The 72,089-nt window shown below is 34.4% G+C and overlaps 3 protein-coding genes, 1 long non-coding RNA gene and 1 pseudogene across 22 annotated transcripts; 4 read left to right on the plus strand and 1 right to left on the minus strand.

Moving 5' to 3' along the window:
- Positions 1-17,958: 17,958 nt before the first annotated feature.
- On the plus strand, positions 17,959-21,105 carry LOC145133647 (receptor-like protein EIX1). Its single transcript, XM_079068578.1, has one exon. The coding sequence runs from the start codon at positions 17,959-17,961 to the stop codon at positions 21,103-21,105; it is 3,147 nt and encodes a 1,048-aa protein (XP_078924704.1).
- A 2,194-nt stretch (positions 21,106-23,299) lies between these two features.
- On the plus strand, positions 23,300-26,619 carry LOC145133826 (receptor-like protein EIX1). Its single transcript, XM_079068786.1, has one exon. The coding sequence runs from the start codon at positions 23,360-23,362 to the stop codon at positions 26,486-26,488; it is 3,129 nt and encodes a 1,042-aa protein (XP_078924912.1). The 5' UTR covers positions 23,300-23,359; the 3' UTR covers positions 26,489-26,619.
- Positions 26,620-38,628: 12,009 nt separating this feature from the next.
- LOC145134094 (uncharacterized) lies at positions 38,629-54,689 on the minus strand. 10 transcript variants are annotated; one of them, XR_013718900.1, is made up of 9 exons: positions 54,495-54,689; positions 54,327-54,422; positions 54,182-54,250; positions 54,006-54,077; positions 53,806-53,873; positions 53,502-53,583; positions 39,331-42,558; positions 39,110-39,256; positions 38,629-38,903 (listed from the first exon to the last, which is right to left on the minus strand). It is a non-coding gene; the product is annotated as an uncharacterized LOC145134094 (long non-coding RNA). The 10 variants fall into 10 exon arrangements; XR_013718899.1 differs by having other exon boundaries at positions 38,631-38,903; positions 39,110-39,500; positions 42,459-42,558; XR_013718902.1 differs by having other exon boundaries at positions 39,110-42,558; positions 54,506-54,689.
- A 1,883-nt stretch (positions 54,690-56,572) lies between these two features.
- LOC145130591 (uncharacterized) lies at positions 56,573-57,433 on the plus strand (annotated as a pseudogene).
- Positions 57,434-64,517: 7,084 nt separating this feature from the next.
- LOC145133777 (uncharacterized) lies at positions 64,518-67,618 on the plus strand. Of its 10 annotated transcripts, none has more exons than XM_079068735.1 (5): positions 64,518-64,608; positions 64,731-64,869; positions 65,513-65,540; positions 65,649-65,724; positions 67,249-67,618. In XM_079068735.1, exons 1-5 carry the CDS (start codon positions 64,584-64,586, stop codon positions 67,275-67,277), a joined length of 297 nt encoding a protein of 98 aa, XP_078924861.1. In that variant the 5' UTR covers positions 64,518-64,583; the 3' UTR covers positions 67,278-67,618. The 10 variants fall into 10 exon arrangements, 6 of the variants coding, with proteins under 6 accessions (XP_078924861.1, XP_078924865.1, XP_078924864.1 ...); XM_079068739.1 differs by having other exon boundaries at positions 65,638-65,724; positions 67,249-67,616; XM_079068738.1 differs by lacking the exon at positions 67,249-67,618 and adding an exon at positions 65,822-66,013 and having other exon boundaries at positions 65,638-65,724.
- Positions 67,619-72,089: the final 4,471 nt, after the last annotated feature.

A 72,089-nucleotide genomic window follows, 5' to 3' on the forward strand; every position in this document is an offset into this window, starting at 1 on the left:
GTAGCCACGGCATGGCCAAGGAGGGCCACGACGTGGCAACTAGCTAGGTTGACCTTGACTTTTACTATTGACCGTTGACTTTGACCAAGTTTGACCTAAGGGTATTTTGGGTATTTTGAGCAGTAGTTTAAGGTTAAGGGAATGGGAAAATGGCCTTTTACCCTAAGAGTCAGTTTTAAGGAATTAGATTCCCACTTATGGCTTATGACCTAATTATTAATTAGGGTATTATTTAATTGATTAGTGTGGGGATTCTCAAGTTCACCAGCCCGAGCATCTATTTGTTTATCACTGGGTCGAGGTGAGTTTGCTCACTATACTGTAGGATACTAGGGTTGTCTGTGTTTGTTGTCTTTGTGAATCTTGTTGTATTCATGTATATCTGTTTGCTATATGTATTTGGGGTGAAATAGACCCGAGGGTGTAATAGACCCGTACAGTTGAAAAATACCGATTGAGCTGAAATTGACTTAGGGGTGAAATAGAGCCGGAGGTGAAATAGACTCGGTACAACCTTGAGTTGAAATTTGAGTTGAAATAGACGCGGGGGTGAAATATACCAGGAGGTGAAATAGACTCGGTAGAGCCTTGAGCTGACGTATATGTATGGTATGGTGTATTTTGGGGAACTCACTAAGCTTTGTGCTTACGGTTTTCAGTTTATGTTTCAGGTACTTCCGCTTCGAAAGGGAAGAGTTCGGGATGATCGCATCTCACATGCAATGGTTTTCCGCCTTATTTGACTCTGATATATTTTTGGATGATTTTTTATATACTCTGATTTTCCTTTATGATTTTTATAAACATGTTTGGTTGATGGTTTTATTAATACAAAAATGAAATTTTTGGTTATAAATTTTGGGATGTTACATTATCATACCCATTAATCATAAATAAATCCATTTATTTAATCACCATAAAAATTATGAATTTTTATTGTATAATGTTTCGAGTAATCAACTAACCTCTTGAATTAGAGAACATCAGTCATGCCACATCATGAACATGCATAATATGCCTCTCGATGGTCCTTCCTTTGTGAACAGATCGATTGGACGTTACTCCAATAACGCTCAATTCACGATTCCAAATTCTTGTCACTATCTAAGATGTAGTGGAATTTCATCTCTACATGCGTTGTCTTTCTATGATGTCAAGGTTCTCAATTCACAGCGACCGAGCCTTCGACATTACAAAATGTTCCACTGGAACTTGTTATTCAGTACAATTCAATGGTTATGAAGTATCAAATTCAAGGTACATTCCTTGAACACTTCTTTGCATTAAATTTTCCAACTCATATGTAGATTGTGCAAACATCACCCATTATGGAAACATTTCCACATTCCCATATAACCATCAATTATGATCAAAAATCATCTCAATCCAAAACGTGTCACTATGGTCGTTTCCAAACAATATCATACTTCCAACTGTCCATAAGTAACCAATTCTTCGGTAAAACCTTAGAACGATCTTCACAGTTGTTTGACAACTTCAGACACATGCAATTATAGTCCTTTTTTCACACAATGCTAAAAGTATTTGACAAAAAAGAATAATCGAATATTAATCGATCTTATATCCGAAGCATATGGGACTCGACTCATTATTACAAGGGTCGAATATTTGTTTAACTCCTTGCTATAATATTTCCATATATAGAATACCTACTGTAGAAACATTTCAACATGGTATGCCTTTTACTAGGTTGTATACAATCTAAACCTTTAGACTTGAAAAGAAGTATGAGTGCAATACCAACATAATAATTATGCTCCTACTAGCTTTGACATATACTCGGATATCAACTGGACTTCTAGAAATCAATACCATTTGACTTTCTCATGAAAGTGTAGATTCCTATTATACAATGCTTCATCAAGCCTCTAATTAGGCTTCTTAAGCTTATGCACTTTATTCGGATAGTGTATGTGTTCAAACCCTTTCAAGACGTGATAAACATATCTCATGCAAGTTTAAACAATTCCTTGCCATTCCTCACAATTCGAAATATGTAGAGGGATGACGTAATCCTATTGTGAATTTGAGAATGCAATTAACACAACCAATATCTATGTTGATCTTTATTAGATCCTTAAAACCTATCAAAGAAAGTGTTTCCTCATAATCATTTTCATGAATTAGACCGAAACCTTTTTTCACCTAGATTTTAAGGTGCATATGTTCCCATCCACGTAGAACTTTAATTTTCAACCTATAGTTACAATAGAAGGTTTAGGAGAAACCAAAATCATATTTAGTTTGTGAAATCCCCATTTTCACGGCCAGAAAAGACCGATTTTGTTTATGCTTTATAAAAATCAGAGTACCTCTTTAAATACAAATGTTGCGAAATTTTTTCCCGGAAAAACATGATAAATACGTTATCAAAGCATTTCCGAAGAAACGTATTTTTTATTCATTTTAAAACATTTGGGATGTCATCGTCAATACAGAAACATAAGCATAAACAGAAGTTACATTCATTTACACCAGTGATCTACATCTCTTTAATCTCTCGGTGTAATGTAACTTCATATCGACACTTATGATACAAATAATCTTGAGTGGGTCAGGTTGGGAAACCTGGTGAGTACATAGTGTTTTCAACCCACAGTAATATAATAATTATGTTTAAAAATCAAACAATCAACCCAATTACCCATCCCCATTATCTTCTTTATTCTACCCTAAGAATCAGCTATTCCTCATTCATTTATTCCTAAGGGTTATCCTAAGGAATAGGCACGAAATCCATCGTTGCCAGGGTTTACTCAACAGGCACTAAATCCATAGTTGCCAGGGTTTACTCAACAGACACTAAATCCATAGTCGCCAAGGTTTATCTCGTTTATTGACAGTATCGTTTCGAGAGTCCACTCGTGATACATGTCAATGGGTTTTTAGAGTACACCGGTGAACACATCGTTCACAACACCTACAGGTTGCGAGCCTGCTAGTGTTCCACTGGACTGTCTAGAATAGTCAGTGGTTGTCATCCATACTCTGCTAGATGACGGGACCAACGCTTGGGTAAAAGGCTTATCTCATTGTTCACTTCTCACCCTTATCTCATGGTCTATATCACCTCTCATCTCATCATCCAACTCATATTTTATCTACCCATGTTTTACCCAACATATCTTGTAGATATAAAATACATATACAGTTTAAATCATTTAAATCATGTATAAAATCGTTCGTCCAACATAGATAGCAAGTATACAGATAATGTGCACACATAGCACGTAATTTATATAAAATACTTCTATCTATGTGTAAGATGAAAGTAACTATGCACTCACCTGATAAGGTGGTGACTCGGTACTCGGACAGCACTTCGTTTACTTAAAACAAATTTCCCTCGACCAAACCTAGTATCATTACCACTAGAGTTTAGTCTAATATTAACCTACAGTAATTAATAGTCTTGCTATTATTACTATTATATAAGCGTTAACACAATACTCTTCACCCACTATGTACAGACAGGGGCCAGACATGAAACACCGGAGGGCATGATCGTTTTGGCATCTAAATCCAGCAACCCAAGCGGCCCTTCAAACCGGATTCCCCGTACCGCGAGTGGTTAAAAAGATATTATAGCGACACTTATATAACTCATAATAATAGCCCAAATATTCATTATAAGGTCCTAATAACATTACTATATTTAAACATAAGCTATACTTAAGGTAGGCTAGGCGTAGCTACTTACAACGGGTGTTTCTCAAAACCGGGCTTCGCTGAAACAGAGTTTCTGAGCCGAAAGCTCTTCTTCTTGGAGCCGTCGGGAGCTCCGAGGCTTCCTTCGGGTGCTAGGGAGCTACCCTAGGCTTTGGGGGGGTTAGGGAGAGAGTTTAGAGAGAGAAAGAGAAGGTTAAAGGTGTAAGGAATGAGCTTCCCTCGGCCCTCTATTTATAGGCTATCTGGGGCGAATTCGCGTCGTGAAACTTGAATTCACGTCGTGGACTTGTGTAGGCTCCAAGGCTTCGCCTGGTGTTGCACATGGCGCCGAACACAACAGGTAAAACAGTCAATCTTTGAAAATTCATAACTTTTGAATATGAGCTCCGTTTTCGACGTTCTTTATATCCACACGTAGTTAAAAACAAGATCTACAGCTTTCCTTTTGACTCCGTCGGCTAGTTCTCGACCGATTGTAAATTTAATAGTATGAGAAGATTATACAGTTAAATGGCTGCGTAAAATTTATAACTTTTACATACGGACTCCGTTTTCGTCTGTCTTTTTATCTTTGAGTCCCTATTAATGAGATCTTCAATTCTCATTTAGGTTGCATTGGCCAAAAACCGCGTGATCTAATATTCGAATTCCTGGCTGTGCACTGCTATGCCAAATCTTAGAAAAATCATAACTTCCTCATACGAAGTCAGATTTGGGCGTTCTTTTTATGCACGCTCTCAGTTTAACGTATACTACGACTTTTGTTTAGATATCTAAGGCTAAGAAACACTCTATCGTAAATTCACTATTTACGTCACACAGTGTCGTGCCGGTTTTTTTGCGAAACTTCGACGGGCCATAATTTCTTCATTATAACTCGGATTTCGGCGTTCTTTGTATGTACGGAACCCTTGTAACATATACTATAACTTGTTTAAGATTACTCCTTCTAAATAATCTTCCATCAAAAACTCATTTTTGATGCTCATTGTCTCTAAATTGACTAGCCCAAATCTGCAGGCGTTACAATTATCTCCCCCTTAGGATGATTACGTCCCAGAATTATCAACGAAACAGGGCTTGTATAATGACTCCATACATTATCTTTTCATCCTAGGTAATAATCATAACTTTTATGCTCATTCGAATGAGTATCTAACTCTTGGTCTTCTTGAATGTAGGCAGTGCTCGATCTTGCACCCGCTCTCTATCTTATGTTGGACTTTCAATCGTGACCTTCAAGTCACAATCTTGATCCCTATTGGAGACTCCTTCTTTTTAACATAATTTCTTTCCTTCAATTACCATAATAGAGCGATGGGTCATGTTCTAATGACCTCTCATCGTATCATGTAACGCTTAGACTCAGGTCTCTTAGAGTCAAATTCCATAATGGAATATACCTTCCTTCATGTTCTAATGTGATATAATCATATTTTAGCATATAACATTTCTAAATACAAGCTTCTTACTTTAACAAGGATCGCAATTGCTTCGACTATCTTTCACTTCAATCTTCTGGCTTAACTCAGATGCGACATCGAACTTGGTTCTCTGAACCACGTAACATACTCATCTTAGTAGAACTCGATTTGATATGACCACTAGGGTCGAAATAACAATCATCTTCTTAATAATTACCGAAACAATGGTAACGACATACTGGAATAATACGAAATCAATTACTAGCTTCTTGGTAACCTTGTGACTTTCCCTGATCCAAGCGTGAGTCATGTGCTTCCGGTAGTATAGGCCTCTACTACCATTCACACCTACTCATACTCGTTCCAAGTTTTGTCTCGCAGTTTATCCAAGTCACCATACAAGAAAATCACATAACAACTTTAACACGCCAGATAACAAAACGAAGGTTTTATATTATTCCTTGAAACGATTACATAGGTGTTCAAGTTCACCCTAGACTATGCCTCTAATAGGCTACATCATATGATATTATCCCCTTGGCTTCTTCATAGCTCGATCTTTGGATATCAAGCCTTCACTCCTGAATCTTTGCATTTCTAGTAGCTCCGTCAAGGATCCTCTGGAATACTCTTTTCTTCTGCTTTGGCGGCACATTCGTTGCTTCATTTTTCTTTGGGAAGTCTCTAGAAATATGCACTTCTTTGTTACATCCATATCACACCCTCTTGTTGGATGCACACTTGCTGGCGTAATGCCCTGTCTTTCCACATTTGTAGCAAGTCACCTCTTCGTCGCATCTCTCATAGTGCTTCAGCGGTACATTTGGCGTTGTAGCACTCATCGGGCAATTTTGCTTGAAGTGTCCCTCTCCACTACACTTAAGGAAAACTTCCTCCTTGGTTGAGAATTTGTGGGCATAGTGACCAATCTTCCCGCATTTGAAGCAGTTCACTCCCTTAGGGCCTCTCCCGTTGTGTTTCCTTCCATACTTGTTACACCATTTTGCTTCACCTCTTCCTCATCCAGACTGTGAGAACATGTTGTTCCTGTTGGACCTTAAAGATCTCTCAAATTTACTTTTCTTTCCAACTCCAACCCAGATGGCTGCCTCAAGAGTAGGTGCCTGGCGTACTGGCACAGTAAGTTCGTCCTTACTTTGTTGAAGTAGACGCCTTGTCTCTTCCATCTGCTGATCTAACATCATTCGCATCATTGCTTGTACTCCTGTCATCGTGATTGGCTCGGGTGTAGCTGCTACTTCTGGTGTGCGTTCAATCACTTGTGGCTTAGGCTGCAGGTTACTGTCTCTGAATCCGCTTCGAGTGCCTACCATGTCGATCTATACATCGAATTCCGACGTTCGGTGTGGAGTGACGAGAATTTAGATAGAGAAGATTTTATTTACGATCGACATGTAATTCTCCCTATCACTCCGAAAAGTTACATGCCAGTTCTAATACCGTAATTAAACGTTTAGAAATCTGAACACATAAAGTTTCCAGATCCGGTCGGCAACAGACCATAGATCCGATCATATAATGCATATCATAAATCATTTAGCACATAAAAGCATGTTAGGCATTTTCCCTAAATAAGCTAGTGCTTGTGTCTATTCAGGTGTATTACCTAAATTTATTAGACACACTCCTCACGATCATCGCTTAACATTCTAAGTTTAAGTCTAGAAATAAATTCTTATTCCTAGTTCGCTTAAACTAATGCTCTGATACAAACTGTGACATCCCCATTTTCACGGCCAGAAAAGACCGATTTTGTTTATGCTTTATAAAAATCAGAGTACCTCTTTAAATACAAATGTTGCGAAATTTTTTCCCGGAAAAACATGATAAATTCGTTATCAAAGCATTTCCGAAGAAACGTATTTTTTATTCATTTTAAAACATTTGGGATGTCATCGTCAATACAGAAACATAAGCATAAACAGAACTTACATTCATTTACACCAGTGATCTACATCTCTTTAATCTCTCGGTGTAATGTAACTTCATATCGACACCTGTGATACAAATAAGCTTGAGTGGGTCAGGTTGGGAAACCTGGTGAGTATATAGGGTTTTCAACCCACAACAATATAATTATTATGTTTAAACATCAAAAAATCAACCCAATTACCCATCCCGTTATCTTCTTTATTCTACCCTAAGAATCGGCTATTCCTCGTTCATTTATTCCTAAGGGTTATCCTAAGGAATAGACACGAAATCCATCGTTGTCCGGGTTTACTCAACAGGCACTAAATCCATAGTTGTCAGGGTTTACTCAACAGGCTCTAAATCTATAGTCGCCAAGGTTTATCTCGTTTATTGACAGTATCGTTTCGAGAGTCCACTCGTGATACATGTCAATGGGTTTTTAGAGTACACCGGTGAACACATCGTTCACAACACCTACAGGTTGCGAGCCTGCTAGTGTTCCACTGGACTGTCTAGAATAGTCAGTGGTTGTCATCCATACTCTGCTAGATGACGGGACCAACGCTTGGGTAAAAGGCTTATCTCATTGTTCACCTCTCACCCTTATCTCATGGTCTATATCACCTCTCATCTCATCATCCAACTCATATTTTATCTACCCATGTTTTACCCAACATATCTTGTAGATATAAAATACATATACAGTTTAAATCATTTAAATCATGTATAAAATCGTTCGTCCAACATAGATAGCAAGTATACAGATAATGTGCACACATAGCACGTAATTTATATAAAATACTTCATATCTATGTGTAAGATGAAAGTAACTATGCACTCACCTGATAAGGTGGTGACTCGGTACTCGGACAGCACTTCGTTTACTTAAAACAAATTTCCCTCGACCAAACCTAGTATCATTACCACTAGAGTTTAGTCTAATATTAACCTACAGTAATTAATAGTCTTGCTATTATTACTATTATATAAGCGTTAACACAATACTCTTCACCCACTATGTACAGACAGGGGCCAGACATAAAACACCGGAGGGCATGATCGTTTTGGCATCTAAATCCAGCAACCCAAGCGGCCCTTCAAACCGGATTCCCCGTACCGCGAGTGGTTAAAAAGATATTATAGCGACACTTATATAACTCATAATAATAGCCCAAATATTCATTATAAGGTCCTAATAACATTACTATATTTAAACATAAGCTATACTTAAGGTAGGCTAGGCGTAGCTACTTACAACGGGTTTTTCTCAAAACTGGGCTTCGCTGAAACAGAGTTTCTGAGCCGAAAGCTCTTCTTCTTGGAGCCGCCGGGAGCTCCGAGGCTTCCTTCGGGTGCTAGGGAGCTACCCTAGGCTTTGGGGGTTAGAGAGAGAGTTTAGAGAGAGAAATAGAGGGTTAAAGGTGTAAGGAATGAGCTTCCCTCGGCCCTCTATTTATAGGCTGTCTCGGCGAATTCGCATCGTGAAACTTGAATTCACGCCGTGGACTTGCGTAGGCTCCAAGGCTTCGCCTGGTGCTGACACGTGGCGCCGAACACAACAGGTAAAACAGTCAATGTTTGAAAATTCATAACTTTTGAATATGAGCTCCGTTTTCGACGTTCTTTATATCCACGCGTATTTAAAAACAAGATCTACAACTTTCCTTTTGACCCCGTCGGCTAATTCTCGACCGATTTTAAATTTAACAGTATGAGAAGATTATACTGTTAAATGGCTGTGTAAAATTCATAACTTCTACATACGGACTCCGTTTTCATCTGTCTTTTTATGTTTGAGTCCCTATTAATGAGATCTTCAATTCTCATTTAGGTTGCGTTGGCCAAAAACCGCGTGATCTAATATTTGAATTCCTCGATGTGCACTGCTATGTCAAATCTTAGAAAAATCATAACTTCCTCATACGAAGTCAGATTTGGGCGTTCGTTTTATGCATGCTCTCGTTTTAACGTATACTACGACTTTTGTGTAGATATCTAAGTCTAAGAAGAACTCTATCGTAAATTCACTATTTACGTCAAACAATGTCGGGCCGGTTTTGTCGCGAAACTTCGACGAGCCATAATTTCTTTGTTATAACTCGGATTTCGGCGTTCTTTATATGTACGGAACCCTTGTAACATATACTATAACTTGGTTAAGATTACTCTTTCTAAATAATCTTCCATCAAAAACACATTTTTGATGCTCATTATCTCTAAATTGACTAGCCCAAATCTGCTGGCGTTACATAGTTCTCCTTCATGGATTGAACTTTGCTTAATCTAAATTTATTTCCTTACGAAAGCCCAAAAGCCCACCATTTCCGTTATCTTAAAATTTGACCAAATCTATCTCTTTGGATAAGGAAATCAGATTGCCATTTAATAAAATCAATTTATTATGATAAAAACAAGTTATGGTAATTATCCTCATCTAAATAGATCAAAAATTCGGAAATCAGCTAACAGACGAGTCAACTCGTCGAGTCAGGGCATGGACTCGTCGAGTTCATCCAACTCGTCGAGTTCCTCATGGGACTTGTTGAGTTCATCAGGTGCCATGAAATCGATTTGGATAGTTCACTATTGCATCAAATATAACATAAAAACATCCTAGGCTCTGATACCACTTATGGGTTTTGAGCATAACAACATTCCTATGTGTTCATGGAACCCTAATGCTTTGGATCTAAGTTTTTCTCTAGTTATACATTCAAATAGAAATTCCAAAGCATTAACCCTAATACTATCATACAAAAATCGAGATCTATATGAAAATAGGGTTAGAATGTTACCTTGCTTGTTATCTCGTAATAACAAGTAATCCTCGGATGATCTTGACTCTTGAAAGCTTGAGTGCCTCACGTGTTGCACCTCTAATGGAATCACAAACACCAAAAGCAAAGGATGAGTGAGAGAGAAGCAATAATTCGGCTAGGGTTACACCTTGTGAAGCAGTGGCCGAAATCTAGAGGTCTAGGGGTCTTTAAATACTTGTGGCTGCTAGGGTTTCCAGGTGAAACCCTAATTCCTTACTTAGCCTCCAAGTCAGCCCATGGACTCCTTTCTGGAAGGCTTTGGACGATTTCTATAGGGCCTCCTATAGATTTCATTCAACCCTTTACAAGGAAGTCCAGCAGCCCAGTGTGCAACTATCAATGATTTGCAAACCAGTCCCCTTACATTTAATCAGTTCCTTTTAATCCCAAAATTAATACCAAATTAATTTCTGATTAAATAATAATTAAAAAATATGATTTCCCATTAATATATTATTCTTATAATAGATTAATAAATCATTAAACAACCTCTATCTCCAAAGTCATCTTGTCAAGTTGCTATGGTGAAGGCAACCCAAAAGGACCATGCTACCATCAGATCAAGTACATGCCAATTATAGTTATGCGCTTAGACACCTAATCCAACAGTCTCCCCCTTGGATAAGTCTAATAACTAAAAATGCAAGTATGAATTCAGAATCTGATTAGCAATCGTAGCTCTCAAAATCCGTTGTCAAACGTTGACCTAGTCAATGCAACGTCATTTAGATAAGGGATCATATAATCCTCCGTTCTGCAAAATATCGTGTGGAAAAAGACGTGGAACAGAATCATTCTCAATGTCCAACAGTTTGTTTCCCGGTTTCTGATTTGCTTGACAAGGAACTTAATTGAACACATCAATTCAGTCCTATCGGGCCCGACACATAAGTTAACACAAAATCATCGAGGGGACCAAGATATCGCTTTTACCCTTTTAGGATAAAATTAACATATAAACTTTGACTTATATGCTTGTACTATTTACTCATCAAATCGTACACAACAATACGTTTTATAACATCAAGTTACTGATGCGTTTACGCATTATCAATGCACAACCAACTCGTAAACAACAACTCATATATCTCAGTTTAAAGATTATACGATATTATCGTCTCACAATTACTCGTGATAAATTCCATGAAGTAATTCAAATGAGCGTGGGTTTAATCCAATACTCAAATCTTATTTCATGAGTACTCATGAACGTTGCATCAAACCTTTGTTATGTCTAAGAATTTAGACAATCTACAAGCCAATTCATGACAGTCTTCATTCATTACTTACTTCCAAAGTATGACCGACTGTGGATAATTTGAATAATCATATCATTCAGGAAGTAAAACATGCAAAAGTGAAACAATAGTAAACAATTGACACAAGATAGTAAACGTAAATCATAAATAAATCTCCATTACTTAATCATCAAATGTCAATAGAAACATATGGACTCTTTGGGGTTAGCACATGAAACTATCTCAGAACCAGCCTTGCTCTTCACCATACGATCAAAAGGTTCGACCTTAGCTGATCCCTTTCCATTGGGAAGAGAAATATGTTCTGGACCACCATTGTCCATGTCCATGGAAATTTTATAATTAGGTCCCTCAAACACTTTTGTTTCACTTGTGCTCTTAAGCATTTCTGCTTCAGCAACAATCAACATATGTGTCAGATCAATTACGGTCACGTCGAGGTCGCTCATATAAAAGTTCTCGATGAACTATTCATATGACTTAGGAAGTGAAAGGAGAACACAATCAATGGCTTGCTCCATATATAAAACGACACCTGATTTTTCCAATTTATCAATGTACGATTTCATTTTCAGAACATGCATACACACAAAATTTCCATCTTTATGTTTGCATGCCAATAGGGCTTGAGTCGTTACGTATCTTTCAACTCGTAACATGGGGAGAGTTATTGGAGGAGGAGGAAGAAGAGTTGTAGAAGCATGATATCCAATTCCATCATTGTTCGAAGAAGGGAACATACTTTCACCTTGATCAGAATGTAGAAGATCATCTTCAGAAGGTAGAGGAAGACCATTTCCAAAAGAATTAGGAAGACCATTGTTGTCTTGACTTGACATCTATAATAGTACAAAAGATAATTCAAGATAGTTGATATTTAATCCTTAATTATTAACCTATAAATTTAAATTAAGGCTAGGATCCATATTTTCAATTCGAACTTTGAAGAGAAATGTCGTAATCAAATTTGAATCTATTTTAGGTAGGTAAGGCTTTTACCAATTTCAATCTTATGAAACTCCTAGATCTTTTGAGATTCGTTGAATCTAATCAATGACATGTTTAATCTCGATTATGCTCTCATTTTTGTGACTGGCATGCCGAGGATCACAAACGAGATGTGAATAACCAGACCAATTAGCTTGGTACTCTCGAAGTCATTTATCATCTCGTTTTAATGTGCCAATTAGCCGCACACGCTCCATTAATCAACGATAGTTTTCGAGACACCCATTACCACCCTTTATTAGTCCCCATTAGTGTGTTGGTTAACCACAACTGCTCCACTAACGACTTATAAAGTGTAATGTGCAATTTCATGGATTAGCATACAAATTCACATTTTCCTAAAGTAACTAAGAGTGAGATTTTAAATAAAATAGTTTAGTTACCTTTTAATTGCATTATACTTTTAATGAGAATTAATTTGTCCTATCAAACCCGTTCGGCTAACGACCATCCACTAATCAAGTAAGCGGTGGGTGAGAGTGGACACCCATTCAACTACCATTTCATAAGCAGTTTCCTTAAACCCCCCGTATAGACTAGCTTCGTGAATGAGACATACTAGCGATTTGACTAACTATTCTTATACATTATATATATATATATATATATATATATATATATATATATATATATTAAACTTTTAATTATATACATAGTATAAGGTGTATTTAAAATATTTAAAATAGCAAGGGTTTAATATGTTAATAAATTAAGCTTTTAATTTAATTAAATTTAAGCCATTTATGGATTTATTAATTATCTTTTAATTAATCGTTTAATTAAATCAATAATAAGATCCATAAGGATGTATTTTAAACTTTTCAAAATACCAGGGTTATATTTTAAAATTTCAAAATTAATATTCAATTAATTAAATTAAAAATAAACAAATCATGAGTTCAAGATAAGGATATCCAATTACTTAGATAATTATTCAGTTTTACTTAAATAAAACATTATTTAAGATAATTATTCCAATCAAATCATGAGATATGCCAAAAAAAATCCGAATTTGGTGGATCTAACTGTCCAACACGCTGTGGTAAACAATAACCACGCCGTGTTTGGACGATTTCACAGGTCAACACACCATGGTAGAAGAACACCACGCCGTGTTTGTGGAATAGAATGACGATTCTGTTTGCTTCTCCTTGTTCAAGTTCAACCATTGCATCAATTCAATAGAAAACTAAGCCTATGGTCTGATACCACTGATAGGTATTATACAAAACATATAATCATATGTGTGCATGCAACCCTAAATAGTTTTGATCTATGTTTTTCTCTAATTGAACATACAACTTGAACAACAAAATAGAAAAACACTAGCATACTAGTATATAATCGAAATACACAGTTAGGGTTAGGAGAAAGATACCTTTATTGTTATATTGTAATAACAATCCAAATCCTTGTGTTGTTGAAGCCTTGAGAGCACGTGTCACAAATATCGCGCCTCTAATGGTTCACACCCAACACTAGCAATGGAATATGATTGAGAATGAGGAGGGATGCTCAAATTTTTGGCTAGGTCTTCCAAAGATTAGGATGGCCGAAAATCATAGGGTTATGCCCTACTTATAGCGCAGTCAGGAAACCATAGATAAGCCATAATCTAATATAATCTTAAACCGGGCAGTTATCCACTTTCCTATTTATCTACCAAATACTATTATAGAACCCTTAGGCCATAAGAAAACCAAACCGTCCAAGCCTATGTAGGATTCTGGATTGCGTCTTGCTCAACTATTGAACAATTGCACTTCAGTCTCTGTACTTTTAATTAATTCTTTTAATCCCAAAATTAGTTCCAATTAATTTCTGATTAAATATTACTATTTCTAATTAATATATTATTTTCATAATATATTAATAAATTATTTATTTCAATTTATTAATCAAATAACAAATCAATCAACCTCTCTCTCCAAAATAATCTTGTCTAGTTGCTAGTCTTGAGGGCAACCCAAAATGACTGTGCTACTATCAATTTAAATGTATACCAATTATAGTTATGAAATTAGACACCTAATCCAACATTTATAACCTCAAAAATATCAAAAGGAGGCATTCAAATGGTTTGGATTAACCCATACTCATAAGGACCAAGGTTAAGGGATCTAATTAAAGGAATATCAAGATGCAAGCTTTATACCTTATGGAAATAGGTGATGAAGTACAAAGTCCAGAACCACAAAGCTTGGACCACACACTTGCTTCTCCAATGGACTCCTTCTTCAAGAATGCATATAAAAATCACACTGATGCTTCAAAAACTCACAATTGGTGGCTACGGTTTCAAGGGAATGATATGAGGTAATGGAGGCTAATAATTAGGAAGGGCTCCAAGAAGTTAAAGCCCTTAAATAAGGATCAAAGCCTTAAGATTAGGGTTTTGTTCAGCAGCGGCTACGCCCTGCGTAGAAAAACCTATGCCATGCGTAGATCATTAAAATCACGTTCCTCATTCAGCATCTACACCTTACGCATGGCAAAAACCCCCAACTTCCAATTCCACTTCAAACAACAATAACTTCTTCGTTTCAACTTCGTTCTTGGCGTTCTTTATATGCACTATAAGGTATTGAAGATCACCATAATTCTATCTAGTTACTTTTGGCTTACCGCATGTAGAACTAAACCCATAATCCATGCAAGAAGCCTGACATATAACTTTTCCCATTTTACCCTCGGTTCCAGCACATGAATCAAGGGCTTAGATCTCATAACCATTATTATCAACCTTCAGTAAGGTCTAAGCTTTACTTACTAAAGGCCTAAAGCCTTTGCTTGATCGAATTACGGCCCACAAACCCTGAATTAAGAAATATCCCAAAACAGTGTTGTAAAGAAGATTCCTGGAAAACCTACATTAAAAGGGAAGAAAGATGTATCAGAGGGATTGGGAAAACATAAAGTGTCAAAGTTAGGTAAATCAATTTTGTGTAAGAAGAAACTATGTCATTGAAATCTGCTACAAACACCACCAACGAAAATAACTCCGGTATCGATCCCCGAACAATACTCTAGCAATGAGTTGCCTGACCAAAATCTTTAATCATTGATTTACCACAACCCTCCTTGATCTCTCTCTCTATCTCTCTCTATCTCTCTTTCTCTTTCTCTCCCTACCTCTTTCTTAACCGATCTGTTAACTCCCTCTTCTATCTCCGGTGCACTCCATCGTCTCAGATCGATGCCACATATGGTTTCAAACCTTCACCTTCATCATCTCAGATCTAAGATCAAAGCCACCGCCACAAGAACCATCGGACTAGAAGAAACTAATATACTAACTGAGATCCCACCCACCGCTTTCCCCCTCCGGCTGCCAAAAATACCGATAACCCACAAACATTGGGAGGCACCTGCGGCGGGAGTACCATGCCTGATAACGTCAGTGTCTCAAATCTCCGATGAAGCAAAGTGGTGTTAGTGATGGGCGACGATAACTACTAGTTTGGGCTTATACGTCAACGACAACGCCCGTACCATCAAAAATTGAAGAATATATCTAGTGGTGGTGGTGCTGAGCTACGATGCAGATGGCGAGTTGCGGAGGTGATTACGTTGACCGGTGGTTGTCAGGTCGATGGAAAAGAAGAAGGGGTGACAAAGAAGATCGATGGTGGGCTACAGTAGCTTAAGGTTCGCCATTTTTGTTCCAGTTTCATGAGAACTCGGGGGACGAAAGTAATATGGGGAAAAGGAAACGGGCGGGGCGGGGGGGGGGGGGGGGGGGGGAGCTCCGGCGTCCAAGGGATGAACGGGGGATGTTTGTTTATTTATTTATTTTGAAATGTAAAACTAATAAACAAATAAAAAATTCAAAAAGAAATTATTAAGGACAAATTAGTTTTTTTTATGTCCGGATGGATGAAATATGTAAGTTTTTAACAAATGAATGATGGCCCGAGTTCATTTTTGAAATTATGGACTAAGTGACTAACAATGTCTTTTGTCTTTTGACACCTGCAGGAGGACTATTTGTGTAATTTACTCCTTTTTAAAAAAAAACCAATTGACTTGTTAATTTTCAACATAAATTCTAACATAAACACTTATCAAAATAATCTTCTTTTGAAATAAATCATTTTGCCTAGTCATTTTGAGGTAACAAACACCCTCTAAAGCTAAAGACTGAAAAAGGAGAATTCGTGAAGATTGATCTCATTAGTATGCAATTTTTATTTTGAGCGGCACGTCGATTTATGCATAGTAATATTGAGGAGAAATCAGTGAACTCGGGGCCGACTTAGTCAAGGTATGTTCGTTATATTTGTAAAGTTTGCTTAAGATGTGTTAAATTAGTGGTTGCAAGATTACTAGATGTTGGGATGTAATCTAAATCAAGACATTGTGTTTAGTGACCTAATTTTGTCAATTCAGGGAATTTATCGAATAAATTGGATAATGGTGATTTAAGTGAACTAAATAATGTTAATTAATGAGATTGCGAATATTGTATATATTTCCCAAAGCCTAAAACTATGGGACGATGTCAAAATAGGTAAAAAAAAATATCAACTAAATGAGAGCCCGAACAAGGATTTTATCGGACAGGGAACAGGGGAGCCAGGCATCCTTTATCATACGAGGTGAATTTGATTATTTTATAAACTGACACACGTTTTCTATATAATTAGTATTTATGTTTGAAATTATCAAAAGGAATACAAGTTTGTTTTTCCAATGTTCTGTTGACTAGTAGTATTTTAAGGTTGCTCTCACGTGTGACATGCTTGTTTGTCAAATTCTGTGTTTTATGTGGTTCATCTAAATTGTTTTTGTGGGCAAATGCATTTACATGTGACATGGGGGATAGATTTAGCTAAATAGCACTTTCTTTCATGGAGAGGAAAAGAAGACTAGCCCATGACTAAAACAATGCAAGTTTACGGATAGAAATAAATAACTGACTTCCATGTGTTGTGGCCAAGGACAATAATGTGTGCCCCAGGGAAAAGTAAATCTAGACAAAGTCCAAAAGCATGTGATGACAAAATTTCCATTGACTTCCAAGTCTCCCATCACAATAATCACATGGGGTATTTATTTTCTTGAATACTTGAGTACTGTAGTAGTGAATGATGTACTACTTAGTTTGCAACTTGTAATTTTGTTGTGATAAATTAAAATTGTTATTTTCATATAATAAAATAACACAAATAAACAAAATGAATATGTCATGTGATTTAGGGAGGCCAATATAGTGTCAAAAACTAATAATAAAACTAAATGGACCTCTTATGTATCAGAAAGTGTGAACATATTTATTAGTAATCTTGAACATTGTTTTTATTTAGACTTAAGAATATCAAATTAATAATATGATTTCTAAATATTGTGATTTAGAAGCTTAAGCATTAGATCATACAATAGGACAATAGGTAGGTTTCCACTCATTTGACCTGCTCAACCCATCTAATTGTTTTATATTTTCCCATGGTTTTAAATTTTACCCATTAGACATGTTGGAAATGAAATGTATGTAGCCCAATTCCAAGTTTATAATTTTAACTATCACTTACAAAAATTTATAATCTATCTATGATTTTACGAAAATGGAAATGCTTGTTTGTCAAATACTCTGCTGTTATTCAATTGTGTGTGCCATGGGGACACAAAAATATAAGTTTGTGGTTACAAATTTTTAGTTGACTTCCAAGTCTTTCAATATTGCAACAAGTTATTCTTCATTAATTTATGGCTTTATAAATGTAAGTTTGTGGTTACTTGATCAAAATAACCCTTTGGTTCATCGTCACAACCCATCTTTCTACTTAAACTTTCTTCTAAACTAAAACTGAGTCAGGGTTGATAATGGGGAATTGGAGGGGTTTAGGGATCCATCGCATTTTCATATGTGTGTTTTTGTTTGCAGCCACATATACTTGTTTGGGGATTGGAAATGTTAGTGTCATTTGCTCCAAGCAAGAGCGACTTGCTCTTCTCAACTTCAAACTTAGTGTTGATGATCATTATGGAATGTTGTCATCATGGGTTGGAAATGAGTGTTGCGTGTGGGAAGGAATCCAGTGTGATGCTGTCACTGGAAATGTTCAACGCCTTCATCTCAAAGGAGATTGGCCCTACTCTGACAATTACTTAGCTGGTAACAAGGTGAGTTCTTCTTTGGCAGAGTTGAGGCATCTCAAATACCTTGACTTGAGTGGGAATAGTTTTCATGGAAGTCAGATCCCTGAGTTCATTGGATCCTTAAAACAGCTGACTTACCTCAATCTCTCTAATGCTCGTTTGTATGATATTATTCCTCCTCACATTGGAAATCTTTCTAATTTAAAGGTTCTTGATCTCAGTTCATACTATTCTGAAAACTCTTATGAACTGAAGGCAGATGATATGGCATGGGCTTTTGGCCTTTCGTCACTCGAGCTTCTCAACTTGAGTTATGTGGATCTTAGTGGAGCACAGAACTGGGACATGATGCTTCACATGATTCCCTCCTTAAAAGAGTTAAGTTTGTCACATTGTAGACTTTCCAATGTTAATCTGGGCCCTTTTCTTAATTCCAGTAGAATACTTCCTAATATAAAACACCTCGATCTTGGCTACAATTCTTTCAAAGGTCCACTCCCTGGCCTTCTTCAAAACATGACATCCCTAAAATTCCTCAGTCTTTCTGGATTTAATCTTAGTTTGGCATGGAACTTTCCAAACCTACTAAGCATGATCCCTTCTTTGTCAGAGCTTCATTTGTCAGGCTGTGGGCTGGATCTATCTTCTCCTCATCTTAATTCCAGTACACTTTCTAACATCCAACACCTCGATCTTAGCAATAATCCAGTTGGAGGCATATTTCCATCTTTTTTGACAAACATGAGCTCCCTAAGAGTCCTTGACCTTTCGGATACCATGTTGAATTCATCGCTTCCTTATATGCCTAAACTTGTAGAGCCTGATCTTTCTGGTAACAAGTTTAAGCAGATTGAGCATGTTGGAATCTGGAGACAGTGCCACCTGAAACGATTGATTGCGACATATAATGAGTTTGGTATGGAAATGACTGACCCACCAACAAACGCATCAGAATGCTCCCAATATGCTTTGGAGTTGTTGAAGTTAAGGGGGAGTTTAAAAGGTAGAATTCCAGAAACACTTGGAAGGCTGGTGAATTTAAGACACCTTGATCTATCGTACAACAGACTGACCGGTTCAATCCCTGAATCTGTAAGAGGATTAAGATTTTTACGAGTACTATATCTATATGAAAACCAGTTGACTGGTCCCATTCCAGAATTCCTTGGAAAATTAGCAGCTTTAACAGATTTGGATTTAGGATCTAATTCGTTAGATGGGACTATTCCAGTTTCGATTGGGCAACTTGCCAAACTCCATACTCTTGATATTTCAAACAATTCTTTAGAAGGAGCAGTTACTGAAGCCCATTTTGCTAATCTTTCGATGTTGGAGTTCTTGGATACTTCTTCCAACACTAAGCTGACATTTAATATTTCACGTGGGTGGATACCTCCGTTCCAGTTGATATCTCTTAGTCTCAGTTCTTGCAATATCGGGAATGGATTTCCGCAGTGGCTTCGATATCAGAGGAAACTTAGGAGGTTAGAGATGTCCAATACTTCACTTTCGGGACCTCTGCCCACACGGTTGAGGAAGATGCCCATCATTTCTTGGTTAGATCTCTCTCACAACAAACTCACTGGACCTTTGACAAACCTTCCCAATGGGGGAAAGGTTGATGTATATGGGTCTTTACCTCTATTACTTCTGGAATATAACCTTTTCAGTGGGTCAATTCCAAGGTCATTATGCAGAAGAACAGATTTGAAAGGGCTTGATCTTTCAAGAAACATGTTAAGTGGGACAATTCCCAACTGTGTGGGGAATCTACGAGGTTTAACTTTCATGATATTAAGCTCAAATCGGCTCTCTGGTATCATTCCAAGTTCAATGGCAGCTCTTAATTCATCATTATTTTGGTTAAGTTTGAATGAAAATAACTTTATTGGTGAACTTCCTCGAGAATTGGGGAATCTACAAGGTTTGGGAGTCTTAGATTTGGGTGATAACAAGTTCTCTGGAAATATACCCAATTGGATAGGGAAAAAACTTACATCTTTGGTAGTTTTGAGTTTACACAAAAACAACTTCACTGGTAGAATTCCTCAATCTCTTTGCAAAAGTTCAAATCTTCACATTTTGGATCTTGCATACAACAACTTAACAGGAACCATTCCTCACTGTGTTGGAAACTTAAATGGCATGATTGAGAGTCACTCACTACGTTTTAATCCTTTCGCTCTTGATTCTGATACGAATGTTATTCAAGTCATGAAAGGTGTTGATCTTGAATATAAAAGAACTTGGAAAATAGTTTATAACATGGACCTTTCAAGCAATAAACTTGTGGGAGAAATACCGGTCGAGCTAACTGCACTTTCCATGTTGGTGGGTCTGAATTTGTCTAATAATCATTTGAGTGGGGGTATTCCAAACAGCATTGGAAACATGATGAATTTGGAAACTCTTGATTTCTCAAAAAACAAGTTGAGCGGGAGGATCCCTTCAAGCATGGCAGCTTTGAACTTTTTGAGCCATTTGAATCTGTCACACAACAATTTCTCGGGTCAAATTCGAACTGGAAATCAACTGCAGACGCTTACCAATGATCCTTCAATTTATGCTGGGAACAAACATCTATGTGGACCTCCATTGCCAAACACTTGCTCAAATCATCAAGATCCAACAACAACAACAAGAAGCAAGAAGAAACCCAAAGCAGCTAATGAGCAATTGAAGGTATGGTTGTTTTATGTGGACATAATGAGTGGTTTTGCAACAGGGTTTTGGGGTGTTATTGGAGTTCTGTTGTTCAAGAAGCAGTGGAGACAGAAGCTTTTCCTGTTTGCTGAGGAAATGGTAGACAAGATATATGTTGCAGTCATGGTAAGGTTTGCCAAAATCAAGAGAGGAAGAGAAGTTGCATAGATCCAGTGGAATGTAAGTAATTCTCGAATATATGTTATCAATGATTGTTTTGCTTTTTAGAAATGCTATTGTGCTTATTTGTGTATATTACTACTTGTATTTTGAATTTGTACGACTTTTGTAATATGGATGTTGTTCAAAAGGTTCCGATTTACAAAATTTCTATTGGATTTGGTATTTGTACATGATCAAGTTGTAGATTAGATTATGATACTTCTTTGAATGTCTTGTTTATCCATTTGAATGAAGAGATTTGTTTCTTGGTTACTATCCTCCTGTTAAATCCATTTATCTGTGCAAACTAGTATCTCCATTCTTATCAATGTACTATGAATATCTATCAAAGGGAACCTTAAATCTGCAATTTCCTATTCAAGCCACCAATTTCTTCAACTTCAAACCAGATTCCAAAAATCAAAAATCAAAATGAAGGGTATTCTTCTTGATGATGAACAAGAGGAGGAGGTAAGACCAGATTTCGTCTTGAAATTGTTCCTAAATCTACAAGAGAGAAGAAATTGGCATGATGTTGTTTATCTACATAAAATAAAGAAAGATATTGAACTTTATTTCCATATCTTAATTAGCTCTCTATAGGCTCCCAGGTGTCTCCGCCCTTTCACATGACCTAATCAAACAAAGAAAAAACAACAGAGTCAAATCACCAAAATACCCTCAACTGGCTAGTAATGATAAAAAAAAGATCAAGTATGGTCAAGACCCTGTACCTCTAAATCTTTCACATGCATATTTATTTAAATCAACAGACCATCTCTGTAAATACAAAATTTATAAAAAAAATCAAGAGCTGTGAAATTGAAAGGTAAAAGTTACAACAAAATGCATACACCAATTATAGAAGCTATCTCAGGTCTTTTCTAAAAATCAAGCAACTCATCCACTATTTAGGATTTGGTTCTAATTGAACGAACATATCAATTATTTTATCATGAAACTTAGACATCGTATACTCTTCAAAAACTTACGAAACCATAGATGGCAGATTTAGAGAATATCTCACAATCTTTCCAACCATAATCTATTGTGAGCTTCAAGAACACCATTCAATGTCTATTGGATAAAAAAGAATGCATACAACCAACAGGGTTACAGGGCCCCATCTGATAATAGATTCCCCATGCATATCTAATACTATCCTCTTTTATTGGACACGTGTTCAAGAACTTTGCATTCTCAGCTCGTATATTCATATGAGAATGAGATGAAGACAGGGTAAGGGGGATTTTCACCTCCTTGTCGCAGCCTCATGTCATGTAACCATCTAAGAACAAAAAGATAGGTAACTTGAGTTCTCAGTGAACAAGGTTTCACTCAGGCATTTTATCAAACAAATAATTCGCATACAAATCTACCAAATAAGGCCTCCTTCATCTTCAACAATTATACACAAACAAGACACTCAAATCGAATATTGTTGTGACAAAATATGCTTAACAGAGTAGAGAATACAATACATACCTTCGATTAAAAACGAGCTTGAGTTTGTTTTTTTGACACCAGTTTCCATGCGTAGATTATACCCAGTTTGATCTTTTGGAAATAAAATCTAACAAATTTCAATGTAATGGGTCGAACTTGTCACCTCTAATCAATCCGCAATGCATTTCACAAGACCACTATTTTTCTACACTAAAGATAGGAATAAAACTTTATTTCAAATTACATACATTATTTATTGACATATCAACCTTGATAAGGCATATAATAAAAAAATAAAAAATAAAAATCTTATTCTGTGAGAAATGAAATGTAAAGTTTGTAAACCCATTTCCAAGTAATTGAGTGATATTTACTATCCTTTATATCCAATAATAAAACAACATATTTTCTTATACTAAGTTTGCAAATAATTAAATATCAAAACAAATTTGAAATTTATAACTATCACTTACAAAAGTTTATAAATTATATTTGATTTCTCGAAGATGGAACTTGTCAAATAATGTTTTTTATTCAATTCATATTTTGTTATAGAATCATTGTGAAATACAAATAACAGTGCCATGGGGAATAGACTTGGTCATAAACAACTTTTTTTGACCACAAGAATATGAGTCGGTGGATACAAATTCTCCATTGACTTCCAAGTCTTCCAATATTTTATCAAGTTATTCTTCACTTATGGCTTTATAAATCTACTAATTACTTTGATCATAAGAATCCATCAATTCATCATTACAAACCATCTTTCCACTTCAACTTTCTTCTGAACTAAACAGAGTTAGGGTTGTTAATGGGTAATTGGAGGGGTTTGGGGTTTCATTTTATTTTTGTATGTGTTTTTTTAATTACAACAAAATATACTTGTTTGGGTATTGGAAATGTTAGTGTCGTTTGCTCTGAGCATGAGCGACTTACCCTTCTCAACTTCAAACTTAGTGTCCACGATCCTTATGGAGTGTTGTCATCATGGGTTGGAAATGAGTGTTGCCTGTGGGAAGGAATCCAGTGTGACGCTGTCACAGGAAATGTTCAACGCCTTCATCTCATAGCAACTAACGCCTACAACTACTTAGTTGGTAATACAGTGAGCTCGTCTTTGGCAGAGTTGAGGCATCTCAAATACCTCGACTTGAGTGGGAATAGTTTTCATGGAAGTCAGATCCCTGAGTTCATTGGATCCTTGAAACATCTAAGCTACCTCAATCTCTCTTATGCTGGTTTTCAAGGTAATATTCCTCCTCACATTGGAAATCTTTCTAACTTAAGGGTTCTTGATCTTTCGAACAATGAGCTGAAGGCATATGATATGGCATGGGCTTTTGGCCTTTCATCACTCGAGCTTCTCTACTTGAATTCAGTGAATCTTAGTGGAACACAGAATTGGAACATGGTGCTTCACATGACTCCCTCGTTAAAAGAGTTAAGTTTGTCAGGTTGTAGTCTTTCCAATGTAAATCTTGGTCCTTTTCTTAATTCCAGTAGAATACTTCCCAACATCCAACACCTCAATCTTGGCTACAATTCTTTCAAAGGCCCACTCCCTGGCCTTTTTCAAAATATGTCATCCCTAACTTTCCTCGATCTTTCTGACTTTAATCTTAGTTTGGCATGCAACTTTCCAAACCTACTAAGCATGATCCCTTCTTTATCAGAGATTCATTTGTCAGGTTGTGGGCTCGATAAGACATGTCTATCTTCCCCTCTTCTTAATTTCAGTACACTTTCTAACATCCAGCACCTCGATCTTGGCAATAATCCACTTGGAGGAATATTTCCATCCTTTTTGACTAACATGAGTTCCCTAAGAGTCCTTGAACTTTCAAACACAATGTTGAATTCATCGCTTCCTATTATGCCTAAACTTCTAGTACTTCATCTTTCTAGTAACAAGTTTAAGCAAATTGAGCATGTTGGTATCTGGAGACAGTGCCACCTGAAACAATTAAGAGTAACAGATAATGAGTTTGATATGGAAATGACTGACTCACCAAAAAATGCATCGGAGTGCTCCATATATGCTTTGGAGTTTCTGGAATTAAGTCGGAGTTTAAATGGCAGAATTCCAGAAACACTTGGAAGACTGACGAATTTAAGAGACCTTGACCTATCGGATAACGGAGTGACTGGTACAATCCCTGAATCTCTAGGAAGATTAAGTTTTTTAGAAGTACTTGATCTATCTCAAAACCAATTGACTGGTCTCATTCCAAAATCCCTTGGAAAATTGGCAGCTTTAACAGATATGGACCTAGGATATAATTTGTTAAATGGGATTATTCCAGTTTCAATTGGGCAACTTGCCAAACTTCTTTCTCTCTATATCTCTAGAAATTATTTAGAAGGAGGAATTATTGAAGCCCATTTTGCTAACCTTTCGATGTTAGAGCATTTGGATACTTCTTCTAACAGTAAGTTGACTTTCAATGTTTCACGTGGGTGGATACCTCCATTCCAGTTGATATCTCTTTATCTAGGTTCTTGCAATATCGCGGATGGATTTCCACAGTGGCTTCGAAATCAAAGGAAACTTCATATGTTAGATCTGTCCAATTCCACAATTTCGGGACCTCTGCCCACATGGTTGCAGGAGATGCCCATCATTCCTTGGTTAGATCTCTCTCACAACAGACTCATCGGACCTTTGACAAACCTTCCTAATGGGGGAAATGATAATGTTTTTATATTTTGGTCTTACCCCGTATTATTTCTAGAATATAACCTTTTCAATGGGTCGATTCCGAGGTCATTGTGCAGAAGGATATATTTGCAAGAACTTGATCTTTCCAGAAATATGTTAAGTGGGAAAATTCCCAACTGTGTGGGGAATCTGCAGAGTTTGACAACCATGAGATTAAGCTCAAATCGGCTCTCTGGTGTCATTGCACGTTCATTACCTCTTATCCCATCATTATTTTGGTTAAGTTTGAACAATAATAACTTTATTGGTGAACTTCCTCAAGAATTAGGGAATCTACAAGGTTTGGAAGTCTTAGATTTGGGTGATAATAAGTTCTCTGGAAATATACCCAAATGGATCGGGAAAAACCTTACATCTTTGTTAGTTTTGAGGTTACACAAAAATAACTTCACAGGTAGAATTCCTCCATCTCTATGCAAAACTTCAACTCTTCAAATTTTGGATCTTGCATACAACAACTTAATGGGAACCATCCCTCGTTGTGTAGGAAAGTTAAATGGCATGATTGAGAGTCACTCAAGAATTGTGTATCCTTTCGATATCGATAATGATAAGAATGTGATTCAGTTCATGAAAGATGTTGATATTGAATATACAACAACTTGGAGAATTCTTTTTAACATGGATCTTTCAAGCAATAAACTCATGGGAGAAGTACCAGTCGAGCTAACTACACTTTCTATGTTGTTGGGTCTGAATTTGTCTAACAATCATCTCAGTGGGGGTATTCCAGAGAGCATTGGAAACATGACACAATTATTTTCTCTTGATTTGTCAAAAAACAAGTTGAGCGGGAGGATCCCTTCAAGCATGGCATCTTTGAACTTTTTGAGCCATTTGAATTTGTCACACAACAACTTGTCCGGACAAATTCCAACAGGAAATCAACTGCAAACGCTTACTGATCCATCAATATATGCTGGGAACAAACATCTATGTGGACCTCCATTGAGAAGCAGCTGCTCAAATCATCAAGATCCAACAACAACAAGAAGCAAGAAGAAACACAAAGCATCTGACAAGTGGATGAAGGTATGGTTGTTTTACGTGGACATAATTTGTGGTTTTGGAACAGGGTTTTGGGGTGTTATTGGAGTTTTGTTGTTCAAGAAGAAGTGGAGACAGATGCTTTTCATGTTTGCTGAGGAATCCATGGACAAGATATATGTTGCAGTCGTGGTACGAATTTCCAAAATCAAGAGAGGAAGAGAAGCTGCATAGATCCTCTGGAATGCAAGTAATTCTCGAATTTATATTATTAATGATTGTTTTCCTTTTTAGAAATGCTATTGTGCTTATTTATGTATATTACTATTTGGATTTTGTATTTGTATGACCTTTGTAATACTGGTGTTGTTTAGAGATGTGGATTTACAAAATTCTGTTGATTTTGGTATTTATACACGATATCAAGTTGTAGATTAGATTACTACGGATTTGAGTTGTTTTGATTCTTTTTCTTTATAATTCTGTTCTCTTGCTTTCCACCTTCTGCTGGTGCTTTTGGTCCCACCATACTGTTGCATCCATCGGCTTTCATCTACATTGGTCCAAGTAAGAACCATGCAATTGATTCATTTATTCTTCATTTGTAATTTTAAGTTTTACATGTAAAGCACGAGGATGGTTAGATGAAAGGTAGAACTTTTTGTTGGATTTGATATTAAGATAAGTTTGTGGTCTTATGAATGAATCTGGTAGTGGTCTTCGTTGATTGTTTGGTTCTGCTCTCATGAGTTTTTAAAGGACATGCGTTACTAAATTGTTTGACAAATTGGAACATAATTTCTTGACTTTGTTCCCTCATAGCATGAAAACATGTTGTTAATTGTTTAAAATTCCATAGTTGCAGTTATTTTTGTGAAAACATCATGTGCGGTTATGCTTTTGTAATGTGGATGAAAGGTCATATGTTAAACTTCATTGTATCTTGGATTTTGGAAATGAGACCCCTTTCTTGCAGTTAAATTCTAGAACGGTTATTATTTTTATTAACCTTCAACCAAGATCCTAATGATGCTGTTGAATATCATGCCTTCTCACTATTGGTGATTAAACATTTCTGATATTAAGGTTAGTAAATCTATTTATTTATTTTGATTAAAAATGTATTCTATAAGTATTGAAAGACCACTACCATTGCAGATTAATACGAGCAGACCATAATCGAATTTAAATACCAAATCCAATAAAAAACTTCAACCTTTCACCCAAAAATCCTCTAACTCCCCATTATCAGCCCTAACTCTAGTTTAGTTTAGAAGAAAGTTGAAGTAGAAAGATGGGTTGTGATGATGAAGTGATGTTTATTATGATGAAGTAAGTAATGCATTTATAAAGCCATAAATGAACAAATAACTTGTTGCTATATTGGAAGAGTTGAATGTCAATGGAGAATTTGTATCAACCAACTCAGATTCGTGTGGTCAAAAAATTTGTTTATGACCGAGTCTATTCCCTATGCCACTGTCATGACGGTATTTCACAAAGATTCGTTAATAAAATATGAATCGAATAAAAAAACGCTATTTGACAAGTTTCATCTTCTAGAAATCAAAGATAATTTATAAAATTTTGTAATATGATTAAAATCGGAATATATCAGTGTATGTTTGACCCTGACCTAGAAAAACATCGATCGGCCGCGACTATGCCAAGAAGGACATCGTATTTAGTGGTTGGCAGCACGTCCATCTCAATTTCTTCAGTTTCCGATTCCAAAACTTCCTCCATGGCAGATGCTGCGACACTTTTTTGATGATTTATTGGGGGAAAGAACAACAGCCTCTGGCATTAACAGGTTCTGTATCGTCTGCTTTGGATTAAGAATTATGCGTTTTAAAGCTTTCTCATGTCGTACTCTTCCAAATGAAGGGAGGTAGCCGAAGACCAGCGCAAGTGGTGGCGGTGGCTAAGGAGTGGCGGGGGCTGAGGAGTGGCGTCGGCTATAGAAAATGAATAAGAAAGGTTAGTCATCCATTATACTACTAATATTATTTAGAACTTGAGAAATAAGCAAACCTAGAAAAATATTATTAGGCCATTCGGTATACAACAAATCGTACATTGCGGTGGCTTATGTGGTGTTGCAGTGTGCGGTGCACACAACACCGACCCCTTCAAGTGCACTGCGGTATCCCCACCGTAAGAAGCAGCTTTACCGTACCTTCTTCTTGCCTTTTGTGGCCGTTGAGCCTCAACCGCTATTTATTTGTTTATTTATTTATGTTTTTAAACTTCACTATAAACATAAACATTCATTTCTCGTTTTACAGCACAAAACAAACACCAAACACTCTATATCCAACTTCTTTTTTATTTAAAAATGTCTTCATCATTGTCGTCCACTTCATCGAATACACTGATTTTGCGGGAAGCGAGGTTTATCGGAAACGTTATGCGAACAACACCAACATATCTACAATAAAATGAAGCTGAAAGTTTGCAACCAAAACATAGAAATTCTCATTTACGGAGAAATCGTGAAGTCGGGCACAACCAACTTTGTTAATGACTACTTTGCCGATGATGAAGTGTATGCAATAAAATTCAGACGTCTGGATGAGGAAGAAATTACTTTTATGCATTGTCGACGACATCAAAAATCGATTCCCATATTTTCAGCAACGGGTTAATGGAAGATGTCAGAAAGGTTTCTCCTCAATTAAAAAATGTATCGCTGCAATTCGTCAACCAGCATTCGGCATGAGACCAGACTCATGGGATGAGTATTTGAGGATGTCATAGCGAACGATGAGGGAATATGTATACAAGTTTGCTAGAGTTGTGATTATTCTCTATCATGGTAGCTATTTACGCAAGCCTACAATAAGCGACATCCACCAACTATATACATCACATGAAAACGAACATAGATTCCCTCGAATGTTTGATAGTATTGATTGTATGCATTGGGTATGGTCGATGTGCCCTAATGCATGGCGCGATCAATTTACACGAGGTGATAAAAAGATGCCAACAATAATTTTAAAAGCAATAGCGTCGTATGATATTTGGATATGGCATGCCTTTTTTGGTTCTACGGGTTCCACAACGACATTAGTGTTCTATACCAATCGCCAATATTCAACGACATCTACCTTAAATCGTATGATGTGCCTTTTAAAGCAAATAGGACATCGTACAAGCGTGGATATTACCTTACGAATTGGATATTATCATGAGTTAACTATGTTTGTAAAATCATTCTCATGTCCATATAATGAAAAGCGAATAAAGTTTAAATCGGCCCAAGAATATGCTAGGAAGGATATTGAGCAAACCTTTGGTGTTCTAAAGAGACGTTGGTATATACTCGCAGCACCCGCGGGATCTATGGAGTGCAAATGAATAAGTTGTCTTATATATGCATGTATTATATTGCATAATATGATTATAGAAGATGATTAGAAAGCAATTCGTCACTACAATGAAAATGAGAATTTACCAATTATAGAAGAAGTTTGTATTGGTAAGCAGACGTACATGACAAATAGAGGGGAAGTATACGACCGATTTGGATACCAAAACCTTCGTGCGAATTTGGTGGAACACGTCTTCAATACTCGAGTGAATATTGGTGTCAACGATTTTGATGAAGAAAATTTGTTCGACTCCACCGATGATGAGTTGGAAATGTTTGAAGGAGATTCGGATGATGATTATGATGATGTGGCTAGTGCCGATGATTAGATCATGTTTTTTTCGATGTTTTGAGTATGTTTCTTTATTTACATTAATGTAGCTTGTATTTTTTTAAATTAATGAAGTATTTTTTTTATTAATTTTATATAATTATATTTTATTAAATTATACTTTATAACCCTTAAAAAATGTGTGGTATGGTACCCACCATATTTATGGGTGAAGAGAAAAATGATGTGGCGTTAACATGACACTGCAATAGTGTGATGAGTGTGATATGACACTCTAGTGCACTTTGCATTTCATATTTTTTGCCGGTTGTCACAAAAGTTTTGAATATTTACATATTTAGTTTTTATAATTTTTAATTTACAAAAAAAAGTCCTATGAAGTTTTTTTTTATACAAACAGTTAATATGTTTATGATTCGGCAAGTTTGCCCATGTGTATGCAGATGAATAATGCATTTTTGTACTTCAGATTTTTGTCAGTTGCCGGAAAGGTTTTAGATATTGGTAGATTTAGTCCCTATAAATTTTTAATTTACAAAAAGGTCCATTTAAAGTTTTTTTTATAGAAACAATCCGTATGTTTAAAATTTACGTATGTTAGTAGGTTTGGCTCCTGTGTAAAAATAGATCACAAAAAATTTCCCCGTAATTTAATAATTTACAGAAAAAGGCCCTTACAGTTTTTTTATAGAAATGGTCTATATGTTTAAAAAATTACAAAATTGTCCCTACCTAATAGAAAATTTGCAGGCTACCCCCACGTGGCCCTATAATATATTGTCATGTTTCATCCCTGCATTTTTTTGGTTTCACACTTTGGCCACAAGACTTCAGTATATTTATAGGTTTGTTTCATACACTTTCATAGTTATGCAAGGTTGTTCACTCCCCCCTCCCCCCCCCCCCCCCCGCTCGAGAAACAGAAATAGTAACTTATTAGTTTAAACTAAAAAATAAGAAGCGTCATTAAATATAACATGAATACTATGTGTTTTTATAGGGAAATCTGTTGAATTGAGTTTCTATTAGCCGAATCAGTTCAATGTATTATTTTATAAGGAGATTTGCATATATATATATATATATATATATATATATATATATATATATATATATATATATATCCTTGTTAAATATCAAAATATCATATTTATCCAATCAAAAATCTAAATATAATATTTATTCTTCATAAACTTCAAAATATCTCAAATCCTTTTTTAATTATTTTTTAACACTTTATAATATATTTAGATATTTGATTTTAGTAATGGACTATTATACCTTTTATAAATTCCACAATATTAACTAATTGAACTTCAAAATCTCATCTAAAAGAAAGTTGAGTTAGATGATTTATGGAACAAAATCTAAGTTACAAAACTAGCTAAATCGCTAGCTTCTTGCTTTGAATATTTGGAACAAAACCAAAAGTGCACAATATGTAGTGAATTCAATCCTTCTTAAATTGGTTCTTAAAATCCATCACTTGTCAAAGTTGGCTTTTTCATCCCTAGATGCTTTACCAGATTCAATAACAAATTCATTTCTAAACCTACATTACAATTTTCTTCCTCACACCTAAAACCTTAAAAAAAAATTTCAATATTACATATATGCAAAGATCTCAAACAAAAAAGAGCCACCATTCTTGTTCCAAAAATTATTTCAATCAACTTTCTTTTAGATCAGTGTTTGAAGTTAAATTGAAAACTTATGAACATGAGATAATAATAAATTGATAAATATAAGGATTTAAAAAAGATTATAATTTTTTTAAAAGAAATGTTTAGAAAAGGATTTGGAAAAATATGATATTTTGAAATTTATAAAGGGTAAATATGATATTTAGATTTGTATTCAGATAAATATTATATTTTGATGTTTAAAAAAGCATACAAAAAATTTTCTCTTATTTTTATCTTTACATATGAACTTGGTTCAAACACAATCATCTAATTTTACATTACTACTAACCTACATTTCCATAAGTTATAAAAGAAATTATCGTAAATACTAAAATACCACATCTAACTTGATATTTTTTTTTTCTTCATAAAGAACAATCTTGGTAAAGAGCTTCCTGTACAAGCAATTTTACAATTATATGTTTTAAAATAATCTAAATTTATGGTTTGATGGCGTTAAAGGCTTTGATTCAATAATAATAATATTATTATTAGCAATCGAAATAGTAAGATAATCCCTATTCACATCCCAACTCAACATAAATATTCATTAAAAACTAATTTCTCTTTCTTCCTACAATCCAACTAAATCCAAAATTTTTACTCTCGTTAACAACTCAACCAAAAACTATTTTTTTTATTTAATAAATAAAATTTATAGTTTTTTTTATTATAATAATTATTTTTCAAAAAAACTAAATTCTTTATTTAAGATACAAAAATATTAAAAATAGATATAAAAATATATAACACTTATTTAGATATAATTTCTTGGTTTTTTAAAATTAAATTGTATTAAAAAAGGATATTTTTTTATTTCTATTCTAGAACTTTATACAAAAGTAGCAAAACAATTATTAATAAAAAATAGGCCAAATGATGTTTGCGATGGAGTAGCAGTCGGTAGTATTTTGAGGAATTTTGCTTATTTTAAGTATTTGAGAAATTAAATATCCTCCTACTTTTCTTCCTACATATCCTCCTACTCATTTGAAATGATGACAAGTGTATTAAATTAAGACTAAACTGCACAAATGGTCCCTGTGGTTTGCTCAAAATTGTCACTTTGGTCCAAAAAAGTTTGGACTAGCACCAGAGGTCCAAAGTTTTCATTTTGTTGCCTGTTTGGTCCAATCTGTTCTGAATTTTTTCAAAATGACGGACTTGCCCCTGTTAATTTGATTTTCTCTTTTTTCTTTATTGTATTTCTGATTTTCAGATTTAACAAAAAATAAAAAATTAAAAAATCTCTCTCTCTCTCTCTCTCTCTCTCTATAATCCATTCCAAATCGAAAAGGTATTTCTCAGATATGAAAGCTGATGTGCCCTAGAACGATATTACGATCAATCCACTCAACCCATAGATTCCCAATCTTCTTTCTTCTTCTCTCAAATGTAATTGATTTTAGGTTTATGTTTGCTTGAATTTGAAGAGTCGAAAACGTAGTCAATGGACAGAGCAAGTGTTCGACACCGATCCAGCCAAATCGGTTATCCCTGTCGTATCTTCGTCCGATTTACCATCTGCCCACCGATCGGTTTCGCCCCTTTTCCTCTTACCAGTAGATGAACTCAGATCGACTTCCACCTCTACCCACAAACCTTGAATTGCAGAGTAGAAAGCTTCTTTCTCTGTCGAAGTGAGTCACGAAGGTCAGTTTGAAGTTCAGATTGGAGATATCGATACTAAAATTTTCAAGAAGCTTCATCAGGTTGCCATTATGCCCCTCACCGTGAATATGTTGAACTATCGTTTTATTTATTTGAACCCTAACTCTACACCATTGTTTGATTTATGAACCCTATATTTGTATGTGTATCTGGATTTGTGTGTACTATTGTGGCTCAGTGGTAATTAAGAGCTTATTTGGGTGATCTTTACTCTTTATGGAAGCAAAGGATTAAAAAGAGAAAATTGTTTCAGTATATTACAAGATGTGACCATCGGAGGATTTGGTTCTAAGTGTCGAAGAAGGTGTTCTGATTCCAAGGCCTGAAACCGAGTTGATAATCGATATGGTAGAAGATGTGATCAAGCAGAGTCAAGAATTGAACGAAGGTTTGTGGGTGGATTTAGGTACCGGTTCTAGTGCAATAGTTATTGGAATCGGGAGGATTTCATGGATTAGGATTGAGAGAGAAGGTGGGTTTGTGTGTTTAAGAGAGAGAGAGAGAGAGAGAGAGAGAGAGAGATTTCATTTTTATTTTTTTTATTCTGTTATAAAAAATTATAAAAATAAAATAGAAAATGCAAATTTCTTTTTTATTTTTTCTTTTAATCAAAAAAGTATTTAAATAATAATAAAACTGAAAAAGATAAAAAAAATAAGGGTAAAATAGTCATTATGAAAAAGTTAATAGAAAATTGGACCAAATTCGCAACAAAATGAAAAGTTTTGACCTCTGGTGCTAGTCCAAACCTTTTTGGACCAAAGTAGCAAATTTCAACTAACCACAGGGACCATTTGTGCAGTTTTGTCTTAAATCTATATCTATATCTATATCTATATCTATCTATATATTATCTTATAAAGCTAGCATTTTTCCTTGAACCTCATGCATTTGAAACTCCCAAGGCTATTCAACTTATATTTTTACTCAAACCATATTCATTTGAAACCTCCTACTTAAATGAATACCACTCAAAAGTCTTTTAATAATGATTAACTATTCAAAAGTTTATAACTTATATAATATGTTTAATAAGCAATTAATAGATAGTCTACTATAAAAGGCCAATCTCTTTTAGTAGAAACACAAATACAAATCACATACAAAAATTATGTAATGTTAGCTACAAATAAATTGTATTCTAAATAATCATCATTATTGAAATTAGAAAATAATCGCATAAGTAAAAAATTTAAATTAATTAATCATAATATTTTTTATAAATAATACTAAATAGATAATTATATTTAATTCTATTAATGAGGAAGGTGGGTTGATGTCAATAAATAATATTGTTCAAAATAGTTGAGATTTTATATATATATATATATATATATATATATATATATATATATATATATATATATATATAATTTAATGTAAAAATATTATGTCAAAGTTAATGTCAATAAATAACAATTTTAAACATATATTTTTCAATATTTTAACAATCTATTTTTAACCTGCGCCGCGCAACGCGCGGGAATTCGTCTAGTTAATGATAATTTTATCAAAATATGACACATGTCACCATTTTACATGGATATTAATATAAATAGAAAGAAAATGTAGAAAGATATTTAATTTCTCTACCAACCAGCCCATTCATTTATTGATAAATGGGGATGGTCAAAGATCATAGTAATTATAATATCTTGTGTCAGCTTATTTTCGTCCGCATTATCATCCTCTTTGTCTAAGTCATCAAGGGTTACCGGTTGAGACCAAGAAACTAGGAAATTGATTTAATTGAGAAGGTAAAAAAATTCTGGTTTTTCATGAAATTAACTTTTTTTTTTATCATAATTGTTTCTTCAAAAACATGACAAATATATAGTACTCTTCTTCATATCATGAAAATAACATTCATACTACAAACTACATGCATCATAATAAAAAGTAATAAAAGCCATCCCATGAAAAAGGAATAGCTAAGAAAACACACGCCTAGAAAAGCTTCAAATACAACATTAAAAAGCTTAAAACATAGGCAGCGAGTCACTAACGACTTCGTACTAAAAGTCTGAGAACACCATTTGTCGAGCTAATTAATTATGGTGGATGGACATCGCGACTATCAATAATACTTCCTATACACGTCGCTAGTTTTAGCAACAAATGCAGGTCGTGCATAACGCTTCTGTGGTTCTGTTGGTTGTGCACGTGTGGAAAGTTCATCAAGTACTCCTTTTTGCCTTGGATCTGAACGTGGAGAATGCTTCATGGATTCCAATAAGCCCAAAGCCTCGTTTATATTATCAATCTTAGTTGAAAGAGAATGATGTGTCGTAGGTGGACTCTGTACAGATTTGTTAGTACCAGAAATATTTCCGGTCCTAATCTGTCTGGCTGCAAAACCGAGTCCAGAACGAACCAAATCGGCTTCTTCTGAATGGTAATTATGAACGGGACTTGAAGGATGATACTTATTTGGGCTTGAAGGATGATATTTATTTGGGCTCGAAGTGTTTCTATTTTTCATGGGCCAATTTCCTTCATTGTGGAATTTGGGTGGGCTCGAGTTCTCATAGTTGAACCCAGTGTTCGGGCTGAAACCTACATTTGGAGATTTTGGACTGCTAGACATGGTTGGGGAATGAACGTATTCATTTAGGAGCTCCATTTTTGAAGGGGAACCAACAAAATCGGTGAACCCAGCACCCGGGGCACCAACCCGGTCAATCGTCTTGGTCTGAACTGCATACTGGTTGACCGGGTTTCTTGGCCCGTGATCATAACCACCCCGGGCCGGAATGTCAGTGTAGGTCGAGTAGCCTTTGGTCACATAGGATTTTCCTGCCATTCTTGGTTGGATGATAAGATTGTGTGTTTGTTTTGTTTGATTTTGCTATGTTTGAGGATCGATATATGTTGTTCAGTTGTTGTGTCTTATATAGTACAGCTACTCAAGAGAAAGATATTTCCAAGTGTTAGATATTTCCATGCGTTGCACTGTTTCAAGATTAGGATTCTTTTGGAAGGTTTGAAGATCGGATTCTAGTCCAAGATATTTTGTTACAAGTCGAACATATTCCTACTTAATGGGTTTATGGGGAATTCGAATTTTACAGAAAATAGCACGTTTGATGTTTTGGTTACATATTCTCTTGCGCTGTATGAGATAATTTCGTATACGTTAAGTAAGTTATTTTGCGTCAGGAATAAGATTATAGATCATCTAAGTTTTGGAATCTAACATGTGTATTTATATGTATGTATGTTCTTTGAGATAGGTTGGGATGGAATGTTTATCAATATAGTATCATGTAAAGAATATGACATTTTTATATACATACATATAAGTATACATTTTTCTGAGATATGTGGGAATGTTTATCTATTTTTTAAAGATGTTTATTCTTTTGAACGGAATGTTTCTTTTTACTAGGGTGAGCATAATAACAAAAAAAACTGAACTATAATCAAATTAACCGATATAACTGAACTAATAAAACCGAACCATTGCTGAAAATGGTGCAGCGGTTTTTTCTAATGGTCCGGTTTTGTTTTTTCTATGAAACCGAACCATATATAACTGAACCAAACCTATTAATATATATAAATTTGAAAAATATTTTATATATTATAGAGTTGGTAATTATATTAATTATATAGAGAAATAAATCAGTTGGAGGTCTTTATTCTTGAATGAGATATACAGTTAGCTAATTAGGTACACAACGATTAATCAAGTAAACAAAGAGTGTGATTAAAGATTTTGATACTCAATTACACATGAGTGTTTGAATAAAGTTTCTCAATTAATCGACTATTGCACACAATAAATAAGGTACGCTCTCAAATCAAATCTTCAGTCTCCGTATTTTTTGGAAACCATTGTTCTCCGGTTTAAAGCTTGATTAAAATTTTTTATTCTTAATTACACATGAATGTTTGATTAATATTTTTGATTGTCAAATGAAGTTTTCTTGCCATATTCGTTGGAAATCATGGTTCTGGGGAGTTTTGTTCCAAGGTATGGTAGTTTTTAAAAATAATTACCAAATCATTGTAGTTGAAAATTTAATTACCAAAACATTATAGATCACCCTTCTATTGATTTTGTTGTTCTTTTTAAAAATTATATATATATATATATATATATATATATATATATATATATATCTTTTAACATAACCACAACCACCGCCATTGTTCCCGTCAAAACTCAAAACCATTTTTCATATTTTGCGGTCATCGTTTTCTCTCTGTTTTCTCTCTGACTACAAAACCAATAAAAAAGAAACTATATTCAAATTTATGAAAACACAATATTAATTCTTGAATTCTATACTCACACGGCCTCGATAATTTCCCTAATTTTTATACTTAATTACACATGAATGTTTGATTAATGTTTTTGATTGTCAAATGAAGTTTTCTTGCCATATTTGTTGGAAATCATTGTTCGGGGTGGTGGAATCTCTCCTTTCTATTCCAACCAAGGTTTAGTACCCACAAAACAAAAATTCCAAAATTACCTTTATGGAAAAATAATAGTTTACCGGACTTGCATTGGATCTTTGAGAAAATGTACGAAAAAAATTATGCATTTTACGTTAGATGTTAATTTTAACTTCCATGTAGGCTAACATGTATATTCAGTTGGTAGTTGGCGTGTATAATTATCTTTTATTTTTTGTATTTTTTTTGTTTTATGTAGCAGCATACTTTCTTATTTTTACTTTTTAGTTTTTATAGTAATAGTAATGTAGTTTTTTTTTCTCACTTTCTTTATCAATCCATTTTCAGTTTTAATATCATTTCTTTATTATAATGGTTAACCGATATTAACCGTTAACCAAAATCATTAAGCGATTAAAACCATTAACCATAATCATTATTAACCATACCCAATGGCTACCAAAATACATTAATCGATTGTGACCTATAACCTATAACCGAACCAAACCGCTCCATACACATCTCTACTTTTTAAACTAATGCAAACAAATAATCCTTTGTAACAAAAAGTCAAATATGATAGTTAGAAGCAATTAGTCAATCGATAAGATCTATTAACTTGATGTATAGGTTTATTGTTTAGTTCATCCTTACTAATACAATTTAAAATATATTTATATAGGTTGTCAATTCAATGTACTGTTTTTTTTTGTAGAATCAATGAAAAATGAATTTGTAAGGTAGCGTAATTAATATATATATATATATATATATATATATATATATATATATATATATATATATATATATATATATATATTTTACATAATTTATTTTAAACTCACAATTTTCTAAAAAAAATACTATTTTAATTTTGGTTTAGTCGATTTAACTGTTCAACAAACATCAATGGTTACAAACAATTTTGTAGGTTTATATGATTAAAGCTAGAATTACAAGCAAATATTGGAATTGGGTTTTTAAACCAAGCAAACAAAATTAGCTTCAGTTTTTATGTTATTAAACTGAACCAAGAATAAAAAAAATCAACTATATCTTCAAAAATTCAATTTTTAATCAGATTAAACTCTCCAAAAATGATGTCATTTCAATATCGCCAAAACACCCATAAAATCGTCTGAATAATAGACTTCAATGCCACCTTTTTATTAACCGAGAGCTTAACCGACTCCAACCAAGAAAATAAATCGTGTAAAGTATCTGCACCAAAAGCACCAAATCCACCCCTGTAAACACCCTTTGCCAAAAACATAAACTTCTTCAAATAATAAGAAAACATGATCTGATTTTTCCACCTCTATATCACATAAATGGCAAAACAACAAAGGAATATCCAAGCCTTTGATGCTACGATTCCACCTAGAAGGTAAATGATATAGTAACAATTTCTAAATAAAATTGTTTACCTCTTTCAGAACAAAACGATTCCATCTAGTCGTATAATTTCCATCCGGCAAACATTCAATATCAATATGTTTTCTAACTTATCAAATGGCTTCTAGCCTAGCGGTATCCAGTGTTGCCCTTCCTCTTTGAGGTTGCGGGTTCAAGTCCTGCAATGGACATTGGTGGAATAATTTAGGAGTAGTTTAGTATATTTGCCGTTTCAAAAAAAATATTTTCTAACTTCATTCACTATGAACCGGAGAACACCATTCAAAACCCACTGCCAATCATCTTCCTCTTGGTTCGGTTGAAAAGACTGAATCAACATCAATAATTATTCAAATTGTCTTTGCAAAACTCCACCTTCAAAAGTACGATTCCAAAGCCAATAGTACCCATCATCCTATCTATCTGCAATAGAACAATCACGATTTTGTTCTAGATAAAACAAACGAGTAAAACGATCTTTTAAAGGAATATCCCATGTCTAATTATCTAACAAAAACCAACTGGTTCTCCCATTCCCTACCGTCTTCTTGAGACACGAGAAAAAATTATACCCCTTTCATGCATGGTATTTATGAAAGCAACAATGCGAGACCAAACCCCCGAAATAGTAACTTTATGATTACTACAAAAATCACCACTCGGATAGTCTCCATTTTTGAATCAAAACATGATTAATAGCCACAAGACTCCTAAAACCGAGGCCAACACTGATGTAATCAAACCAGATCTTTTACAAATCTCCCCTGCCATTTTTTCCAATTAACCCAAGAAAGTTTTTTTTTTTAGAATTACCATCAAAACACCAAAAAAAACTTAGCTCAAAGGGATTCCAATTTTTTTTAACATGCATTGGCATCACAAGAAAAGACATATACTAATTACCCAACGATCCCAATACTTAAGTAATCAAAATAGATCTACCATCAAGAGATAACATATTTACCTTCCAACTAGATAATTTTTTTTCTCAAACTTATCAATCAATGGCTTCCAACCTTTAACCAACGCCACCCACCGATAAAGCAAGTAAGAAAAAAGAAGCCTAACAACTACAACGAGTAAAACTGTAACACTCATTTTCCAGGATAGAATGACAGAGGGTTTAGAAGGATCAAAAGAAAGGTTTTTGGGAAAAATCTTGTGCCACGACGTGGTGGTTGGAGCACCACGAAGTGGCACGTCAAATTCATAAATGCTTATCCAGTATGGTCACACGACGTAACGAAAGGAAGGTCACGACGTGACAACAGCTGCAGCCCAAGGCCATGATCTTTAAGGGTTTCTTCCATATTTAAGCTTCTAAACTCAAGGATTAGAGCATCCTCTTCAGCCTCCAACCCTTTTGAATGAAACCTTAGCCTCCATTGTTGAGTTCTTAAGCTTTTGGTGGTGTTTTTGGTGTCTTGAGGGAGAAGGGAGTATCCTTAGTGCATAGATCCAACATGCAAGTCTCATCATCATCACCTTCTAGCACTTACTTTGGACCATTGTGAGTGTTCGAGTTCCAAGCTTTATGTTATATGCTTCTAGATCTAGGCTTTTTGTGCATTTTCTCCATGTTTGGGAGATTTTGTGTGGATGGATTCCATAAAGTTGGCAACTTTATAGATCCTTGAGGTTCCGTTGAGGTTTAGTGTTCCAGATCTGAGATTTTGTTAGGTTTTGGCTCATGCATGAGATTTTTTACCTCATTTCCACCATTGTTATGACTTAGCTTTAAGAAAGATATGTATTGGACATGCATGACTATAAAGCAACGATTTTTATGACTCGTTGGGTGTAAGAAAGACTTCTGGAGGAGATGAGTGTTTGGCTTAATGGATTAAGAGATTATTCTATTAAGCTGTCCAGAATCAGTTCCCATGGCTTGACGATATGCCCGTCACGACGTGGCATAGGAGGATCTCGCGACTGTTTTGTTCGAACGACGTGGCCAAGAGTCCTCTACGTCGTGGTGGGGATTGATCGTTGAATTTTTTGACCAGTTTGATTTGGGTCAAACTTGAAGGAATTAGGTTATTCATTAAGGTTCTACCTTTGTTTGGTGCTAGCCGGTTCACGGGAGCGGTCAGTGTAGGGAGTAAGCGTCTTGATGTGTTTCTTGGGTCTTCGATTCAGGTTAGTTTTCTCACTATATTACGTATGTCATAGTATGGGAATGCTAGACTAGCTGAGTCTTAGTTGTTGATGGTTGTTAGTTACCGAGTTGTTTATAACTCCATGACTACTGATAGTCCTCCCGACTGATGATAGTCCCAGGGTTGCTGATAACCCATAACTGTTATATTGACATATGGGTAGTGGTTTTCTGCTTAGAGTACCGGGAGGCCAGTGATCGCCTAGTTGAGTGTCTTATGGTTTGTATGTAGTCATGTAGGATAGCCTGAGAACTCTTGATCTAGGCTTTCTTACCTATTCCTTGTTTGATTGTGGCTCTAGAGTGGGATCACCTATTCGACTGTCTATCTCACCTCTGATTACATATATCTATGCATTTAATAGTGGTCTGCTAATGGTGACGTAAAGTACTATGTGAGGCTCGGTAAGCGGTAGTGAGCTGTTAGTCTGGTAGACAAGTATAGGCGATGCCTGTGTTTAAGTTCTTATTTGCTGATTGTTGTTATGTGATACCGAGCTGTTGACCCACAGGGCGTGTTGTTAGCCCATTGGGACTATAATAGTCTCAGGGTTGCTGATAACTCATAGTTGTTTATGTTGTTGTGTTGTATGTGATATTTAGGACTGCTGATAGTCCCAAGGTTGCGGATAACCCATAGTTGATTATTATGTTGTGTTGTATGTGATATTTTAAGGAAACTCACTAAGCTTTGGCTTACAGTTGTGTATGAAATATTTTTCAAGTACTATTGATGATAGTGGGAAGACGAACACATGACTATACACACTCATCAACATCTATGGAGATTCCACATTAATTATAATACTCTGATTCAAACCACTATATTTGGAACAAATAGGTTTTCATAATTAGGGTTTTATGTAAATGGTTATTTTACCTTATTCAACAATGAAAACTTTGATTGTGAAAATGGGACGTTACACAAACTAGCAACCGTCATAACCTCAACCAAATCGACCCATATACCAAAAAGATTGGATTTATGTAGATTTATTCAAAGACCCGAAGCATAGAAAAAACAATCAAATAAACGGACCAAAAAAATGACATTCTCTTTGGACCACTCTCCTATAAGTAATGCATCGTCCACATAGAGAAAATGAGAAAGAATCAAAGAACCAATTTTTATACCTCGAAAAGACCAGCCCACATAGCATCTACAATAGTAACATGAAGACACTCTATTATTAAAATGAATAAAAATTGGGATAAAGGATCACCTTGATGAAGACCTCTCTGAATAACGAATTCCTCTGACGGGCTTCCATTGACAAGGACCGACACCATACTTGAGAGGAGGCAACCACGAACCTATGAAATCTATATGGAACCAAACCCCTGAAAGATCATAATCTGAAACAAATACTCCCAAATGATTGAGTCCTAAGCATTCTCAAAATCAAATTTAAAGACCATAACTTTTTTCTTTAATCTCTTATGTCAATCTATAATCTCCTTAACCATGAGAGCACCATGAATTATCTAATGACCCTTGACAAACGTCGATTGTTCATTACTAATAATCGAATACATTACTGTAGCAATCCGGGAGGCTAAAATTTTAGCTATAATTTTATATTGAGCTCCATTCAAACGAATAGGACGAAAGTCTAAAAACCATTGATGGACTAGAAATCTTTGGAATTAACGTAATAAAAGAAGAATTACATACAAAATGTATTTTTCTTGTATCAAAGAATTCCACCGCAAACGCCAAGATATCTGCTTTTAACAACTCCCAATATTTGAAAAAAAAAAGTTAAACTGTCTAGGCCGGAGATTTGTCAGAACCACAAGCCCACATTGCGTTGTTTACTTCACTTTCAGTAATCAGAACCTCCAAACTCATGGCTTGTTCATTCGACAAAGATTTAAACTTACTACTACGCCTAGTAATTTGAATACCTGGATTTTTTTTTTTAATTTTCCTCGAAAGAAATCATAAAAATCATTTTTTAACATTTGAAGGAGACATGGTCCAAATTCCATCCTTTTTAATACCTTTAATCACTAGTTGTTGCCATCTTTTATTAATAAGCCCATGAAAGAATTTTGAATTTTCATCCGCTTCAACACACCATTTAACCTTTTCTTTTTTGAATCGCTTCTTGAATTTCCATCTTTCCAATAAACGAAACACACCCATAATTCTTCTATGATCCACCAAAACAACTTCCAAAATCCCACCCCCATCAATTATAACATCGATATCATGAATATTTTTTAATAAATCTTTTTCCTGCCGTCTTTTTTTTGTGTATGTAATACCATTCACGAATCCGGCTTTTAAGAAGCTTCAACTTGTTTTTGAACATTATGAATTTATTGACACCATCCATAGACCACACCTCTTTTACCATGCTATCAAAATTATTAATCTGAAGCCAGGAATTATATAATTTAAAAGGAGTAGGATCATAATCATTTACATCTTGGAAGAGAATAATTGGACGATGATCCGAAGCCAATCTATCCAACACCAAAGTTGTCAAATTTGGGACTCGATCCACCAAATAAAAAGAAATTAGAAACCGATCCAATTTACTTAGTTTATCTCCTTGACTATTCACCCTCGTAAATCGGAAACCAACCACAAGAACTTCTCACAATCGACTTCTATGAATAAAATCATTAAAACTATGTGACGGATTTGGGAGAAAAACAGAGCCTAAACTTTCACTCATACTACAAACCACATTAAAATCTCCAAACAAAATATAAAAGCTCAGGTTAGCCAACATGAAAGCATTGATCAAATTCCAAAGACTCAATTTACTAGCTTAATCTTGCGGAGCATAAATATTTCTAATAAAACATTTAATCTTTGAGAAAATCCATTCTCCTATGACAATAAGAGCATTATCCATAATTACCTTTAACGAAAACCACCAATCCCAAATCTATAAAATACCACCTGATCTACCTTGTGCCGGAGAAGAAGCAAAAACAAACTGATAATTTCCCCAAACTAGTCGGACTTTCACCAAATCAATCTTTCTAAGATGAGTTTCTTGTAAATCTAAGAATTAATACCATGCTTAATACATAAACTCAGAATATCTTTTCTTTTCTCAGAACCAAAACCACCTGAATTATAAGACATTAAATTCATTTATTACTTTCTTTGACACCCATTCGTTTGATCTACTTAGCTAAATCACCTTTAATTCCTTCCATATCATAACCAAGAACCTTTCCTATCTCAATATGAGAAAAAAATCACAAATTAGAAAATAACGAGGCTGCATTCATTTTCCTGTTAGTCTGATTTTTGCGATTTTTAAAGCTACCATCAGAATAGGCTCTACACGAAGATTAACCACAATGATAAGAATCCCCACATAAATAATTTTTTTCTTTCTCACAGATTCAAAACCAGGAGGTTTTTGAAGGATATGAACTAAAAGTTTTCGAACACATCTCTTCTTCTCCATGATTGATATGATTCTGTTTTTGCGTGTCTTTAACTATGGTAACCTCATCTTCAACATCAACCCATTTCCTTTTTCCCAATTTCCCACATCATTAACTTCATGATCTTTATTATAATTCACACCTACACAGTTTCCATCAATCTCATTCTCAAACTTGGAAGAAATATGCATTTGCTCATTATCTTATTCATTTATTTCACCTTCCTTCTATTCCAGATCATTCTCATCTTTCATTTCATGAAGATGAATATTTTCTTCCTCTTCAAAAACATCTAATTCAGATCCTTCTTCTGAACCTCCATTATTTGTATCAGTATTAGGCATCCAGGTAGATGTCTCACAAATCCGAACTGTATATTCCTGATCAAAGACCCATACTAAACAATTTTCGGAAATGATGCATTTGATCTTTATTGCTACACAAACCGAACCGATAGCAAATGCATAAGTTCTGTATTGATTACCCATTCCATTGTATTTCACCTGTTATTGGTTCTTAGCTTCAATTGTTGTTAAAAGTTTGCCCCTATTGTCGATTATCCTTATTCCTTCTATCATATATTGCCATAGTTGCAAACATGTGGAAGTTTCCAATCCAAATCCTATTAAGATCTACCAGTAATTGATTCTGATCATGACTATTTAAAAACTTGATAAAAGCAAAACGCCGACCAATTTTTGACATCTTCCTTGCTATATACACATTGATAACCTTTTCATGTCGATCACATAATTGCCAGAGATCTTTAACTTCCATCTTATCAGGGAAATTCGTTACATATACCGGTGATGAAACATTCTCCAAATATCTGTGATTAGGATTACCTCCATAGTTGTTCTGTTGATCACCTTATTGTCGCCCACAATTGTCTCGATTATGTTCCTGTCGCCCATGAGATTCACGATTCTTCCTATTTATTCTCTATCACCCATCGTTGTCCGCTTCTGTTACACGTCATCAATCCGTAGTTAAGTTAGTTACAATTTGTGTTTCTTGTAATGTATATATTTTCTTTGTTCTTGTATTGTACAGAAGGTTTTTTCAATCAATCAATGAAGAAAGCTTATTTTCTTTCTATCATCTTCATCAATTCTAACATGGTATCAGACTAATTGTGTTCGATCCATCTTCTTCAAAATTCTTCTTTCTTGCTTTGTTTTCTGCAAATCATGTCTCAATCAACGACTTCTCATTCTTCATCCAGTAATTCTTCTCAAATTCCTGATCATACCAGTCCCTATTATCTTGGATCTGCAGATAATCCAAGCTCAATTCTCGTTTCTACTGTATTCTTCTCAAATTCCTGATCATACCAGTCCCTATTATCTTGGATCTGCAGATAATCCAAGCTTAATTATCGTTTCTACTGTATTCAATGGAATTGGATTCTCTTCTTGGAAACGATCGATGTCAATCGCTTTGTATGCCAAAAACAAATTTGGATTCGTTGATGGTACTATTCTTCAACCTGCAATTACTTCTTCAGAATATTCTGCATGGTTCCGAGTCAATTCGATGGTAATTAGTTGGCTTCTAAACTCTCTTCACAAGAACATTGCTGATAGTGTCTTGTTTCTTCCATCTGCACATGAAATTTGGAACGAACTTCATAATCGCTATTCTCAATCTGATGGATCATTGATTTATCAGATTCAACAACAATTATATTCAATTTCACAAGGCGCGGATGATTTTCCCACATATTTCACCAAGATTTCAAAGATCTGGGATGAGTTACGCATTGTACAGAATTTACCTGCTTGTACCTGTGAATCTGCTACAAGAATTCGTCAATTTCTTGAAGATCAACGCCTTATTCAACTGTTAATGGGACTCAACGATTCATATAAAGTAATTCGGGGACAAATCCTTATGATGAAACCTTTACCAACTGTCTCTACTGCTTATTCCTTGATATTTCAAGAAGAACGTCAAAGAGACATTCATGTTTCCCCAAAGTTTGCTCATGATACTATGGCTATGCAAGTATCAAATGATTCTTTCAAGAAAAACATCACATGCAGTCACTATAAGAAATCTGGTCATACGAAGTCTTAGTGTTATCGGCTCATTGGTTTTCCTACTACTTTCAAATTCACAAAATCCAAGAAGGAAGAGCCTAAATTTGCAGTTCATAATGTTGCAGTTTCACCTTCAATTTCACAAGAACAATACAATCATCTCATGCAATTGCTTTAGGCTACCGGTGTTTCATCTTCTTCATCATCTAATCAAGTAATTTCTGATATTACTGAAGGAGCAATGCAATCTGAAGGTACGTCTTTTTCATTTGCACTTTTTGCTGCAAATGCCTATCGATCTGCATCAAAATTGAAAAATCATTTTTCCTGGATCATTGATTCTGGGGCTACAGATCATATCTGTTCTAATCAATCTCTTTTTTCTTCTTTACAACCTCTTTCTCAGCCTCACTATCTTGGTCTTCCTAATGGTCTAAACACACAAGTTACTCTATTTGGTAATGTTAAACTTCAGGATTCTATAACATTACAAGGAGTTTTATATGTCCCTTGTTTCAAATATAATCTCCTCTCTGTTTCCAAACTCAATTCTCAACTCAAAACTTTTATGTTCTTCACTGATGATCAATGTATCATGCAGGACCCTTCGAAGAATGAATTAGCCCTTGGAATACTTGGAACAAGAGTCAATGATTTGTTTGTTTTTTGATCATCATGATATTAGTCAAAGTCTTTGTTTCAATCTTAGTTTTTCAGATTTTATTCAATCTGTTCCTCTTGTAAGATTTTCATGTAATTCTGCAATAAAATCTTTGTCAAAGACTATGATATTACATCAAAGATTTGGTCATATTCCTTTTCTTAAACTCAAGGAAATGATGCTTGTTTCTTCCAATTCTAATTCATATGAGATTGATTCTTGTCTCATTTATTCTAAATCTAGACAACATCGCTTGCCATTTCCTAATAGTATTACAATGACCAAATTACCCTTTGAATTGATACATGTTGATGTTTGGGGTCCTTATAAATATCCAACTCATGATGGGTTTAGATATTTCATTACAATAGTGGATGATTACAGCAGGTTTACTTGGATCAAACTTTTATCTCATAAAAGTTATGATTTTCCTGCCATTCAAGCTTTTGTTACTTTCATCCAAAATCAGTTTGGTGTTACAATCAAAAGCATCCGAAGTGACAATGCTTATGAATTGGGATCTAGTAATGAGGGTATTGCTTATTATGAATCTCTTGGTATTTTACATCAAAAATCCACACCCAATACACCACAGTAGAATGGCTTAGTTGAAAGAAAACATAAGCATGTTCTTGAAATTGCTCGTGCTCTTTATTTTCAATCTGGATTGGGTAATGCATATTGGGGAGAATGTGTCACTGTGGCAACACATTTAATCAACCGGATTCCTTCAAAAACACTTGATAAACAATCTCCTTATGAAGTTCTTTTCAAACAAAAGCCTTCATTATCTCATTTAAAGACTTTTGGATGTCTTTGCCATGCTTCTTCTTCATCAAATGGTCGAGATAAATTCATGCCTAGAGCATAATCATGTATTCTTATTGGTTACCCTGAAGGACAAAAGGCTTATAAACTTCTAAATTTGGAAACTAAAACCATTTTCGTGTCAAGAGATGTTCGTTTTTTCGAAGATATTTTTCCACTTCTCACTAAAGATACTCATCACTTTACTTCACAACCCTCATTTCTTCCCAACATTCCACATACTTGTGATGATTATCCATCTCCTTCTTCATCTTCAACTGAGTTACCTCATGCCTCTCTTGCCCATCAACATATTCCTGATCCTCCTCCAGTTTCTTTACGCAGATCTACTAGACAAAGTGTGCCTCCTGCACATCCTCGAGACTATGTTTGTAATGTTGTTCTTGACAACTCTGATTCAGATTGTTGTCATACACTCACAAATCTATGCATTGATTGCAATACATCACCTATCAACATTTCAAATCCTTCTTCTTTGGCTTTTCATGTTAGCACATCTATTCCTGAACCAGCCTTTTATAATCAAGCCAAAGGTGTTCCTGTTTGGGAGGAGGCCATGAATAAAGAATTCGAAGCACTAGAAGCTAATCATACTTGGGATATCATTAAATTACCAAAAGGAAAAAGACCTATATCATGTCGGTGGGTGTACAAAACTAAACATCGTGCTGATGGTAGCATTGAAAGACACAAAGCACGCCTTGTTGCTAAGGGCTTCACTCAAAAATATGGTGTCGACTACCATGAAACGTTTTCTCCAGTTGTGAAATTTAACACTGTGAGAATTCTTGTTACTCTTGCTGTTAAAAACAGATGGAAAGTTCATCAATTTGACGTTAATAACGCTTTTCTTCATGGCGATCTTCATGAAGAGGTCTATATGAGAGCACCACCTGGTTTGCATGTTCCTTCTTCATCACATGTATGCAAATTAAGGAAGTCCCTTTATGGTCTTAAACAGGCCTCTCGTCAATGGTATGAAAAGTTGTCCATTGCTTTAAAATCTAGAGGATTTTCTCATTCTTTGAATGATCATTCTTTATTTCTCAAGAAAGTGGACAATTCCATAGTCATCATTGCAGTATATGTTGATGACATTCTTGTCACAGGAGATAATGAACAAGAAATTCATTTTTTGAAAGAATTTCTTGATGATCAATTTCGTATAAAGGATCTTGGATTCATTCATTTTTTTTCTTAGGATTGGAGTTTAATGAAGTTTCTAATGGCATGGTTCTTCATCAACACAAGTTTATTCTTGATTTACTTCGTGATTATCACATGGAAAATGCAGATTCTGTGAATGCTCCTCTTCCTACTGGTTTAAAATTAGTACCCAACATGGATGATCCTCTTGAAGATCCAACCCTCTATAGACAACTTGTTGGAAAACTCAATTTTTTGCTCCATACTAGACCTGATTTGTCATTTGCTGTTCAGCATCTGAGCCAATTCAATCAAACTCCTAGTAAAGTACACTATGATGCTGCAATTCATATTTTAAAGTACTTGAAAGGGACAATTTCCAAGGGTATATTACTCAACAATGATCCTACTTTTAATATTGAAGCTTTCTATGATTCAGATTGGGCTGCTTGCCCAATCACTAGACGTTCAGTTAGTGGTTTCTTCATCTTATTTGGCAATGTTCCTGTATCTTGGAAATCAAAGAAACAAACCACTGTATCCCTTTCATCTGCCGAAGCTGAATATCGATCTATGCGGAGGGTATGTTCGGAATTAGCTTGGTTAAGTCGTCTCTTACAAGAGCTGAATGTCCCAAATATCATTCCAATACCACTCAAGTGTGATAACCAAGCTGCAATCTACATAGCTAAAAACCCAGTTTTTCACGAACGAACCAAACACATTGAGCTAGATTGTCACTTTGTTCGTGAAAAGTTACAAGGAGGATTGATTACACTTTCTCATGTTTCCAGTGCTAACCAATTAGCAGACATTTTTACTAAATCTCTTCCTTCTACACAACATAATGATGCAATTTCCAAGCTGGCATTTTCTCAATATCCACCACCAGCTTGAAGGGGGTGTTACACGTCATCAATCCGTGGTTAAGTTAGTTACAATTTGTGTTTCTTGTAATGTATATATTTTCTTTGTTCTTGTATTATACAGAAGGTTTTTCAATCAATCAATGAAGAAAGCTTATTTTCTTTCTATCATCTTCATCAATTCTAACAGCTTCTGTCACCATTAGATTGCATAAATTACCGGAGAAAGCTCCGATAGAAAAGACGACTGATCACAGGAGCGACGACATTCCGAAATCGTCGGACAGGAATTGTTCAATTGTTTTTTCTGATTTGACGTGCCTTTTAAACAAAATTTCATAGAATTTATGCTTTAAGGTCAACAAAAATTGTCTAATATCGAGCTCAACTGGATTACTGGTCTAGTTATTTATATAGAGTTTCAAGAGGAGGTGCTTAGTAGGAGCAGTGGGTTGAGCTTCAAGTTTTGATCGAGTTTTTGGCCGATCATTTCATATCAACGATTGATGGGGTTGAAGTTCTTAATTTCCTTAACCCAAACATATTCATATAATGGTACTCTTGTTTGTTGGTGGTCTGTTTGGTGGGAAAGTATGACTAACTGTGGCATTTTAAATAAATTAATATTAAGTAACACATAAAATGAAACACAATAATAAAGTAACTGTTCTATGGGATCATACTCTTTGAATATAAATAATTCTCTATTACTTAATCATTATAACAGTTACAAATTTATCTATTATATAAACGTTTCGAGATAATCAACTTAATGACTAAACTTGTTAACATTTCTCATGCCAATGCTTTTAGCACGCATATCATGTTTTCCTTTGGTCATCATTATTGAGAATGAATCATCTAAAAGATATTCACTTCACAACTAGATCTTCATCCCACTAGCTTTGACATGTACTCAAGACTCATCCGGACTTCTAGAAAGACAACACTCTTGACTTTCTCCTGAAAGAACACATTCCTGCTACGCGAATGCTTGTCTAAATCCACAAATAAATTTCTCAAGCCTACACACCTTATTCGGATACTTTGTATGTTTAATCCTTCCAGAATATGTCATACTAGGTGTAAAACTCATATATTACGTGGGTTCATTTAAATGAAAATTTAATTATGAAATTCTTAACATTTTGAGAAATTTAAATTTATAAGAAAAATTAGAAAAATAATGAATTATTAAAATTAAAGTATTTTTTTCTTTTTTAAATTTAAACTAATAATTTAGATAAATAAACATAGGAAACTAATAAGGCTTTAGTTTAGAAATTTTGAAATTAGAAGAAATATCAATTAATGATATTTATATGTATTTATTATTACATTTATGCAATTATTATATTTAAATATTATGTGAAATTTAATAAAACGAAAAAAACCACAAAATGCCATGTGGAAAAAGTTTAATTGAAAAAACTTCAAAATGACATGTGGCCAAATCAGTAAGAGCGTGACATGTGGCAAAAATACTTTCATTTATTAGTGTAGATATCCTTTGAAGGTTTCCTATTGAAAAAAGTTGTTTAAACATCCACTTTACCATATCTTTGATCAAAGATGGCAACAATGGTAACAAATAACCAAATAGACGTTTCTCAGCTATTGGTAAGAATGTTTCCTCATAATCAATTTCTTGAGTTTTGAGCGAAACACATTTCTACCATACTAACTTCGAATGTGGGTACATTCTCATCCATGTTAGTCTTCACATTGAAGATCCAATCGCAACCTATTGTCATAAGACTAGGCTTTAGATCAACCATTTTCACAATTAGTTATCCTTCATGGATAAAATTTTGCTATCCTTAGACTCTTCTTATGGTAGCCATAGGGCCTACCATTGCTTCCTAGTAGCTATTATACTTATCCAAATTGATCAATGTTTTATCACTAATCAACAAACCTCCTTCCACAATTAGATTAAACTTATAAAACTTGGGAGGTGCTCTAACTCTACTATATCTTGCGAAGAGGAACGAAAATCTCATTTGACTCAACTGGTTTATCAATCTCAAGTTGAGAGCTAGTGTCGACTATAGGTTCATTGTCGGTCATATCTCGAATTTCTTCAAGTTCAATGACTCCTACTGACTTCTTGATATCTATATGTTCTTTCTCTCAAGGATCATTCCTTTTGAGCTATAACCACAAATATCAAAAGTCTTTAGTGAATACCCGCAACGTAACATTCATAAATCTCGATTCAAGTTGGTCATTGGTTTTTCGTCCAGCGAAAGACTTCACAATACCATATCCAAATGTGAAGGAACTTTCCAACTCCACATTTCATGAGGTGTCATCAAAACCTACTTAGTTAGATACAAGGTTCAAAATATGCTCTACTATTTCAAGTGTTTATTCCCAAAAAATTTGAATGGTAGTGAAGTACGGTTTATCATAGATCAAACCATATACCATTCGATTCTTCTTTTAGTAACATCATTACACTATGGCGCCCTTGGAGAAGCCAATTATGGAAACCATTCCACAATCTTTATGATGATTGTAAAACCCAATACTAAGGCATTCTCCTTTCCTTTCAGATTGAAGAACCTTTATCTTCATGCCCAATTGATTTTTTACTTTGTTTTGATACTCTTTGAAACTTTTTAAAGTGTCAAAATTATGCTTAATCACATAACCACATTTATTGAACCTTTCAATAAATATGACATAGTAGTATTTTTCGTCCTTTATGGTGGATCTAATGGGTCTACACACATTAGTGTTTGTAAGATCCAACAATCCTTTATCATCGTTACATGTCCATGTGAATGGTAACCAAGTTGTCTTTCCAACATACAAGATTTGCATACTTCATCAAACTCAAGGTCGAATGATTCCAAGTCTGGGAAACTGGAAAGGAATTAGTGATTATGAAAACTAATTCCTTCATAATGGGAAGTTCCGCCCGAGTATATTTGTTGTTTGGAATCTAACTAACTAACAGGAAAATAGAAGAAAAAACAAAAACAGAAAGTTTTATTTCTTAAATTACCTAAAAATTGTGAAATCGGGACACAAAGGTACAGTTGGACTGCCGAAAGGAACCCTACATCCACTTTCTCTACAGGTGGCAACCCTTTCATTCCTTCAAACATGCTGAAAAGAAGCCTAAAATACTAATGCATAAAATGACTTGAATTCTAAATTTTCTAGAATGCAAAGAATGCAAAGAATGAAAGAAAAAAACTCTATCCATTGAGACGACCACACCCTTTAAGTTATCAATGATCTCTAATAACGCAAGAATGATCATGTGACATTAGTGTACCAATGACAAGTGAATACCCGATTTCATCTTTTAGTCGTGACATGTATTTTCCAGTGAAGCAATGCCATAAATTGGCTATGCTTTTTCAGGCTCCAACCCCTGTTATAGAAAACCAAGGTACCACAATAAGAATCAAAGGCAAATCAAATGAGGTTGGCTTTTGTAAGTACAACAAATAGTGGCCAAGTCTTAATTAAGAGGAACTTCAGGACCCAAAGAAAAGGAAGGGAAGTATACATCCCATAACAATTTTATTGATATATCTTTTGGAAAAAAACCATAAAATAGAAAGAAGCAGAGAGTATCTCACTGGGAGAATACCTTTTCAAATCATTACCCATTTGACCTCTTTCATTACCCCTCGTTCATGCTCGAGACCTCCATCAACACTAATATAAAAAAATTCAATGTTCATAGGGTTTCAAACCTTGTCACAATCAAACCACGTAAGACAGATTGCGAGAAGAACAATATTTAAGAAAAAAAACAGAGAAATAGTGTAAATTGAGAAGAATAATTACCACAGATTGAACTGCCAAAGTGAAATTCTATCTCAGGCATTTTATCAAACATCTGAGCATTTTATCAAACATCTGATGTGCATGCCAGTTGAAATGGAAAGAAAAAAGAAAATACAATAAATGAGTAATTATGAAAAGAAGAAGAGAATAGAGAAAGTTGGAAATTAATGTCTCACCACACCATGGATGAGAATCAAGAGTCGACTAGGTCACTGCTTTTCCTTCTCCCAAAGTCCGTTCCCAGTCTGCATTTCACAATTTAGAAACAAAAATTATGGGTGAATTTTATAATTCATTACATGAAATCGTTTATTGACAAACCGTGTGATGTTCTTTGTCAATGGAAACCAACTCTTTGTAGTATCTCGTTTCCACAAACTCATCTTCCACCGTTCCATTACGATCGGAAACTATACCCTGCAATCGTCGATTCCACGATCAGAATAGATAAGTAATATCATAAACCGAAGCAATTCAACAAATTTATACTTGAGATTGACATTTTAGGGTTTAAAACTTGAGGAATTCTTGAATAGTATCAACTAATTCGTCGGAGGGTTGTACTGTTGAGATGTAATCGGGGTCGCTGCGATTAGGTTTAGTGTGACGTTTAGGGAGAATGGAATCAAAGTGAGATCGGACTTGTTCGGAGATTTGAAGCTGCTGATCAGGGTCGATGATACTTTTAGAGGGTGTTTGTTTTTTCCGTTTAAATCTAACTTTTTACCTTTAACTTTTCCAAAAAGTAGAAAAGTCCAAATGTTGTTTGATAAATGGAAAAGGACTTTTAAAACCAACTTTTACCAAAACACAAAAACTAGCATTTGCAAAAGTCATACATCCGTGACTTTTTGTCTTTTTGAACTTTTGAGACTGAAAAAGCAAAAAAGGAATCCCAAGCACTTTTTAAACAACATCTTTTGAAAAAGAGTGCTGATATTTCCAAGACACTTTTTGATACATCCACGGAATTACAAGGAAAATGACAACTATACCCCTTAGAATGTAATTAAATAATTAATTGTTTAAAAGGTTAATCAACCGTCTCTCAATAATCGGAGACCACTTACTAAAAAAAGGAAACAATTCTTTTATCAAATCTCTTAATCTCCCACCCAAATTGAAAAACACGAGAAAGCTCCCCATCTCTATTATCAGCCACGGGGTTTTAATGTAGAAGAGGTGACCACTTCCACTTGAGATCTACTCATCGCTTTACGAGGTTGCAAACAATCGTCGTTGACAACCCTTTGTTTATGCTTGTGTATGCCGTCGTCGGCTATATTACGCCGCTTCATGAGACTGCAACAGTAGCCGGAAAAATTCTTTCAGGTGGTTCAATATACATTCGTTGAGGAACAAAAGGAAGGAAAGAAAATGCGCCTAAACAGATTGTCGGATAAATTCTTTCCTTTTTTCACTCGCAACAGTTTCTTAGTGTTGGGTAAAGGAGAAATAATCACATAATTCATCACCAGAATATGAATTTCTTCGAGTTTATGATGGTTTTCTTTCTAATGTGTCTTCGATTTGATGTAATTTGCAACAGGTTTGAAATTGAATCCGAGCAAAGGGCAAATACACTGCTCACGTTTTGCACTTGTATGAGCCTCACAAGTGTAGGCCTCATGCTTACCATCACCGTTCCATACGTCGGCAATAACCAGTTCCCCCTCATCGTTTTCAGCCTATCGGTGTAAGTTTTCTTTCCCTCTTCATAACTATCTTCCTTTTTCTGTAAAGACAATCTGAAATGAGGAATTGGAACAGCGGAGGGTATTCAGTGAGAATGCTGGTGGCGGAATACAGGACTCTGTCGGAGATTGTGGTTCAACGGGACGATCAACAAGTTGAGTAGAGTTGGAAGGAGTTGCAAGCTAAAGATTGTCGTAAAAAAGAATCAGAGATTTGTGATAGATTGTGGTGAAGATTGCAACATCGGAGAAGGACCGGCATGGACGTATTATACTTTATTTGTTTTGCTACAAATTATCCCGTTCCTTTGAATAATTAATTATATTCTAAATATATATTACAGGCATAATTGTCATTTTATTTAAAATTCAGTGGGTGTATCAAAAAGATCCGTGGAAATATCACCCCCCTTTGGAAAAATGTCTTTTACAAAAAGGACTTTTCCTTTCAAAAAGGAATCTCAAACACCCCCTGATCGTAATGGTTTTGACTTGTTTAAAATGAAATTTTTATTCGGTATTTTTTTGACATTACAACTTTGGTCCTTAAGGTTTCAAAACGGTAAAGTCCATCATTATCAGTAGGTTTTTTGGTCCATGTCGAAATTGAAAAGATTGTTACACCCTTTTCATTTGTTTTTATTTTTGCTAAATAATTTTAACATTTTAAAAATAATAAAATAGGAAATGGGCCCTCTCTCTTATCCCATCATCTTCTTCAAACTTCATCCCATCTTAAGATTATTCCCTGAAAATTAAAACACACACATACAATGAAAATTAAACACTCACACATAATAGATGATCTATACATGCAAATTAAAACTCACTGTCTTTCTCACATACACACAACACACTATAACTTTAAGCTCCATGATGGATAGATTTTTATGACCATTTTTGATGGAATTTTCTTCGACAGACACCTCGAAACAACTTCCCGACTCTTCAGTTTTATCTTTACATGTTTAGCTCTCGGTGATAAAACTCTCCCTTCCGTAATTCTCGAACAATTAGCATCAAAATTACCCTCCAATTTCATCATCCTAAACACATCGGTAGATTCCATCGATTCAGAATCAAAATTAAAGTTACTCTATTAGATTGAACAATGGCGAGATCTTGAAGGTTGAATAAAAAATGTCATCATTACAGTCGAATAACCAAAGTCGTTGAGCTTCTAGCCGGAAAATCTAACGATGTTCCATTTCAAATCAAGCCACCACGAGGCACCGTTTGTCTGTATTTCTCTTCTAATCGAACCCAAGATCTAGTCCACCACCCAGTTCTGTTCATCAACACCGGTAGATACCATGGCGTCTTCAACATGTTTGTTCGCCACTAATGTGGCTCCTTCATACACCTCGTCAGGGAAAGTTCTATTGATGTTTTCCGTTATTTAATTGTAAGAGGAAGTTTTTGATGAGGACCTGAACATGAAGTTAATGGAGGAGGTTAGTGGGTGGTTTGGAAAGGAAGTTGCAGTAGGGTCCTAGATATATCTTAGAAGTTATCATGTTAAACTTGCACAACCAAATCAATACTCGTCAACGGGTTGACAGAAGAACCCTAGGATAGGGTTAGGGTTGTGTGTGTATAGGGATTACCAGACCAGTGCGACGTTTAATGGGGCTCTGGTGGTATGGTGGTATCAGTAGATGGTATTGGTATCTGGGGAGGAAGGCGGTTGATGCTTTACTGAAAGATCGATCTTTGGTCCCATATTATGTGTGAGTGTTTTATTTTTAGTCTATGTGTATGTTTTGATTTTCAGAGAAGAAATTTATGATGTGATGAGAGAGAGGGCCCATTTCCTATTTAATAATTATTAAAGTATTAAAATTATTTAACAAAAAAACAAATGAAAAGGGTATAACATTGTTTTCAATTTTGAAATGAACCAAGAGGGTGTTTGGCTACCAAAAAGTCTTTTTTGTAAAAGTTGGAAAAGTCAGGATCACGTGACTTTTCAAAAAGATGCCATTTATTCTATTGGAAAAGTTGGAAAAGTTAAGATTACCAAACATGAAAAGTCATTTTAAAAGTTATGCCAAACACCCTACAAATCCAAATTTGCAACTTTGAAACTTAAAAGAACCAAAAGCAAAAGCAATAACAAACTACAAGGACCAATTTCTCTGTATATTGTACATTGTCAATTACTAAATAAATATCAATAACATTAATTAAATAAAAAAAATCCAATACATTTCTAATAGTGATGTATATTAGACACATTTTTTATTATAATCATGAACGATCAAAACCAAAATGATATATATATATATATATATTCGTAAATGATTAAAACCAAAATGACAATTATTTTGGTTATAACAATTATTTTGGTTATAATCATAAATTATTAAAACCTATTTTATATCTATTAACAAATAGAACTTAAAGAATCATTTTCTTTTTTAAATGGTAGAATGACACCATCTTTGTTGTAATAAGAAATGAAATTGAGATGTTGTAATTAACAAAATAAAATATACCTTAAAGGAATCGATCTACGATGATAATTTTTTACATCTTCACTTTCTTTTAAAATTTCACCTCTTGGGATGATTTCCTCGGCTACATGAAACAATCCCCAAGCTCTCTCCACTTCCCGACCCCATACACAACAATCCTACTTTTGCCTCATTACACCTACAAAGAACATAAATTTGGATATTAATTTAGCTTCTAACCGATATGATTATAGGCATGAAAGCAACATGGGAGTAACATCACTAATCACATTTTATCCGACTCCACAACCTATTAAAAAAATAGGAAGTAATATTAAACCAAATAGGAAGAAAAATCCGAAAAATCGTATTGTTTATTCAATAAAGGAAAATTCAAGAGTATCTTTGTTGTTTGGAATCTAACTAATTTAATAAGAAAATAGAAGAAAAAAACAAAAACAGAAAGTTTTATTTCTTAAATTACCTAAAAATTGTGAAACCGGGACACAAAGGTACAATCGGATTGCCGAAAGGAACTCTACTTCCACTTTCTCTACAGGCGGCAACCCTCTCATTCCTTCAAACTCCCCGAAAAGAAGCCCAAAATACTAATGCATAAAACGACTTGAATTCTAAATTTTGTAGAATGCAAAGAATGAAAAAAAAAAAAAAAAAAAAAACCTCTATCCATTGCGACGACCACACCCTTTAAGTTATCAATGATCTCTAATAAGGCAAGAATGATCATCTGAAATTAGTGCACCAATGACAAATGAATACCCGAGTTCATCTTTTAGTCGTGACATGTGTTTTCAAATCATTACCCATTTGACCTCTTTAATTAACCCTTGTTCATGATCGGGACCTCCATCAACACTAATATAAGAAAAATCAATGTTCATAGGTTTTCAAACCTTGTCACAATCAAACCACGTAAGACAGATTACGGGAAAGAACAATATTTAAGAAAAAACTAGAGAAATAGTGTAAATTGAGAACACGACTTGAGCTGCCAAAGTGAAATTCTATCTCAGGCATTTTATCAAACTTCTGATGTGTATGCCAGTTGAAATGGAACGAAAAAAGAAAATACAATAAATGAGTAATTATGAAAAGACGAAGAGAAGAGAGAAAGCTGGAAATTAATGTCCCACTACACCATGGATGAGAATCAAAAGTCGACTATGTCGCTCCTTTTCCTTCTCCCAAAGTCCGTTACCAGTCTGCATTTCACAATTTAGAAACAAAAATTATGGATGAATTTTATAATTCATTACATGGGTTTGAGGGTTTCACGGCGAGACAGACTACTTTAAAAGCTGCTACAGGCAAAGTCACCAAACATGAGAAATCGTGCATGAAAAATCAACACGTGTTCATACCATTTGCATTTGATATGTTTGGCTTCCTCGCGCTGGATGTGGTGGAACTTCTTAATAGAGTACAACGGATCATGCATAACAATGTTATATCCCCTAGATCTATAGATGTAGTCTTTAAAAGAACTAGCTTTACCATACAAAAAGGCTTAGCGGCACAGCTTGTTACCCGTTTGTCATCTCACTCATTGTACGATGATAATTAAATTAATGCAAAATTTATTTGTTTAATTACATGAAATCGTTTATTGACAAACCCTGTGATGTTCTTTATCAATGGAAACCAATCTCTTTGTAGTATTCGGTTTCCACGAACTCATCTTCCACCATTCCATTACGATCGAAAACTATTCCCTGTAATCGTTGATTCCACAATCAGATTAGATAAGTAATATCATAAACCGAACCAACTCAACAAATTTATACTTGAGATTGAGATTTTAGGGTTTGGAGCTTGAGGAATTCTGGAATAGTATCAAATGATTCGTCGGAGGGTTGTACTATTGAGATGTAATAGGATCGCTGCGATTAGGTTTAGTCGGACGTTTGGGGAGAATGGATTCAAAGTGAGATCGGACTTGTTCGGAGATTTGAAGCTGCTGATCAGGGTCAATGATGTCATCGCTCCGACTAGGTTTGACTTGTGACCTCGGGTTGAACAACCATGATAACGCGAAGATAAATGTTGTGTTGCCGGACGGTTTCGCTTTACCTTCGGCTTCGATTTTTACAGTTGGAAGTTAGAGAAGCGACCTGCCGGAAATGATCGATTGCAGTGATCGTCGTTCTCCATCTATTACTCTTTGTATTCGATTGTTTGAAAACGTTACCGTGCACCAAACTCAAATCGACCCTTAACGATGAACATCAAACAAAAAAAAGGAAAAAAAATACATGGGCATAAAGGAAGAACGTAGAAGAAGACCAGAACAACACAACAACCAAGGCAAGACAGTAAAATAGTCAAAAAGGATAAAAAAAAAAAAAAGGTATGAAATTGAAAACCATAATAATTAGAGGGATTAAAGGTTTAGAAGAACAAACATAAGGTGGGAAAGGTTTAAAAAAATGAGAATAAGGCGGCAAAATTCAAAATATCCAAAAGAAAACTGTTCTTTGTTTGTTTATATATATATATATATATATATATATATATATATATATATATATATATATATATATATATATATACTAGCCGTTTACCCGTGCCAAGCGACGGGTGTGTAGAGTTTTTTTTCGGCTATTAAGTTTCATTAGAAAACATTGTGCTTACAAGTAACACGTGATGCGTCGAATAATACATTTTTACTATTAAAATGCATATGGGTTTAAGGATGAGAGTTTAGACCTGGACCGGAACCGGTTAGGACCGAATAAGTATATCCAGTTTGGTTCCCGGATATGTAATTTAGGTTTAATCAGTCATCGGTTCTATCGGGTCAGTTCTATCGTTTATGGCCTCAGTCAGTTCTACAAAATCGGAACTGAGAATGTGAAAAAATTTGTTTTCCCTTGTCTGGTGAGTATGGACGTATCACACAACACAGAAGATGATAATAATAATAATAATAATAATAATAATAATAATAATAATAATAATAATAATAATAAATAAATAAATAAATAAATAAACTTCTGATCACATACGGCACGAACTCAAAGTCTCTACAGTCGACTGGATCACCAATTTGTTTGATATTTCTTATGTAAGACTAATATGTTGCAAAATATGTGCTTGAATAAAGCTTTTTTTCTTAGACTTATATGGCTTATATTTAAATTATAAGAATTTCATTGATTGTATGAACATTTTGCATGAACTAACTTATAATTACAAAAGAACAATAGTCCATTTAGTTTATGAAAAGTACCAAACAACCATTGATCTTAAAAAGAGTACGAAAATAAAAGGCGGCAATTTAACATATATATATATATATATATATATATATATATATATATATATATATATATATATATATATATATATATATATATATATTTCCAAATAGAAAAATTATCGTTTATAACTTCAAAGAAAATGCCCCCACCTTCTGCCGGTGGTTTCACAATTATTGCTTCTTCAGTGTAACTTCTTCGTAGATTTGAAGGTGACATTAATTTTGTACGCAAGGGGTCCAACAAAAGTTGTTGGAGATTGATTCCAAAATTGAAAAGAACAAACCGATAAAAGAAAACAAAGCGACATTAGTAGTAAAATTCAAACTGCTATAGCTTAAAAGAGAGAAAATCAAGAAAAAATGAGTAAAAATAAAGATAACTAAAGACCTATTACAAACAGGAGCTCAAAGTAGAATTGATCTAGCTCCTTCTCATCATCTTCTGAATAACCTACAAACAGATAAGATGGTAAATTATCTTTCTTGATAAATAAAATAAGCAAAGAGCTTTTGACATCGACTGCAGTTTTAGGGGGCTGAGTATGGTTTAATCTATCTATCCACATCATAGCAACATACTTCTATTCTTTACCAATAAATGTAAGTAAATTATGATTACTGGCAAACAAATGTTAGTGGATGGCTATTATTGGTATATAATTGTAAGTAAATTAATTTAAAGGGTAAACGCAATGCATTGCCTATATTGGTCAAGAGAGAAAATTATGTTTGTATTTTTTTTCAATTTATCATTTTTTATTGTCAAACAGATCAATATATAAACCTTCATTGCTAGTAGCAAGGCAGTTATGTGGTGACTCCATGCTTTCCTTGATTCCTTCTTCGAGTCTACCCAAGCACCTAATATATATTCCTTTGGCAAACCAGTTTCATTAACCACTGGAGTAAAAAAGGATGCAAATAGTGTTATGTTGCCAAAGTCCCTCGGTCTTTTAAGCTAGTTAGTTAGAGCAAACAAAAATTAATTCACTCAAAAAAACAGAACTTCAATCTATTATTATGAAAACATCGATTTTCCTTCGGAACAGTTAACATTCAACAGAAATAATAAAATCAATATTTAATTAAACCTAACTATAAACATCATCAAAACAATGAAACATTCACCAGCCAAGAGTCAGAGGTTGCATTGAGGAGGAACAAAAGGGTAATAAGATTGGAAACTGTGTTTTGAGGGAAAAAGAAACTGGAATGGATAAAAAACAGTGTTAGAACAAATAACATATCAAAAAGACATTATTTTTTAAATAAATTTCCAAAAAATAAAAAATAATCCATACAAAAGGACTCATAGATATGTGTAGTTAGTAACGTGAGATAACAAATAACACCCAAATTCCGTTGAATCTAATGGAAATAAATCAAAATCAAAGGACAATACAGTAAAAAAAACGCAAAAGCAAATGTGTTCTTACTTAGATCCGGGTGAACATGGGATTTAGATCCAAGATTCAAGCCTAGGAAATCATAATATCGCAGGAAATCATAATATCGCAGGTGTCTGGTTGATTAGTGGTTTATGGCAAGGTACAAAGCAATGACAGTGAGCAAAGCATGTGATGGTCGTGGAGCAACAAATGATGGTAACAAACCATTGAAAAAATAATTATAAGAAGCGGAAACATCATTGATAGGGAAGGATCTACCGGTGTGAGACATCACATGAAGCTTACTGAATCCTAACTAAAGACGGTCAACAAACAATACAACAAATCTAACACCACCAACTTCCAATTGCAGCCCTTCAACAGAGATAGATGTTATCAAAAGAGAAAGAAATCCATGAGATAAATTACCTAATACAAACAATCGATATCCATTACCTGATACAAACGATTAGAGGCAGAGATAGAAGCAATTCAGGGGGTAGAGATAAAAGCAAGGATGCAAAAAAATAAAAACAAACCTGTTTTCGTTAAAGCCTTCACCCTTTTCCTTCAAGCCTTCCTCATTGATATAGATATCTACCCACCTTCCATTGCCAACGATACAAATCATCTGCACAAAAACGAAAGTCAACAATCATCATTCAACTATGAACAATCTTTCAGGCATTTTATCAAACACCTGTTGTGCGCTACTGTATCAGCCTGTTACAAAGTCATATACCCATCTATTGTATATAACCTGAGAAAATTAACAAATCAAAGGCTTTTAATCCCATAAAATAACTAAAAAGAAACAAAGGTTTTCTATAAAGTTCAGTAAATACAACACTCGATTTTTTTTGCCTAAGATCAGTAAGGCAGACCATTCATATCCATTTTGGCTTTGCTGAGGTTTACCTTTTCATCACCTGTTTTCCCCATTAGTCACATGGCGGTCATTGCATCGACGGAGAAGGCAAAATGAGGAGATCGTTTGCATCGATGAAGAAGGCGTAAATAGGAGGTCGGAGGTCGTTACTTTCAGATAAGAAAATCGTGAAGGACAACCCTTGGGAACTTAAGCCCCTACTCGATCTGTAAATGGGGGCGTGAGTGGCAAATGGGTTTTTGTTGGGGCTTCTACTTTTTAGGGAGAGAAAGAGGATGGCGGAGAGTGAATGATCTAGTGGTTATTGGTTAGTTGGTGTTGACCAATTCATTATGCTGAATGTGTGGAAGACCGATTCAAGCCCGTCTGACTTTTCAGCAAATTGCATTATGTCTTGTACCTCTTAAAATTCAGCAAAACATGCTAAATGCTTATTAAGATATATATATATATATATATATATATATATATATATATATATATATATATATATATATATATATTATCTTATAAAAGAAATCTAACTATTTTTAAAAATAGATTGAATATAATAATATTATTTTTTTAAGACGCCCCAAATGTTTAAGCTTAAGGTACAACCCACTAATATAATAATATTATAATTTTAGTTCGTACAAAAGGTTAAACACAATGTACAAAAATCTAATGCATGAGAAACTAAGAATAACTTAAAATAATTTGTTGGCAAAACTCAGTCAACTGCTCGTAGAAGAATAGTTCAAATAAGTATATATTAGTTAAATCTTTTAGATAATTTTGGAGTTGTGTGAGGAGTTATGTTAGACAATCTTAATATTATTTAAGATATTTAATTGTATTGCTTATTGAACTAAATTCAATACACTCCCTCATGTACATCTCGGTCTCTCTCCCAAGTATGATTTCTGCTTTTTGTTGTTGAAATCTCCTGACAATTGAAAATAACCTTCAAAAGACTTATTATACGTGATGAAAATTCAGCATGACATCTTTGTATTTAGTTTTTAATTTTTTATAGGTGAATATGCTAACAGGTTAGTTACAATTAAGTTCAGGCGTCTCATCAACCATTTCGCAGACTCAAAAGAAAGGGGATTTGTTGATGTCTCTACCACAAAAATATCAATTATCTATAAGGTTTTATTGACCGATATCAGGTAAGGGTTTTATGTATGTATTAATTTCTATTTTTTTATTTATACATCATCACTTTGATCTCTTGTTTTTTTTTTCCAAAATACTTAAACTAACAAAAAAAATTATGTTTTTGTGATTTTTGTAACAAAAAGTGGTAGAGGGTAAGATGTTTGTGATTTCATCTCATTCTTTTTCTTTTCCTTCTTCTTCTAAATCACATCCAATATGTTTTCACTTTTTCCCGATTTCGTACACGACAATACAGATTGGGGGATTGGGAAGGTGGAAATTATTCTTCATCAATGAAACATGTAAACTGGATTACTCTTAGTTATTGTGTTTGTTTTTCTGATTCTTGTATTCTTCTTAACTTTGATGGTGATTCACCTTTTTGAATACTTAGTTCTATTGAGATCATACCTCTGCAGAACAGGTTTAAGGATATTCTCGAGATTTCAATGAAATTGAGTTTTTCGTTTCCTTCTGTGCAAAAATTATGGACTGTGATGGAAGATCTACACATTTATCTCTTGTGAAAAAAAAAATACTTTGACATCTTTGATCGTTCTATTTCAAGTTTCTAAACAATTATGGGTTTAATTAAGTTTATTCTATTGAATAATGTTGAAACTTGAAATTAACTTATGTTTCTTTAATTTTCAGGTGGATCTCAAGTCGAAGTTCTGTGGAGGTACTTATCCCATTCTTTTTCTTCAATCAGTTCATACTTTTAATGTTTTAAACTACTTAGTACTCAAAAAATTACTTTGTTGGAAAAATAATTGAAGCCACACAATAGGTGTCAGATGCAGAGGGAGATGCAGATCTCCATGGATGTTGTCATGTGTTTTACCCTTTCGTGTATGGACTAGCAGGTATGAAGTCTTCGCATGTAAATTTGGAACATATGATATAATTTTCTATAAATCTTTTAATTTCTTTTTTCTTTTCATCACTTCGCTCGTGTTGTAGATCTATTTGCTAAACTTGCTAAATAGCCTTTCATAGATGTATATAACTCCTGGAAGTGTACAGGGCATCATTGATTAAATATTTGTTGTGTCAATCCCTTCATATAGGTTCTCTAAATGTATTTAAAAAGAGGTGTTCTAATTTTGACGTTGACCTGTTTACCTCTTATATATTCCAGAATTGTTTGTCACAGGGGTCATTTTTCTCTTGACAATTACAAATGATGATGTCAACTTAAACTAATTAATTTTATTTTCAAATGTGATATTTTTATCAAAAAAAGACTTCCTTTGTTTAATAGGTTTTGTTGAAAGTTTGATTCCTCTAATTCACAGGCTTTAAATTACTTGGTTAAATTCAATAAAAATTTACCATTTAGCATATCTATTACTAGGTGTGAGACCCGTGTATTACACGGGTTTATTAAAAATAAAATTTTAATATCAATATATAAATATGAAATATTTTATAATGTAATACTTTACATAACATAATGTAATCTTCTGAAAATTTGCAAAAGAAACTAAATCGTTTGAAGTATTTATGAGAATTTATTACCAAATTAATAGGATGATTTTATTTCCTTATAGAACCATTACAATTTTATGGAATTTTATTTTAAGAAAATGGAAATCCCTAAAAAATGACAAGTGGAAAATAAAATTTCTAAAATTCTCACAAAATGACAAGTGTCAAAATGAAGGAGAAGATGACATGTGTCAAAAAAAACCTTAATTTATTAAAGAGGATACTTGACATTTATTATTTTTAATATTACTAGACACTAATGATTACTACAAACTAGGCATGTAAATCGGTCTTGTAACAATATGATAAGTTTTGTAATAACTTTTTATGATCGGAACTTTTAACCGTGGAACCTCTACTATTTGAAATAAAAATAGGTGACACACACCCAACTATTATATTTATATAACATATGAAAATACATACAACAAACGAAAAAGTGATAATACTATAAAAGATACATCCAAAAAACATATATCTATATATAGAATCTTAATTTCATTTCTTCGTATTACAAGCTTATACTTTAAAATATATGAATTGCAGATAAGTGTTTTAACTTTCATTTATTATGTTTATCATAGCTACTTACTTTCATTTGTTCATATTACAACATTGTAATTTCAAAATTTTATCAAATTTGGCATATATTGGCGCAAAAAGTATTGTCACCACATTTTTCTACATCCTGCAACCAATATTAAGTCCTTTTTTGTATTAATTTACCTCTTAATAACAAGCTAAGAGTGTGGTTTAACCTGCATTTGATGCATTTGATAATGATGATGTTTATACAGAGAAATACATTCAATATCCAAGGCGCATTAAGTTCCAAGTAATTTTTTTGGTCATAGTGTAGCTGTCAATATACTTTGTAAAATGTCTATTTTGCTCTTTAGTATTGCAGCATCAGTCTCAAGAAATGTAGGGTTTTAAAATGTCGATGATGGATGAGCAATGCCTAAATGCATGGATGGTGGTGGAGGAGATTAAGATTGGTTCAAGTGTATAGACGTGTGTTGTGAGGTCAGGAATGGAAAAAGATTGTGAATGAGCTTATGGAAGGAGATAAATGGAAAAAGGTTAACAAGAAAGTTAAGGAAGTTGGTAAAGTTGCAAATGAGGCAATCATTTAAATCCATGAATGGTGGGAATTATTTAAAATTAGAATAATCCATTTAAGTGTTAAGTTGCTCTTCATAATGGAACCGTTCGAAATTTATACTGAAAATATGTTCTTTGGATGCAATTTTGTTACTCTCTTTTGATGTCGTGGAATGTTTTATGTTATTGATGTTATCAAATTTACTCAGTATTGACCATCAATCCAAAAAATTTCATTGCCAAAAACAGAGAATAAATTGTATGGTATGCATATAATGTTTTTTTTGCTATTTCTTTAATCAAAATTGCAATTTGCTTATGTTGTGAATGTTATTGCGTCTGAAATTAGGGAGATTGAGGAGGTTAGTCATCTATGGGGAAAGAAAAACTTTTACAATAAGAAAATTTCAAATACATGGATGTTTTGATACAAAGTTGATGAATTAACCAACTTGTCTTTTTACATAGTATTACTTGATAATATGCTCATTACATGCATAAAACAAACAATAATTGGTTTAACTTCAAAATATAATTTAATGTATAAAAACTTACACAACATAATTGCATACTTCCAATTAAAACCCATCCCCTTTGGTCATCTCTTACCCCCCCCCCCCTGTTAATCTATTTATGTATCATGTTGTTAACTACATAAGTTTATGTTTTCATTTTTAACAACTACTTCCAATTAAAACCCATCCCCTTTGGTCATCTCTTACCCCCCCCCCCCCCCCTTGTTAATCTATTTATGTATCATGGTGTTAACTACATAAGTTTATGTTTTCATTTTTAACAACTAAATAAGTGTATTAAGTAAGACGATGTTATATTATATAAATGAATACCAAAAGCATGCTTATTATTTTAACTTAAAACAATTGTCTTTTTATTCTTAAACCAAAATAACAATTTTAATCTTCTAAAGGTAATTATTCTCCCAAATAAAACTAATCATCATTAACTGCATTGCATGTTATTTGAAATATGACATGTTTTCATATAGAACTAATTGACAAAAAAAATCATTCATCAAAAGAAAACTATCAATCAAATGAAAACTAATCGAGGAAACAACTACAAAGTAATCCAAGGAAATTAAACTTGCATTGCATATTCTTTGGTGTATTAAATGTTTTCAAAATGAAATGAATCACCACAAAGGAACCATTCCCCCAAAAAACTAAGATGTTACGGTTATTTGGAATAAAAACTAAACTAAGATGTTACAATTATTTGGAATAAAAATTAAGATGTTACGGTTATTTGAAATTATTGTTCTATTTGATTGATTGCAATATGCAAGAAAGTGACACAGTAATGGATTTATTAGCGTTTGAGAACTTTAAGAACTAAAAAAAGTATCCGCATTTTGTAACTTTGTTAATACGTAATGGTTTTTATGGTTTGGTATGATAGCCGCTAGGAAACTATTCACCAAAATTAATTGATCACCGTCGTATATTATTCGTCGCCGTCGCTTTGCGCGGGTAAACGACTAGTATATATATATATATAATAGGTTTATTCTGTTTTTGTCATCACTCTATTAGGCCTCCTAATTGATGTCATGCCACTTGTCAACATATTGATTCACCATTTTAAATTTTAAGTTTTAAATTTTCCACTCTAATTACATTAAATTAAAACATTAAAATAAAAATTAAGTTGAAGTTAATACATATTATATGGTGATAAAATTTTATGTATTTATTTAATTCAACGATTATAATTTTATATAACAAAAAATATCTCTTAATTAATAATTTATTAAAAATATATTATTTAAAATAAATGATTAATAATTATGAGTTTTAATATGAAAGTTTAATGAATTTTGTAACCATGGTTCCACGGATTTTATATATATATATATATATATATATATATATATATATATATATATATATATATATATATATATATATATATGCTTATTTAAAATTGTGCCTTCAATTGAATATCAAGAAAACCAAACTCTTTTGGCCCTCGTGTGATGGTAGGAAGTTGTGTGATGGGTTATTCTCGATTGGCATCGGCAGTCCGCCATTGGAGGTGAAACTTCTCGGGGGAGCTGTTAGTAGAGATGCTAGTTTCATTAGCAGCTTAGCCATAAAGAGAGCTGAAAACGCTGTGAATTTGATGTGTCTTCTTCCACAATTATCTGACCCGCAGAGTGGGCTCCTTCTACTTCGGTCTTGTATGGGTATTGCTAAACTTTTCTTTGGGTTGAGGACGTGCTAACCCGTTCACATGGAGGAGGCGGCCTTGTTCTTCGATAATGGGTTCTGCGGGGCGATTGAGTACATTATGGTTTGTGGTGGCCCTTTCTTTGACGACTTGCTTCCCTACCCATTCGGTTTGGTGGTTTGGGTTTATACTCGGCATTAGAGGCTACCTCATATGCTTTTTTGCCTTAAGGGCCCAATCTTGGGTATTACAAGACCACATCTTACGGGATAGCGGCATTTATGGCATGGATTCTGATTATGATTGTGCCTTAGCTTCTCTTTGTAACAAGCTTCCAGACATTGATCTTAGTACTTTTACTTCTAAGGACACCCCCCTAAACCCCAGAATACACTGGCGAGTGCCCTTTTTAGTAAAATTGCCCAAGATATATAAGTGCATTTCAACATGAAGGCTCGACAGAAAGCAGTTTTCCAGTGTTTACGTGCACCACATGCACAAGGTTTTCTTCTAGCTATCCCTATAGATGGGCTTGGCTAACATATGTCTCATGTGGAGTATCGTACCATCCTCAAATATCGACTCATGATTCCAATATTCCCAGCCGACGAGATATGTCTGGTGTGCCACAAGGCATGTTTGGACTCTTTTGGAGAGCATGCAGTTCATTGCAAAGAACTCCTGGGGTTCAAATACAGGCACGATATGGTTAGGGATGATTTGGTCGACATATTTAAGCGTGTCGGGGTTTCTGCCAAGAACGAGGCATCTGTGAATTTCTTGACTAACCCGACAGAAGGAAGGTCAACCCTTAGACCGGTTGATGTTTTGATTTTTGGATGATTTAGAGGGAAACATGCATGTGTGGACCTTACATGGGTGTCCACTCTCGTAGGCTTGAGGGCCGAAGGTTTCACGGCGAGATAGGCTGCATTAAAAGCAACTACATGCAAGGTCACCAAACATAAGAAATCGTGCATGGAAAATCACCACATGTTCATACCATTTGCATTTGATACGTTTGGTTTCCTTACACCGGATTCGGTGGAGCTTCTTAGTAGAGTACAACGGTACATGCATATCAATGTCATATCCCCTATATCTATGGATGTAGCCTACAAAAGAATTGACTTAATTTACCATACAAAAAAGCTTAATGGCGCAACTTGTTGCCCATTTGCTTTCTCATTCGTTGTACGATGATAACTAAGATGTATTATGTCACACCCCCAAACCGGAACGGCGGAAACGTTCGGGGGCGGAGGACGTCATGTAAGTATCACAACACATGCATTATAGTAATCAAAGTACAGCTAACCATTGCATTAATAAGTATAAGTTTTACATAAGTATTTTAAACATTACATATTTTAAACATCAAAGTAGATACAGAAAACAACAGGAGTCGCAGTACGATACTAAGCAGTCTTCTCAAAAGCTTCGGGGGTGTACCTGTCTACTAGATCCCTGAGAATACAAGTAAGTTTTGAAAGAGTATCAGCATAAAGCTGGTGAGTTCATAAGCATTTTGTTTTAGAAAGACGATTCTCGGTTCTTTTGAAAAGTGCGATATCTTTCCCAAAAAAACCTTATACTATCTGGTGTAATAAATGTATAAACCTCAAGTAAAAGAATCTTTTGATATTTGTTGAAAGTGTTGGTTAAATGACATTTGTCACCCCAGGCATGCCTGCCTAACTGTAGCTAGCAGTTCAGGTGTGGGATTGTAAATCCCGAATAGATCTATTCACAAATCTCACGCTCTCCCTCCAGGAGACTCTGGTTATACTAGGATAGGATTTAATTCAGTACACCTAAGGGTACATTTTTGAAGTAGAGCATCACAATATTGTACAATCTAGTTTACATGATTCATAAGTTCATTTCCTTAGTTTTGAAAACTACTTTTGCAAGGTTAGTATCCTAACACTTTTTGTAAAACTGATTTCTATATCCGATGTATATTATTAATGAAAATATATTAAAAAAAATAATATATTTGAACACAAGATTACTTGTGCTTTTACTTGTATCCCTCCCCCCTAAAAACATTAAAAACTCGGAAAATGTAGGGGTATGAACTCACCTCGAGTGAATGGTTTGAATGAAAGATCGATATGAGATGCTGAGTGTCTAGTAAAGCCTCGAACACAATTAGATCCTATTTAACATGTACTAACACATATAGGAGTCAAACTAGGGCATTTCACTACTAGACATGATGGGAAACCACTCTAGGGACTTGGAAACACTCGAACTAAGTGTCAAAACCACATTTGATTGAGTGAGGGAGGTGTACGACCACCTTAAGGGTGTGTACGGCCATGGGTGTACGGCCCATGAGTATACGGCTGTACACTCATGAAGAGGTGTGATTTTGACGTGTTTCCAAGGTTCTAACTAGCATCCAAGAAGTGTTCTAGGTCCCATGCTTATTTGCAATGCG

This window comes from Lactuca virosa, chromosome 8 (genome assembly GCF_052849685.1).
Source record: "Lactuca virosa cultivar CGN04683 chromosome 8, Lactuca_virosa_CGN04683_v6, whole genome shotgun sequence".
NCBI lineage: Eukaryota > Viridiplantae > Streptophyta > Magnoliopsida > Asterales > Asteraceae > Lactuca > Lactuca virosa.

Bases quoted from the DNA above. Each gene is read 5' to 3' on its own strand.
- LOC145133647 (XM_079068578.1), top strand. From the start codon at position 17,959: ATGGGGAATTGGAGGGGTTTAGGGATCCATCGCATTTTCATATGTGTG.
- LOC145133826 (XM_079068786.1), top strand. From the start codon at position 23,360: ATGGGTAATTGGAGGGGTTTGGGGTTTCATTTTATTTTTGTATGTGTT.
- LOC145133777 (XM_079068734.1), top strand. From the start codon at position 64,584: ATGTACATCTCGGTCTCTCTCCCAA. The intron at 64,609-64,730 runs GTATGATTTCTG...AATTTTTTATAG, and splicing joins CATCTCGGTCTCTCTCCCAA to GTGAATATGCTAACAGGTTA. The intron at 64,870-65,512 runs GTAAGGGTTTTA...TTTAATTTTCAG, and splicing joins GTTTTATTGACCGATATCAG to GTGGATCTCAAGTCGAAGTT.